General features: G+C 57.1%; 1 protein-coding gene across 1 annotated transcript; it reads right to left on the bottom strand.

Moving 5' to 3' along the window:
- Positions 1-19,211: 19,211 nt before the first annotated feature.
- LOC136378280 (NADH dehydrogenase [ubiquinone] 1 alpha subcomplex subunit 10, mitochondrial-like) lies at positions 19,212-52,536 on the bottom strand. The gene is made up of 10 exons (XM_066344997.1): positions 52,383-52,536; positions 48,211-48,379; positions 46,982-47,197; positions 43,479-43,565; positions 40,403-40,524; positions 38,930-39,009; positions 37,045-37,099; positions 34,762-34,847; positions 26,593-26,701; positions 19,212-19,603 (listed from the first exon to the last, which is right to left on the bottom strand). Exons 1-10 carry the CDS (start codon positions 52,458-52,460, stop codon positions 19,535-19,537), a joined length of 1,071 nt encoding a protein of 356 aa, XP_066201094.1. The 5' UTR covers positions 52,461-52,536; the 3' UTR covers positions 19,212-19,534.
- Positions 52,537-70,556: the final 18,020 nt, after the last annotated feature.

The raw sequence follows: 70,556 nt of genomic DNA, 5'->3' as shown, positions 1-70,556 counted from the left end.
TCCACCGGTCTGCGGAGGTTCTCACCGCGGTTCCTTGGTGCCCTCGGGGATGGACGGTTCCTTCCAGCCTGCGGTCAAAACTTACAGAAACTCTCGTAGTTCGGTCAGTTAGTTATTCTGTCAATCTGACTGTAACTGGCTACAGGGTGAGGCTCTGGGATTTGGTTAGGGTTGGTTATTTTCGTCATCTTAACTGACACTGGCAGATGCTGGCAGCAACTTTTAGCTCAAGCCTAACAGTGGGGTGTTCCCGGGCCAAGCATGGGGGGAACCCAAACTGCTTCTCCACATTCCATTGGCCAGAACTCATGGCGTGGCAGTCCCTAGCAGCACAGCATGTTGGGAATTGTAGTCCCCAGCTTAACAAGATGCTGGGCAGTGTAGACCCTAAGGGCACAGCATGCTGTAAATTATAGCCCTTAGCAGGACAAGATGCTGGGCAGTGTAGACCCTAACAGCACAGCATGCTGGGAATTGTAGTCCTAGCAGGACAAGATGCTGGGCAGTGTAGACCCTAAGGCAGGGGTCCCCAAACTTTTTACACAGGGGTCCAGTTCACTGTCCTTCAGACTGTTGGAGGGCCGGACTATAAAAAAACTATGAACAAATCCCTATGCACACTGCACATATCTTATTTTAAAGTAAAAAAACAAAACGGGAACAAATACAATATTTAAAATAAAAAAGTAAATTTAAATCAAGAAACTGACCAGTATTTCAATGGGAACTATGGGCCTGCTTTTGGCTAATGAGATGGTCAATGTGCTCCTTTCATTGACCACCAATGAAAGAGGTGCCCCTTCCGGAAGTGCAGCGGGGGCCAGATAAATGGCCTCAGGGGGCCACATGTGGCCCGCGGGCCATAGTTTGGGGACCCCTGCCCTAAGGGCACAGCATGATAGCCCTTAGCAGGACAAGATACTGGGCAATGTAGACTCTAACAGCATGGCATGTTGGGAATTGTAGTCCTAGCAGGACAAGATGGTGGGCAGTGTAGACCCTAACAGCATGGCATGCTGGGAACTGTAGTCCTAGCAGGACAAGATGCTGGGCAGTGTAGACCCTAACAGCACGGCATGCTGGGAAGCGTATTCCAGTTGTAAGTGGGAGCTGCGGGGCTGCCACCAGAACCCCCAGAGCTGAGCACCTCCCTGAGGACAGGGCAGGGAAGAGGCCCGGGAGGTCTACCATATGAGGACCAGACCCCACAACTGAGGACACTCATCCTGAAAGAGGGAGCTGGGGGCATGGGCCTCTTCAGGTGGTTTGAAAACCTGAAACAGCCTGGGCCTATGAAGTAGGGTGTGTGGCTCACGGCTGTAACCAATGAAGGTGCAGGTTTATGGCTCAAAACCAGCAGGACCAGCTTGATCCAACATGGCCACTGATGTCCCCTAACAGTCCCCCCAGCCCCACTGGGCACTCACTGCAACATGTTAGCATGCTGAAGGACACCTGGCACCTCCTGACACCTCCAGGATCCCAAAGGGATGCAAGGACACAACATCGCGGACAGGGCTCCTCTGAGACGGCTCCACCCTCTTCCTGGGAAAGTCCTGAGCACCCCCCCCCCCCCTTACTGAACGCCCAGGCTCCTTCCTTATTGAATGCATCTCAATGAAGGAAGCAAATTCTGCTGCCAAAGTGTGGGGGGGGGGCTCTGTCTGTGGAGCAGCACCCCCCTTCTGTCTCGCTGCTTCACTAAGAAACTCACTTTTACTTTAACCTCCATGCTGGCTCGAGCCTGAGTCCTCTCCTGTGTGATGACAAGGACTCACAGTGGGTGGCCGACCCCCAGAAGCCTGCATCGCGTCTGCATGTGAACCCACGCGGAAAGAGAAGAAAACGGGGGAAACGCAGAGGTATTACGAGTCTCATAGCAACAACAGTCAGCCAGCCACGTCCTTGCTGAGGGAATGGCACCTCCTGGTGTGGACGGAGCCCAAGGGGCTGCAAAGACTGTGGGGCCAGAACTGTCCTCTGCAGGGGACAGGCGGCAGGCCCGAGGCTGACCTGAGGCCAGGGCTGACCCCGTTGTGTCCCAATTCAGGCAAAAAACAAAACAAAACAAAAAGAACCCTACATATTATTGTTGCCAAATACTTCCCCTCGGTGTTCGTGGAGGTGGACTGGGAAGGCAGGCGGGGGGTCTGAGGGAGCGGCTGCACCTGGGACTGCCAGGCGGGCAGACGTGGCTGGTTGAGAGCAGGCCTCGGAGCAGCAGGACCTGCTGTGGCCTCCTAGCCAGAGAGGAGCCCTCACCTGTCGGCCAAGGCCTCTGCTGGCTCAGGTGAGAATCGGCCCTCTCCTGGAAGGCATTGGAATTTGAATCTCAATTGTGGTGCTCACTAAGTGGCAGAGGTGGCCCAGTGACAACAACAGGGGCCCTGGGAGAGAGACACCTCATTCCTGCAGGAGCCCAGCCTCTGGGGTCTGACTGCCCTGAGCACTCCAACCCTACCCCCACCCCCCGGGCCCACATCCCTGACTTAATCTCGGAAGGGAACTGGCTGCAGTGCTGGTCCCCTTCCGTCCCTCCGTGTGGGGCTGCCCGAAAGGTCACCTACGAGGGTGGGGCAAGCTTGGAGGACTAGGATGAAGCACAGTGCTAGGGTGGGGTCACCTTCTGCTCCAGCCGTGTGCAGACTTCCGGTTCTCCCTGCGGAGGAGCCAGCGGCTGGTTCCAGGTGCCGCACTCCTTGGGTAAGTCGATCTTCAATACCAACTCAAAAATCCCCCACGCCTGCAGAAAATCACAGAAGCTCCGTCCACAGACACCTCCCCTTCCCCAGCAAATGCTGCGGCGTGCGGGCAAAGAGGTCAGAGGAGTGGACAGGCCGGGACGCACACGTCCCCAGCAGCAGGGCACCGCGGGTGTCAGACCGCAGCCCACCTGGCAGGGCCCCTGGCACTGGGCCGGGCTGCAGCGCACCTGTCCGAGGGCACTGCTGAGGCCAGCAGGATGAGCCCCTGCCTTCCAGAGCAGCTGGGGCTCCCCCCACCCACCCCCGCCCTGTGTCAGCCAGCCTGGCTTGCCCGGCAGAAATGCTGGCCTCGTGGTTTTGAGGTTGTTTATCTTGCACGCAGCACGCATTCCTGAGCGCCTTTAGATCTGAGATTCCAAAGGACTGGCGGCCTGTTTATCTGAAGCCTGGTCTCCTTAAACCATTGTTTTACGCCTGCCCTGTTTCCCAGGCCATTTCCTATTTTCCTGCTGATACCATGAAAATGTAAATTTTTTTCCCCCCTAACGCTGTGAGTGAGCGCCTGCCCGCCCACCGCCCACCGGGGAATGGCAGACAGCTGGCCCAAAGCTGGGAAGGGCCATTAGGGGATCAATGGCTCACAGGAAACGGGCAATTAGGCTCCTCAGATGGGCGGCTCCCTGGTAATGGACCCCTCCCTGCTGCACATCCTCCCGTGACATGGTCCTTGTCCTCAGTCCTCACGGGGCCATCACCACTGAGCCTGGTATCTGGGCCAGGCCTGGTCCCCACCCCCCGCAGGAGACCGCTCCTGGCCAGCCCCTTCAGAGAGACCTTGGGGACACTGGGCAGAGCACATGGTCCCCTGGCAACAGCTAAATGCCCACAGCAGATGCTGACACGCCGCACGTGCTGGGGGACGGGCACGGTGCTCGCTGCGGGGACACAGGCGGCACGCGGGCACTGCGGATGCCCCGTGAGAACACCGACGGGCACGAAGCGCCTTCCTGTGCAGAGTCACCCTCCTCCCAGGTGGGCGGCGCCACGTGACTGCCCGGGGGGAGTGGGCACAGAGGGGAGGACCGCGGAACTCACGGCGCCGAGTCGGGGCTGAGCAGCCGGACCTGCTCCGGGCTCGGAGGGGACAACAGCCGCACCCCCGCCCCCGCGCAGGCTGGGAGCCGGGAGCCGTCAGGACCAGGAAGGAAGACGGCACACGTGGGGCGGGTGGCGTCTGAGCGGAGAAACAGCGTGTCTGTCCCAGGCTCAGGCGCGAGCAGGTGGCCCTGGCTGACCGTGGAGCTTCCCACCCAAAGCCTCCCACTTGGCCAGTCTGGACAGGGGACCCAGGAACCTGTATTCTAAGGAGACCGGCAGGGGATTCTCATCAGCAGGGCGCTGTAGTTCCTGACGCCCCGAGATCCGTTAAGTGGGTGCTCCAGGGCGTGGGGTTTCTGGAAGCTCCCGGAGGCTCCCGCGTGCACCACGGTCGGGGTGCGACTGGTCTGGGTGGGCAGAGAAGGCGTCCCCAGGAAGTGACCGCCACTGGCTCTGAGGGCAACGGGGATAACAAGCAGCCTTTCTTTTTTTACTGTAACTTTTTTTTTAATTTTAGAGAGAGAGAGAGAGAGATCATATGGTTGTTCCCCTTACTGATGTCGTCATTGGTTGCTTCTTGTATATGTTAGGACTTGTGTCCTGACTGGGGACTGAACCCACAACCATGGAGTATCAGGTCGACGCTCCAACCAACGGAGCTACCCGGCCAGGCACGGCAGGCAGCATTTCTTACATGTGTGCCTTGCAGGCCTCACTCTGACCTCCCTCCATCGGCTGTGGCCCATGCCCAGCACAGCCCAGCCCTCGGGGCCCTGCTGACAGGTCAGGATGCTGGGGACCAGGAGGCGGTGCTCTGGCCAGCGTGGCGGTGAGGGGCACAGTGGGACGGCGCTCGGTGTCTGTGCTCTGCCAGCTCAGGAAACAACAAGAAACCTGGGCTTTTCTCTTTTAAAATTGTTTGCGATGGACATGTCCAAACAAATCTGAGAATGGCTGTGCGCCCAGCTCCAGGGCTCAGACTCCACAGCCCCCAAAGACCAGGGTCGCCGGATGGCATCCGTCCTGGGCTGGGGGCTCCACGGCCTTGGTGGACGAGTGCCGGCCTCGGGAGGTCGTGTGGACAGGCGGGCAGGGACCCGTCAGGATGCCGGCTACGGGAGGTCCACACTGGGGGATGGGCAGGGTCAGCTCGTACGTAAGTCACTCTCCGGAGGTCCGGCCGCTAGGTTCCAGAAGAGGCCAGGAAGGGGGACCGACCCTGGGGTCACGCGGCCGGGCCGTGCTGTGGTCCGCCCGGATGCAGCTCGTCCACACGGAGGGCCGGGTCCTGCGCTCGCTCAGGAGTGGACCGAGGCTCACCTCCAGGGACATCCGCTCCAGCGGACCTCACTTGCCAGGCCCTCCCTGGGGTGACCACACCCTCACCGACCAGGGGGCACATTCTGCAGCATTTGGGCGACGTGGCTCTCTGCCCCCCGGTCGGCAGGAACGTTTCTGTTCCGGCGTTTTCCTCCAAGCGCGTCCTGACTTCGGATGAACTCGCACGGCTGCTCCCGACCTCAAGTCTGACTCCCTGCGGCCCCCTCGGCCGTGAACGCCCTTGGCTCTCCGCAGCAGCAGGACGTGCTCACAGCTGGGTGGGCGGGGAGAGGACGGCCTCCGTGCCCCCCCCCCCCAGGGCTGCCCCCATCTCCAGATGTTCCGTGTCCTCCCCCCTCCCAGCATCTCTCCATCCTTCTCGTTTCCTCTGCCTCGCACGCCCCCCCTCCCTGATCCAGCTGACACGACAAAGTGGAGAGCCCCCCCCACCCCACCCCACCCCCGCCCCAGCAGCAGGGTGGAGAGCCCGCCTCTGCCCGCCTCTCGCAGACATCTGGGCACAGCTGGAGGAGACAGTGATGGATGCCCGCGTCAGCCTTGACGGGGAGGGGTTGGGGGCAGCGGCGGGCCAGTCTTCCGTCCCCGCCTCACACCTGGGCCCGTGCACCCCTGCGTGGGGCGTAGGCCTCCGACCGACCCGAGAGGGGGACGTCAGGAGGAACCGCGGGGACAGGGTGTCCCTGCGCCCGCCCCCGCGCCACGTGCCCATGGCGGCCCACCCGACCCCTGCTGGAAGCGGCGGAGGCCCAACCAGAGCGCGAGCGCACTCCGGGCCTGCGGGGCGTCACGGTGTGGGCGGGGCCAGGCGGACCGGCAGGCAGGGCTGATTTCTGAGTCGCAATCAAGGACACAGAAGTTATTCCCCAGGAGAGTGAATGCCTTGCCAAGGAGCCTTCCGTGCAAGTGGCTTTTTTTTTTTGCCTCCCAGCAAAAAGCCCCATTTCTCCTTCCCCGCTGGGCGAGCAGGCAGGTGAGACCCCATCTTCTCAGGGGTATGCCCTCTTCCCCTGCTTCTCAGCTGATCTTAAGAACCGAAGCCCCCTGGTCTGGACCCTCCCAGCCTCCCCCGTGCCCCTATGCCCAACGGGACACCAGCAGGACCCCCAGACGGCTCTTGTCCCTCCGTCCCGCACCAGAATGGAGGCGTGATTCCTGGACAAGCGGCAGCCACGTTGCAGCTGCGTGTTTACGTCTGGCAGGCATCGTGAGGCTGAGAATTTTCACATCGGGGAGAGAGATAGAACAGGGGTCTGGGTACCTAGTGTCACTAAGGAGCTGCCCCTCCAAGCCCGAGACTGCCTGGCCCTGGAATCCTCATCAGCCTCCTGACAAACATCCTTTGCTTCGATCCTGCGGCTGGGTTTTCTCCTGCTCGCCGCTGTGAATGCCCTCACTGCTGCCTCCTTCAGCACATGAGTTTCCACTTGTGGGCGTCGCTGCTGATGCAAGGAGTTCTCCGAGCAGACCCCCCAGGAACGGCGGCTCCTGCCCGGCAGTAACACAGGAGCCCTGCCCCAGCGTCAGCAGAGGCTGCGGGGGGACCCTGGACATCAACCCCCACGTGGCAGCAAAGAGACAGTGCCCTCCCTTCTCCGGCACGAGCAGTGTCACGGGATTCCAGCGAAAACAGGGGCTTTAAATAAGATCTGAAGTTCACAACACAATACACAGCACGTCCGGATATCAAATGAAAATCTCATGTCGTACATACCGAGACCCAGAAACGTCTCAAAAAACCGAATGACACAGGAAAATCAAATCTACCCACAACGAGACGGCAGAGTGATCGGAACACCTGACAGAGATTTCAAAGCCGCCATCGTAAGAATGCTTCAAGAATCAATTAAACATATGCTGGAAATAGGTTTAAAAAAAAAAAAGATAGAAAGTTTCAGCAAATCAAATAGAAAGTCCAAATGATGAAATAGAAGATAGAGACAGGAAGCAAGTGGAAGATTTAAGGACTTAAAAATGTAGTAACTATTGTTTTTTTAATGGAGGAGGCAGAGAAAGAACATATATAAACTGAATACTAGGGATTACCGAATCCGGACAATAGAGAATGAAATTAATAATAACAACAACAAGGCAGAGCTTCAGGGACCTGTGGAATGGTAACAAAAAAATAACCCAACACGTGTGCCATCCACGTCCCAGAGAGAGAAGAGAAGGAGAGGGCAGGACTTCCACACACAGAAAAGGTGCAAGTAGAATAATGAGAAAGACGTACCCTCCAAACATTAACCGAAGGGCAGGAGGAGCAGCTACCTAAGTATCAGGTAAAGTGAACGCCAGAGCAAAGACACAGACCAGGGAGGGGAAGGGACATTGTGTAATCATACAACGCCATCCGTCAAAATAAGACGTAGTGACCCTGGATGTGTGTGCACCGGAAACAGGTGCACAGAAATGAAAACTGATTAAAAAAAAAAAAAGGGAGTTGTGGGCAAAACCCCTCTCTCAACCATTGACGGAACAACCAGACAACATTCCACGAGGACACAGGAGAGCTCACAACGCCATCAGCCGGTGGGCGTGATGGGTATTTACAGAGCACTAGGCTCAACGTCGGCGACGACGCAGGCTTTCCGAGTGCTCGAGTGTCACACAGCGAGAGAGACCGCCTCCTGTGTCCTCAAGCCTCCCCCCCCCCCCGTGTCAAAGAGCCCGTCATGGAGAGGGTTCTCTGTGCGCAGCGGCAACAACAACACAGGTCAGAAATAGGGAGACGCCAGGAGATTCTCCAAACGACTGGGAACGAAACAACATCCCCCCCCCCCAACCACGCAGGCATCTAAAAAGGGAATCCTCGGGGGAAATTAAAAAAAAAAAACCCACATTGCCCTGGCCGGTTGGCTCAGCGGTAGAGCGTCGGCCTGGCGTGCGGGGGACCTGGGTTCGATTCCCAGCCAGGGCACATAGGAGAAGCGCCCATTTGCTTCTCCACCCCCCCCTCCTTCCTCTCTGTCTCTCTCTTCCCCTCCCGCAGCCAAGGCTCCATTGGAGCAAAGATGGCCCAGGCGCTGGGGATGGCTCCTTGGCCTCGGCCCCAGGTGCTAGAGTGGCTCTGGTCGCGGCAGAGAGACGCCCCAGAGGGGCAGAGCATTGCCCCCTGGTGGGCAGAGCGTCGCCCCTGGTGGGCGTGCCGGGTGGATCCCGGTCGGGCGCATGCGGGAGTCTGTCTGACTGTCTCTCCCCGTTTCCAGCTTCAGAAAAAAATACAAAAAAACAAACAAACAAACAAAAAACCCACATTGAACTGAAGGAAAACTAAAATATGGCGTCTCAGAGGCACCGCTGAGAGGAGAGGCTGGAGCAGTAGCTGCTCACGTCACTACAAGAGGAGAGAGCCTCCTCCTGTCCACAACCTGACCTCCCGCCCTCAGAGCCCAGAAAAACCCAGAAAACGAGCCCAGTGAAATGCAGAGCAGAAATCAGTAAAATCACAGACAGAAAAACAACAGAGAAACATAAACAAATGAGTTTTTGTTGTTGTTTTTTCTGGAAGATAAAAGATGTGACAAATTTCTGGGAAGACTGACTGTGATCCATAGACTAACAGTCCCCCCCCCCCCCCCCCCCCCCCCCCCCCGCCAAGGTGTCGGTATCCTTGTCCCCAGAACCCGGGGATCTGCTAGTTTACACGGCAGAGAGGAATGAAGTTTTGCAGATGACCCAAAACAGGATAGGATAAACCGAGTCAACAATATTCCACAGAAAACGTAGAGCGACTTGGGTGCTAGAACACACACGCCCACCAGGATTTTCACGGCACAGGAAATGGTCCGCGAAAAAAGGAATACCTCGTCGTCGTAATTTCGTAAAAGAGTGAAATCATCAAAAAAGAAAACAGTCTTCACTATGGACATGCCTATAACAAGACAGCTTCACAATTCACACAGCAAACACTCTTCACACTAAAAGGCGAAAGAGACAAATCCACCTTTTCAGTCAGAGACTTCAACTCTCCTCCCAGAGATGAACGGAACAAGCATATCAAAAATGAGTAAAGATGAAGAGACCTGAATAAATATACGAACCAGTATTACTTTCTTGACATTTATAGGACACTCCATCCAACGAAAGAAGAGTACTCATTGTTTTCAATGGCCCAGAAAATATTTACCAAGATGGACCACTAAAATGTTCCAGTAGTTTAAGAAGTATTCTAATCATGCAAGTATGCTTTCTGATCACAACAAACTTGAACCAGAAATCTATACCGCCACCACCACCACCCCCCAAAAAAAACCTCCTGGAAAATCCCTAAATCTTTGGAAATCAAACATAACATTTTAAATAACTATTGGTTCAAAAAAAAAAAATACAAGGAAGGTTAGAAAATATCTTGAACTAAATGAAAATGGAAACACAAATATCAACATGCAATAACGTGCAGTTTAAACAGTGCTTAGAGAGGAATTTATGGTATGAAAAATAATGCATAGATTAGAAAGGAAGGTTTCTAATTAAGGATTAAAATTTCCATTCTACACAACTTCAAAAAGAACAAAATTAATCCCCCAAGGAAGCATAAAGAAAATAAATAAATAAAGAATATCAGAAACCAATGCAATCAAATGAAAATATAACAAAATTGGAGAAAATAAATAAATAAATCTGAGTCTATGGCAATGTGAATAAACATGATCAACATCTGCCCAGATTAGAGGGAAGTCGCAGTGTACCTATCTGAAATAAAGGGGGGCGCATCACTACAGATCCTACAGAAACCAGAACGAGTCCTATGGGCACACTATGAGCAACTGTATGCCGACACATTGATAACTTAGAAGATGTGGGGAAGATTCCTTGAAAGACACAAAGAACCAACGCTTATTCAAAAAGCACGATTTTCTACAAACACTCCTGCCTCTCAGTTTGGTGAGAACTCTCTCCTTCCTTCCGTATCATAACCCCACCAGTTCCGACGCCTGCTCTGTGCCCTCCGTTCCGTTCCGGAGCTGCAGCCGTCCCTGCTCTCAGGGGCGCTGCCGCCATCAGCACCCCTGCCGCTCTCCCGGCCCCGCCCCCCGCCGCTCTCCCGGCCCCGCCCCCCGCCGCTCTCCCGGCCCCGCCCCCTGCCGCTCTCCCGGCCCCGCCCCCTGCCGCTCTCCCGGCCCCGCCCCCCGCCGCTCTCCCGGCCCCGCCCCCCGCCCCTCTCCCTGCCCCGCCCCCTGCCACTCTCCCAGCCCCGCCCCTGCCGCTCTCCCGGCCCCGCCCCCTGCCGCTCTCCCGGCCCCGCCCCCTGCCGCTCTCCTGGTCCCACCCCCTGCCGCTCTCCGCTCTCCCGGCCCCGCCCCCTGCCGCTCTCCCAGCCCCGCCCCCTGCCGCTCTCCCGGCCCCGCCCCCTGCTGCCCCGCTGTTTGAGGTACGCGGTTGGGGGGCCCTTGATGTAATGAGATGTGCTCCTAACACCTTTAGGAAACAGACACACGTTTGAAAGATCAAGTCTGGGAAAGTCGCCCAGGTTCTAGAAACTCACACAGCTCTGAGGACCAATCAACACTGGCTTCCCCTATGAAATATTATCAAAAAGCACTTCTATGGCCCTGGCTAGTGGCTCAGTGGATAGAGCATCAGCCCAGCATATAGATGTTCCAGGTTCGATTCCCAATCGGAGCACACAGGAGAAGCCACCATGTTTCTCTCCCCCTCCTCTCCCCTTTCTCTCCCTCTTCCCTTCCCATAGCCAGTGGCTCAGTTGGTTCGAGTGTTGGCTCTGGGCGCTAAGGGTAGCTCAGTTGGTCCGAGTGTGTCAGCCTCAGGCACTAAAAATAGCTCAGTTGATTTGAGCATCGGCCCCAGATGGGGGTCACCAGCTGGATCCCGGTCAAGGCACATGCAGGAGTCTGTCTCTCTCTCCCCTCCACTAACTTAAAAAAAAAACTCAAAAAACAAAAAAACACTTTTAATTGAAGTGTCATTAGTCAAGTGTCTCCATCCTTCCCTTGTCTCTCAGGAGCGCGGGTCCTTTTTCTGGGTGGTCCAGCCCTTCCAGGAGCCAGATGTCCCCCTGGGGTGGGAGAGGAAACAGTGTGTGTGTCAGTCACTCGAGCGAGCAACCCTGCAGGGGACTGGGGTGCTTACCTCTCCCACGCCTGGTCGCACACCCTCTCGTTCTTGCTCCGATATCTTCTCCTCTCTGCTACTCCTTTGGGCCTGTCCCCACGGCCACAGCAGCCACCGTCCAGTGCTCTCGCAGCATCTGGTAGCACGGGGATGCCTGCCTCGATGACTGTGAGACCCGCAATGTACCAACTGCAAACACCACTTCTCCACCAATGCCTCAATACCCAGGGCTCCGAGGACCGCGGGGCACCATGGGTGGCAGGAGAAAAGTCTCCGCCCCCCCCCCCACGCCGGTGGCGCGTGCCACGCGGCAGTCCAGGGTGGTTTTTTTGGGGGGGGTGTATTTTTCCAAAGCTGGAAACGGGGAGGCAGTCAGACAGACTCCTGCATGCACCCAACCGAGATCCACCTGGCATGCCCACCAGGGGGCGATGCTCTGCCCCTCCGGGGCGTCGCTCTGTCCCGACCAGAGCCATTCTAGCGCCTGGGGCAGAGGCCAAGGAGCCATCCCCAGTGCCCGGGCCAACTTTGCTCCAGTGGAGCCTTGGCTGCCGGAGGGGAAGAGAGAGACAGAGAGGAAGGAGAGGGGGAGGGGTGGAGAAGCAGATGGGCGCTTCTCCTGTGTGCCCTGGCCAAGAATAGAACCCAGGACTTCCACATGCCGGGCTGATGCTCTACCACTGAGCCAACCGGCCAGGGCCTTCCAGGGTGGTTTTAATACGTCTCCCATTAATGTGCATTTTATGAACGCTGCCTGAATGATCTTTCTTCACCGGTCAAAGGAAAAGGCTCGAAATATTCCTCGGCCGTGAGCCGAGCAGGAGGAGGAGGGGACGGGGGTGGGGCGGGGCACACTTGTGGAAATGGATCTCATTTGGAAAAGACTTATCAAAGATGATAAAAAAATAAAAAAAAGGACCAAAAAAATGTCCTGTTCATTTTTAAGTAAAAGTGTCAATGGGCTCACTCAGCAGCCAATGAGAGAGAACGGAGAAGGGGTGGACGTGGCCGGGGCCCAATCCCCGGGGACACCAGGGGGCCGGCTGCCGTCCCCAGCCCGCCAGCCGCTCAGCACAGCCTCCCCTGGGCGCTCCCAAAGCTTCGCCACCGCTGCTGTGACTCCCCTTAGCGGACCCAGGTGTCCCCGAGGGACAGGAAGGCCGAGCTGGGCCTCCCCGAGTCAGAAAGAAGAAGAGCAAATTGTCAACTTACCCCAAAATCTGACCACGAAGAACTCTGTGGGATGACCAGGTTTTCGGCACATTGACGGCCACGGTCACTTCACGCAATCCAGTTGCTGAAAGTCACTGAACTCTTCTCGTCCAATGGCTGAACTTCATGATCAGGTTCTTTTTAAAGAGCATTACCACTTACTCCCCCCTTCCTGCCCCCTGGGCGCCCCTGGCTGCCCGGCTCTGATTGGGTTCCGGGCAGAATGCCCCTGGTGTCCAGCCTGGTCTGCAGCGGCCACCAGGTCCTGGAAACCCGAGGTGCCCTGCAGTGACCCCAGGTCCCTGGAGGGCTGGCGATGCTCCGTGTCACGTTGGCCTGGAGACAGCGTCAGTGCCGCTAGTGGGCGTGGTGCTCGGGATGTCCCAGTGGCTGCTGGGGACCAAGGCGGGGATGGTTCTTGCTGGCCTGCTCGTGACAGAATGCCGGCCCGTCGGCAGGAAGGACACGCACTTCTGAAAGGCTCAGCCCGACTGGGGGGCATGTGCAGCATCACGCCTCCCGGGGAAGCTGCGGAGAGAGCCCAGCGTCTGGAGGAAAGTGGCCCCTCGCAAGCAGCCAGAGCCACCTCTGTCCTGGGGCAGGAAGCGGTCAACCTGAATGCGGACACAAGAAGGCAAACCCCAGCATTCGAGACAACGGGCGCCAGAATGATCCAGTCCGACAGACACCATTGCCCGTGGGTCCTTGACGACCCGCTGGGAGCCAGGGGACAGCGTCGGGTGGCTCTGAGCGGCTTCAGGAGAAAGGCCATCTCCAGGGAAGTCCAACGCTGCCTCCGGGGGACCTAGAAGGACGTGGCGGGGGGCGGGGCGGGGCGGGGAACCTTCCTGCAGCAGAGAGGACACCAGGGACCTGGGAGGGAGCGTGGGATGCGCTCCCAGATGACGTCTGCGCAGAGGAGAGCCAGGCCTCCCGTGGGGAACCCCGGAAAGGGCGGGGCTGAAGTCACAGCTGGCTAGACACCTGTTCACACTCCTGCTGAAGAAATGGCCCCAGTGTGCACTGGACTAACCAAGACGGGAGAAACAGTGGATGCCCTTGCAGACCCCGGGGGAAGCCCCCACTGTCAGAGGGCAGAGGACAGGCTCTTCCCATCCGAGCCGTCCCCCCACGGAACAGCGCCGAGGCCCAAGCTCCAGCTTCCCCTGCTCCTGGTCCCGGTCCCACGGGCAGAGGCAGCTCCTGGGAAGAGGACTGTCCTTCCCCAGACTCGAGACACGAGGGAGGCTCTATCAAGCTGCCCACACAACCTGGAGGCAGAGGAACGGACTCCGAGACACCCCACCGTCCGGCGAGGCTGCTTCTGACGACGCCCCAGGACCGCGGCAAGACGCATCGTCTCTCTGCTGAAGCGCCCCCGGTTTGGTTTCTCTTAGTGTATCTATCACCAGAGCGATGAACCCCATGGCCGGCATGGAGGCCACTCGGGATAATTCTAGAATGTTCTTCAACGGCAGGGCGTGGAGATAGCTCCCGCGAACCGTCGCTTGCGTGTGATGCTATTTGTGAGCCGGGCAATGACAGTATGTTTGTTATTGCTAATAAATTCACTCACATAACCCAGAAACAGAAGCCAGAATGTCGTCTTCTAAGATAAATGTGACACTTTTCCCCCCTCTGGTTTTATCGCTGTGGTGTGAGCGATTACACAGCATTTCACACGGGGGCTTTCTCAGATGCCGAGCTGATGGGCAGCATTCTTGCAAATGTGTATCATATGAATGTAAATATTACCACTAAATCGTCCCTTGCTGTGAGATGTCCAGACAGTGCAAGTGGGACTGTTGTCACTGTGTCACTGTGGTCTAAACGGGTGCCTCCTGCCGGTCCAGAACCACCCGTTCTTGTCTCTCGGAAGAAGTCACCGCGACTTGTCCTCACCTGTGGTCTCAGCGCTGTGGCCGGCTGAGTGACTGACTCGCTCACACCATGGCCGGACGCTGTGATGACTCCGGGTCCACCGTTCCCAAAGGGCGTTCGTGTGGAAGGGGACAGGCCGGGCGTCCGTGAGGACACGCCCTGCGCTTCTCGTGGGCGGATGGCGTGTTTTCTCTGGTTTCTCCCGGCCCGCCCCAGACCCACCCCGCCCAGTGGTGCCAGCACCCAGGGAGCGTGAGATTGCATCTGTTTCTTTTGGTCGACGGAACATTTTCTTTCCTTGTTCAACATTTTTCAGACTTCCACGGCCGGTCTCCAGGCTTGGATGTCCCCTGGGCTGCAGCCGACAGAGACACACCGGTCCGCCCGCGGCCGTGCGGGAGCGCCGGGCTGAAACGTTGTTACGTGTGGCTCCTTGCGGCAGATTCCCCTCCGTGGGTCATACCCAAGGGGTGTCATTTCCCTCCCGCAGCCCTTGCCTGAGCAGGTGTGTCCGTCCCCCAGCGAGCTTCCCAGGCCGACAGGTGCCCGCCCTCAACACCGGCGGCTGCAGAACACCAGCGAGAACGCGGGGAGAGGCCGGGCCCGCTGCTGGTTCTCTGTGAAGCCTCGGAACCAGGAGGCGGGAGAACACAGGGCTGCATCCCTGTGGCCCGAGGCAGCGCCAGTGCCCAGCTGTGGGGGAGCAGGGGTCCTCCCTGTCTCCCGCCCGACACCTGGCTGTGGAGATCACGTGCCCAGGGAGAGGGCATCTGAGCGGTCACTCCAACACTGGTTGCCCAGAGCCCCAGGAAAGCTGACCGCCTCTCGGCAAGGTGGCTGAGGGGCTCACCCCACGGAGCCTGGCTGCTCTGGGCAGTGGGGTGCACAGGGGTCACGGCACTGTCCACACCTGTGTGTGTGTGTGTGTGAGGTGCTCTGAGCTGGAGAGGAAGTGCAGCCTGTGCACACCCCACGTGATGGTCACCTCTCCTTAATGCAGTGTGTGCCGGCGTCCTGGCTGACCAGAGCACAGGGACAGTGGGGACACTTCAGAAGCGGAAGCACACAGCTACAGGACGTGGGGATTCTTTATGAGACAATGAGATGCTCTGAAACTGACGGTGGTGGTGGTGTCTTTATTTATACACACACGTACAGTGGTCAACGCATCTTCAGCTCACGCTGGGTTGATGGGGACAGAGCCAACATCAGTTGAGGAGCCCCTGTGTTCCAGAAACAGAAGACAGTTTGCATCTTTTTTTTTATTATTGAGAAGTGGGGAGGCAGTCAGACAGACTCCCACATGCACCCAACCGGGATCCACCCGGCACGCCCACCAGGGGGCGACGCTCTGCCCATCTGGGGCATCGCTCTGTTGCAACCAGAGCCACTCTAGCGCCTGGGGCAGAGGCCATGGAGCCATCCTCAGTGCCCGGGCCAACTTTGTTCCAATGGAGCCTCGGCTGAGGAAGGGGAAGAGAGAGACAGAGAGGAAGGAGAGGGGGAGCGGTGGAGAGGCAGATGGGCGCTTCTCCTGTGTGCCCTGACTGGGAATCAAACCCAGGACTCCTACACGCCAGGCCGATGCTCTACCACTGAGCCAACTGGCCAGGGTCCCTCAGTGGGCTTTAAAGCTGCTCATCTGCTGAGACTCCTCTGCACCCACCCACACTTCACAGAGGTGGACAGTGTCGTGTGTGCTCATGAGCCCGGGGAGGCACCGTGCAGCCTTGCGGAGACAGCGATGATGGCCCTGTGCATGGGCCCGCTGCCTTGGGGACAGCAGGAGGGGCTCCCGTACAATGACCGCGTCACCTGCTCAGGGAGGCATGGAGGAGTGTGGAGCGGGGGGACTCAACTGGGCACCTGCCTGACCCCACGTCTGGTGGCTGCATCACAAGTGCCAGACGAGTGAGAAGGCAGCAGTGAGTCAGGAGCCCACAGGGAGTGGATGCACAGTGGTCTCACTGGGGGTGAACCTCCTGCTGGAGGGCTCAGGCGTCCCGCTCTGGGTGCCGGGGACTGGTCGAAGGGGACTGGACGAAGGGGACTGGACGAAGGGGACTGGACGGAGAGGACTGGACGGAGGGGACTGGACGGAGAGGACTGGACAGAGGGGACTGGACGGAGAGGACTGGACGAAGGGGACTGGACGAATCGCAGGAACAGGGACGCGCAGCCTCCTCCCGGGCCCCTGCGGGCGCACCCCCACCCCCACTGCAGAGTCTAGGACCTGCCCTCTTGCCCGCCACCAGGAATGTCCTTCCTGCGCCTTCTCACGCAGCTCACGCTCACGCCATTGTCCAGGACGTTCCCGCGGGCACCTCCCCTGGCCCTCCGCCCCGCGGCCCTGTCCTGACGGCCCGCTGTCTGGGAAAACCAGAGGAGAGAGGGAGCGGACGGTGCATGCAGGAAGGCCGTCACTGCAGCCCCTCAGAGGCACCTGTGCATGGGCCGAGTGGGCAGGGAGGGCGGCAGGGATGCCCGGCCCCCACCAGCCCTGGGCACCGAGGTGCTTTCTAAGCCCAGGCCACACCCTCTAGGGAAACCACAACATAGTGATTTGGAACCTGGAACCCATTAAATCCAACCTGGTCCAGGCTGGCAGCAGAGCCCAGGGGTCCTGGGTGTGGGTGAAAGGGGCCCGAGGCTGCGCTCCGCCCGCTGCCCGGCACTGTGGGCACGCCCCCTGCGGGCAGGCGGGGGTCTCTGCACAGGGAGCCAGCTCCGGGCTCGGCCAGGCTGCTCCCCAGCCCGACTCCCTGGCCGGCTGGCCCGTTGGTGATGCACACCTTCCCTGATAACCGCTGGTTTCTGCACGTGCCCCCCGTGCGTGGTGCCCTCCCACAGCACAGCCCGAGATCAGGGCTGGGGCGTCGGCCACGTCGCTGCAGAGCGTCCACGCAGGACAGCGTCACGTCTGCAGCAACACGCCTCCCACGCTCAAAGGCTCCGTCGGTCTGTGGGCCGGGCTGGTGGGTCTGAGTACGTGTCCTGCAGGCGGCCCTTCTGAGCCTGGCTGTTTGCTGTCTCCCCAAACACGGGAATCCCGTGTCCTCACGGTGGGTGGACTCCCCCTCGGAGCACAGGCGCTCACACGGGCCCGAGACCCAGCCGCACGCGGCACTCACCACCAGCTTCCCGTGGCTCCGCGGACCCGGGCCTGGTCTCCGGGTGGAGAGGACGAGAGCAGAGCTTCGGGGACGACCCCGGACGACCTCAGGCCCGTCACGCCCGCCCACCTGAGCCTGGGCATCCTGGCAGCGGGCAGGACCCGGGGCGCCGCTCCCCACACTGGAGGGAGTGAGTCATTCATGAGGGAGGGCGTGGGCTGACCCGCCACCACTGAGCCCCAGGGGAGCCCAGTCCTCACTCAGGGTCACCCAGCACCTTGAGGGCATGACAGGACAGGGATGTCTAAGACCGGGTAGGGCTGGGGACCCGGCTTCACTCAGCGTGTCCAGAGCAGCAAGACGAACAGAACCCTTCAGGCCGCAGGACGGCTGCGTGGCGTGCATGCTGCATACTCAACACCGCGGTGCTCAGACCAACCGACGCTGCCCTCGCCTTCGGCCGGCGTTCTCCCGAGTCCGAGGGGATGATGTCCAGCACGAGAACCCGCCCGCCAGCCCCTTCCCACCTGTGCTTCCCGAGGAACAAACTCCGCCCCTGGGGCTGCACACGTGCTTACGAGACGTCCTGGGTGGGGGCGGCTGCGCCCTGCTCCACGGCGGACTCCATGGCCTAACAGGACCCCTGCGCCCTGCTCCTGTCCTCCCGGCCTTCCCCCGCCGAGCGCACCACCCTGCACCCACCCACAGGCTCTCCTGGGCCCGTCCCCAACAGTGCTCCTGTCCCAGACCCACCGTCACCGTCCTCGGGGCCACATGCTCCTGCTGTCCCCGCCTTCCTCCACCAGGCCACCCGTGCTGGGTGCTGGGTGCCTGGGGCTGGGACCGCGCCTCCTCAGACACTCGCCTCAGGGCGGCCACAGCGAGGAGCCCACACCGGGGGCTGCAGTGGGCATCTGTCCTCACTGCCCTCTGTCCAGGGCTACGGTCGCAGCTGTGACAGCTGGGCTCACAGAGCCCCCGTGGGGAAGAGCCATCGCCAGGGAGCAGCCTGAGGAAAATGGCTCTTTAAACATTGAAACGGGTTTTTACTACAGTCACCGGGCACAGCCTCATGGAGATAAAAACGTTAATTCCAGTTACACGGCGCTGAGCCGTGCAGCTCGGTCTGAGTGGGGCTCCCGAGTGCTGACTTAGGGGGCAGCTCTGGTGGAAATGTCACTCTTTTTATAAACATGATTTCTTTATTTTTTCTTTTCTTCTCATTACCCATCACCCAAAGTCAAATCATTTTCCATCAACTTATATTTGTTCCTCTTTATACCCTCCCTCCCACCCGCTCCCCAGTCTAAACACAATTTTTAAATTAAGAATTTCAGCCCTGGCCAGTTGGCTGAGTGGTAGAGCGTCAGCCCAGTGTGCGGATGTCCCGGGTTCGATTCCCGGCCAGGGCACACAGAGAAGCGCCCATCTGCTTCTCCACTCCTCCCCCTCCTTCTTCTCTGTCTCTCTGCCCCTCTCTTCCCCTCCCGCAGCCATGGCTTGAATGGTTCAAGCAAGTTCGCCCAGGTGCTCAGGACAGCTCCATGGCCACCCTCAACCACTTAAACCTGAGCTCCAACTCAAAACTGTGAGGAAACTTTAATTCTTAAAACAGAAATCTAAAAATCTATGGTAATTTCTTCCATTTTTTGGTATTCCCTCTTAACTCTTTTTACTTTTGTATAGAAGATTGTTAGAACAGATGCTTTAACCCTAACACAGGTCTGAGTTACACCACGCCGCTTGCAGACGCAGTGGGTGAAATGGTGAACACACGTGGGGGCGTGGGCAGTGTGAGCAGAGGTCCGGGAGACAAGTGCCCGAGCCGCTTTATTTCTGGTCTGAAGAAGCAACGTGCAGGCCCGCGTGACACTGAGCTGAGGGCGGGAGGGCGCCCCTCTAGGGACGGCTGGTCTCGCAGGGGCACTGTCCCCAGGGATGAATACAGATCATTCCAAATACATCGGGAGGCTCCCCGACCAGGCCCACGGCCACTCTTCTGCGGTGTGGTCTTCAGATCGGTCACCTCCCCCAGTTTTACAGCTCCGTGGCGCCCACAAGAGTCGGCGGACTGGAAGCCCCTCGTCGCCGCGGGCAGCCGGAGCGAGGCCGTCACTTCAGCCAGATCCACTTGTCTCCCACGTCCGCGTTGTACCCGGGGCTGTACTTGCGGCCTGGCAGCTGTGGAGGGAAGCAGGCATGGTCACCGCAGGCTTACAGGCGCGCCGGCCCCCAGCAGCGGTCCCCTAACCCGCCCCGCACCCTCCACACCAGCGAGGCCTCCACAGGGCCCTGCGGTGACGGACGGGCTCTGGGGGAACCAGGCACGGCACAGCTCTGCCCGCGAGACCTTCCGTCCCGGCGGGGACCTGCAGACACAGCCCAGCCCAGTGTTCCCGTGACGTCAAGAGGGTGACGAGGCTATCCAGGGGACAGTGGGTGAGAGCTGGAGGTGGGGTGACCTACACAGACACTTGGAATCAGCTCTGACCATCACCACCTGAAAACCCACTGATGAAATCCCAGCTGAAGCAGCCGATGCCCAAGGGTCCTGCTGGGACAGCAGGACTGAGCTGAGCCCGACGTGGGGCCTCACAGCCAGTGGGGGGGGGGCATCCTGGCAGGGTGGTGATGGAACTGGAGGACTGATGTCTCAGCCCCTGCTCCCCCCGCGGGCGTACCCCTGATGTCGGGGGGCAGGGCCCTGGGGACACAGTCCACAGAGGTCCGGCTTCCGGGGCACAGGCAGGTGGCCTAGAGCGGCTGCCAGGCACTACCCCAGGCAGAGGAGACGGCACGAGAGCACGGTGACCGTGGGCTGTGATGGTGGTCAGACAGGCAGGCTCCCCAGGGTGCTGGACGCTGCGGGAGACCCGAGTGGCAGGAGGACGTCGAGGGGCCCACGTGTCTGCTCTCCGATTCCGACAAGCACGTCGGCCACCACAGGGGGGTCACTGGGCCAGAACGGCTGCAGGCACCACCCCTGGAGCTGGTCCAACCCCCTTCTTCCCGCCACAGACATCAGACCGGCCTGAGGGCTAAAGGCTCTCTCGGCCACTCGGGGCTCTCTCCCCGTTCTCCTTCGCAGGTGTCTTGTCCCCAAGCTCCTGTCGGCATCTAGCCCCTCCCGGCCTCTGCTCCCTGGAGGACCCCCCACACACGAGGGAACTCGGTGTATCTTACAACTACGGAAGACGTCAGGAAGCTTGCAGACAGAGCCACACAAACTACCCCAAGTCAGGCACAGAGAGAGGAGGAGGCCAGAAACACGGACTGTGTCAGGTGGTCCGTGCAACAGGATCAGGTCACCAACGTGAACAGGAACCTGAGTCCCCCAAAAAGGGAGGAAAAAATCTGAATGACCACACGCTTTCCAAATGACATGCAAAGTATATACTCTTGCATCTGAGAAACTCTACAAACCCCAGGCAGAATAAGCACAAAACACCCACGCAGAAGCACGTCACAACTAAACTACCCAACACCAGTGAGCGAGAGATCAAGTGTCCAAAGCCACCAGAGAAAAAAGGCCCGTTAGGAGCGAGGACCAAAGATCTGAACCACCTCAGACGCTCGTCAGAAACTAGGCAGGAGCACGGCGTGTCTGTGGCGTGCGGGCAAACAAATCCACCACCGCCGTCCTCCCGTGAGCGAGAGCATCCCCCAACGCAGGACGGAGACACACCCGCCTCAGGGCGCCCGACCTGGACTGGGGGGCAGGCGTCCAGGGTGTTTCCAGGCAGAAGGAGAGGGTGCTGGCGGGACCCCGGTCGACTCACAGGAAGGACGCACCCGCAATGATGGTCACGGTGGAAGGGGGGAGGGTCAGAAAAGAATTCTAGTTCCTTTAAAAGACAGGGGACTGTAAGGCTAACATAATAACCCTATACCGAATGCACAAGGACAGGCGAGGGTGGAGGGACCGTGGTGGGCAGACCGTGCCCGCTCGCGGGGACCCCAGAGCCACCCCTGCCTGCCGACGAGATACAGCCGCAGCTGGGAAGTCAACAGAGGGAATAACAGAATTACAGGCATAACCAACCAACTCCGAAGGAGCCACGACTGGAGGAGGCAGGAGGCCAGCCCTGACCTCACTTGCCCTGCGGTGAAGAGGGGGCTCGGTCCCGCAGGGGACGCCCCGCCCCGCCCAGGAAAGCCCCAGGAGGCCACACGGCCTCCTCCGCCCAGGCCGCTGCGACCCCGAGGGCCCTCGTCACTCCATGCAGCCCGTGTCCGTTATCAATTCTTCTGAAAGAACCACTGTAGTAAAAAAAAAAAAAAGTATCACTGCTTTATGAACACTAACAAGGAGCAAAAGACACTCCGTGAGTGCGGGGACCTGATGGGAGAGGGACCCGGAAGCATCGCTCAGAAAGCCAAGCAAACCCCTGCCCGCAACCCCGCCAGGCAGCCTGGGCCCACGGTGTGCCGGCAGACCCGCCCTGAGGTGCCACTGAGGTGGCCCGTGGTGTCCCCTCTCCTGGCGTCCCTGCCCTGCCCCTCAGGAAGGGGTCCCCACAGGCTCTTCCCCCCGGACCTCTGCCACTGAGCACCCTTCCTTCTCGGAGCTCCTGCCGCTGGCCCCGCCCAGAGCAGCCACCCGTGCTCACTGACCCGGGCAGCCTGCCGGCCTGAGACCAGCGCGGCCTCACGGGCCCTGACCAGGAGGCAGGCAGGTGGCCCCACATCTGTGTAGAAGATGACGCCTGAGCCCAGACTCTCAGATGCTCAGTTGCAGGAACCCCCTTCCTCACACCACGGAGACAGCAGCTGCACACACGGTGCTGTGTGCCGTCAGCTCTCGGGAGCAGCAGCTCTGTCCCTCCCGATCACACACGCCCCTCGTCTGCCCTGCTGACCCCATCCGCCTGCCCATCAGTGCTCTGGCCGCGCCGCTCAAGTCCTCAGCTGTGACCTCTGGGCGCCATCGGCCACAGGCCACGCTGACCCTCACTGATTTCCCACGCCTGCCCGTGGCCCTCCGAGCACCGACTGGGGCAGTCTGCCTTCCCAGCCGTCACCCGGGGACAGTCAGCGATGCCGTTTCTCAGTGGAGTTCTCCTGGGGGCTGACGTGTGTGTGACCCCTGCACCACGTCCTCCACGTGACTGTGAAAGGTGGCTCTGAACAAGGGCCCAGTGAGGCTGCCACGCCCGGGGCAGGGAGCGGTCACACGGGTGCTGTCCACTCTCTCCCTCTGGACCTCGGAGGGGCAGGGAGCGGTCACACGGGTGCTGTCCACTCTCTCCCTCTGGACCTCGGAGGGGCAGGGAGCGGTCACACGGGGTCCTGTCCACTCTCTCCCTCTGGACCTCGGAGGAGCCGACACTGCGGAACAGTCCTGGCCGACGGGGGTTCCAACTCCCGTCTCCTCTGACCCATTATTAAGTGTAAATGCGAATGAGCCTGCCAAGAATTTATCATCCATTTTGAAGAGGAGCGTACTAGAGATTATTTATTAAAAGTCACTTCTTTGACACACAATTTCTCCAATTTTCCATTACTGCTCAGCGTAATTCAAGTGTAAAAAAAAATGAAGCCAACTTTCAGAAACACTTTGTTTTTTAATCTTCAAAAACAATCTCTTTAATTTAAAAACAAGTGCCTCTCTGTGTGACACGTCACAGCACGGCCCCCCAGACGGATGTGTGGCGACTGTCCGAGTCACGGTATCGGTCCCTCTGCCTTCCGCCAGCTGGGACAGAGGAGCCCGCGCTCACACGGTGCGGACATCTGCAGAGAGGGTGCGCCTCCTGAAAACTCTGAGGAGCAGAGTGACAGCTGAGCAAAGCCGGGGCGCGGCTGGTCAGGCGGCACATCGGACATCGCGGTGTCCCTGCGGAGGGGGCGGCAGAGCCGTGGACGCCACACGACAGGCCGCAACCACAGCGCCTCCTCTCGGGGTACCTGTGAGTCACCTCCCGTCCGCTGACACACACGATGGCCCCAGGCTGGGGCCGCACTTGCGAGAGGAACCTCCCGGGGGGAGGGGGCACAGGCTGGGGGGCCCTCCCGTCTCTCCGGGACGCAGACCCCATGTGCTCACTGTCACCCTGGGGGGCCCCTCCCGTCTCTCCAGGACGCAGACCCCGTGTGCTCACTGTCACCCTGGGGGGCCCTCCCGTCTCTCCAGGACGCAGACCCCGTGTGCTCACTGTCACCCTGGGGGGCCCTCCCGTCTCTCCAGGACGCAGACCCCGTGTGCTCACTGTCACCCTGGGGGGCCCTCCCGTCTCTCCAGGACGCAGACCTTGTGTGCTCACTGTCACCCTGGGGGGCCCTCCCGTCTCTCCAGGACGCAGACCCCGTGTGCTCACTGTCACCCTGGGGGGCCCTCCCGTCTCTCCCGGACGCAGACCCCGTGTGCTCACTGTCACCCTGGGGGGCCCTCCCGTCTCTCCAGGACGCAGACCTTGTGTGCTCACTGTCACCCTGGGGGGCCCTCCCGTCTCTCCAGGACGCAGACCCCGTGTGCTCACTGTCACCCTGGGGGGCCCTCCCGTCTCTCCAGGACGCAGACCCCGTGTGCTCACTGTCACCCTGGGGGGCCCTCCCGTCTCTCCAGGACGCAGACCCCGTGTGCTCACTGTCACCCTGGGGGGCCCTCCCGTCTCTCCCGGACGCAGACCCCGTGTGCTCACTGTCACCCTGGGGGGCCTTCCCGTCTCTCCCGGACGCAGACCTTGTGTGCTCACTGTCACCCTGGGGGGCCCTCCCGTCTCTCCCGGACGCAGACCCCGTGTGCTCACTGTCACCCTGGGGGGCCTTCCCGTCTCTCCCGGACGCAGACCTTGTGTGCTCACTGTCACCCTGGGGGGCCCTCCCGTCTCTCCCGGACGCAGACCCCGTGTGCTCACTGTCACCCTGGGGGGCCCTCCCGTCTCTCCAGGACGCAGACCCCGTGTGCTCACTGTCACCCTGGGGGGCCCTCCCGTCTCTCCCGGACGCAGACCCCGTGTGCTCACTGTCACCCTGGGGGCCCCTCCCGTCTCTCCAGGACGCAGACCCCGTGTGCTCACTGTCACCCTGGGGGCCCCTCCCGTCTCTCCAGGACGCAGACCCCGTGTGCTCACTGTCACCCTGGGGGGCCCTCCCGTCTCTCCCGGACGCAGACCCCGTGTGCTCACTGTCACCCTGGGGGGCCTTCCCGTCTCTCCAGGACGCAGACCCCATGTGCTCACTGTCACCCTGGGGGGCCCTCCCGTCTCTCCAGGACGCAGACCCCGTGTGCTCACTGTCACCCTGGGGGGCCCTCCCGTCTCTCCAGGACGCAGACCCCGTGTGCTCACTGTCACCCTCAGGTCAACAACGTCCACACTGGGAGTCGCAGTTTCATACAAAACAGACTCCCAGTTAGTCTAAGGCCTCATGCCCGGGGGACGTTTAGAACCAGCCAGCCGACCCGCTGGTCCTGATGCCCGTCTGTCTGCAGAGAGGCGGCAGGGAGGTGGGGACACAGCTCTCCCGGCCGCGTGTGAACTTCTGTTTAGAGTCAGCACAGGGAGCTGGGGCCGGGCTGCCGGCCACCTGGGACAGTGAAGAAACGGGGACAGGAGAGAAATGGGGGCCGCGTCCAGCAGCTGCCAGGGCACGGGCAGATGTGCGGAGTCCCCCCAGCTCCGGGCCTCCGCCGAAGGGTCGGCTCAGGAGAGCGTATGCCACCTTGGCGTCCACCCAAGGAGGGGCTGGCAGAACAATGACCGGGTCACAGTGCCCGAGAAGTGACGGAGAAAGTCACCAGCTGCCCTGCCCCCAGCCAGGGTCCACGCCGATGACCGCATGGGGGTGTGAATGAAAAGTGTGCGCTAAATGCTCCCCAGGCTCCAGGTCCCCGTGTCCCTCTGCAAACGTCAGCACAGGTGACACTCGAGGTCCCCAGGCAGCTCCTGCGGTGCCGATGGACGACTGAAAGCCACCGGGCCAGACCAGCAACAGGACTGATCAAAACACCAAGGTCACAGAATCAACAAGTTAAACCCGTGTTTCACCAGCCGGTCTGTGGACCAATGCAAGTCCGCCAGAAATTCCCTGCTGGTCCAGGAAAGAGTTAAACAGCCTGACGTCGTGTGAAGATTTTCAAGTCTACTGGCAACAGTCCGCGGGCCAGTGGACAAAAACAGTGAACTACACCACAAAGAAAAACCCTCTCTTCACAGGAAAACCGAGAGCCCTCCCTGAAGGCCTCCACCCGCACGGCTCCCGATGCTGACCACGCGTGCACGTCCACACCCACCGAGGTCGGCACGCAACACGCACACACATCCCTGCAGGTAACTGACCGACAACTGCACGGTCGGTCTTATGAGCTTCCCAGAACTTCTACATTGAATAAAATCACTTGAAAACAACCCAAAGCACTTACTTAGAAAGAAAATGCCCAGCCCCTCAAGCAGGAAGGCAGAGTGTGGACAGACTCAGGCGTCCAGTGGAGCTCCGAGCACCTGCCCGCCTCAGACCGAGAATGAGTCCTGAGAAACACTTTACAGCCAAGTCACACGAGTGCTGACCACGCAGCCCGAGTTCTAGTCTACACACAATCACCCCCACACCTGCCCCTGACCAGCCCCAACTGCAGAGACAGGAGGAGGTACGGGGTCTCCCTATCCCACTGACATGAGGCTCATTCACCTGCTGGGTTCCCACCAGGACAGACGGACGGACGGGTGTCCTCTAAGTTCATGGCAACTTGCCAGAACTGACCCCCCAAACCATGGTGAAACCAAAGAATTCACTAAAAAGGTGTGGAAATCTGACCAACCCTCCAGACCTCTACCCTCATGGTTGACCAGCGGGGTCACCATCTGGTGCTCCATCCCCCACCAGGACCCCTGCGGAGACACCCCCTTGTTTATGGACAGGCACCCCATGAGGAGCAGGACCACCCCATAAGTCAGAGCTGGCACTGACGAGACACAGACGAGGGCTAAGACACGGCGCACGGTCACACCAACGTGAAGCTGGCGAGGAGCGTGGCCTGCACGCAGCTGCCAGACGTCCACTGTGTGCAGCTCGGCCGTGCAGGGGTCTGTGCTGGCTTCCCAGACCAGGACGGGGGAAACGAGGGCCTTTCAGGGAGAGAAGAGCCCTCTCTCTGACCACCGCTCAGAGATGCTGTTTCCTGCTCGACTGTCTGACCCGCCCGGCCCGCTCTCGGGCTTCCAAGGCCTCACCTCTAGGAATTCCCGGAAGACGCGGTCACTCTGGTGTGCTCCGATCGTGATTTCAGGGAGGTAGACCGGAATGGTGGTGTAGTTCAGCACCTGCAACTTATCCTGAACCCTAGGAGGCAAGACAGACGTGGGTCACACGAAAGCCATCAACACAAATATTAAAACAATAAGCCTCAAGGCTGATCTTTGAACACGTCAGTATTAAAAGTTCACACACTCGGAAGCAGTCGTCCTGAGGCACAGCTTCCGCCCCAGGCCTGCCTGGTCTGCGTGGGGCCACCCTCTGGGGCGACTGCCACAGCCGGAGGGGAACCTTCAGAAGCCTCAGTGGCCAGACGGACAACCAACTACCTTCCAGACGGATGGTTTGGGAACAGAGACTCACCCCGCACCCCACGGTGCTCTGCCACGCCCACAGTGTCCCCCCGAAACTGCAAACCAGGCTGTGCGGGAACAGCCTGGGGGGGGGTCCCTCTCAGCACAGCGCAGCCTCCGTCCTGCCCACCACTGTCCCCAGGGCCACCGTCCACAGGCCCGGAACACCCACACTGGACGCCCCCCCCCCCCCGCTGCCGCTCATGGAAGGTCCAACGTGCCCTCTGGGCACAGCGCAGCCTCCGTGCTGCCCACCGCTGTCCCCAGGGCCACCGTCCACAGGCCCGGAACACCCACACTGGACGCCCCCCCCCCCCCCCCCCCCCCCCCCCCGCTGCCGCTCATGGAAGGTCCAACGCGCCCTCTCGGCACCGTCCCCACGGGCCCCAGCGCCTCTCCTTGTTTCCCTGGTCTGTTTTGCTGGATGCTAAAATGTTTATACTTTGATATAATTTGCTTAAATTAAATTTAGTCTGAATATAACCACTATACTTGGAAGAGGAAAAGCATTTTTGGGGCTTTTAGAAAGAAACATTAAAATAAAGCCTCCTTTCTTAAGGGCTCAAAACAAAGAAAATAATTATTTTAAATGGCCACTTTCCCATCAAGGAGTTTTATAACGGCAGATGTTCCTGCTTGTAATGGCCCAAATGGAAGTTCTGACTGGCCCTGGCTCTCAGCCACTGTGTGCAGGCAGCCCAGACCCACCAGCACACCCGAGCCTCCGTCCCCCGCAGTGAGAACCGCCCGGCCCAGGCCCAGGCCCAGACCCACCAGCACACCCGAGCCTCCGTCCCCGGCAGTGGGAACGCCCGGCCCAGGCCCAGGCCCAGACCCACCAGCACACCCGAGCCTCCGTCCCCGGCAGTGGGAACGCCCGGCCCAGGCCCAGGCCCAGACCCACCAGCACACCCGAGCCTCCGTCCCCCGCAGTGGGAACGCCCGGCCCAGGCCCAGGCCCAGGCCCAGACCCACCAGCACACCCGAGCCTCCGTCCCCCGGCAGTGGGAACGCCCGGCCCAGGCCCAGGCCCAGGCCCAGACCCACCAGCACACCCGAGCCTCCGTCCCCCGCAGTGGGAACGCCCGGCCCAGGCCCAGGCCCAGGCCCAGACCCACCAGCACACCCGAGCCTCCGTCCCCCGCAGTGGGAACGCCCGGCCCAGGCCCAGGCCCAGACCCACCAGCACACCCGAGCCTCCGTCCCCGGCAGTGGGAACGCCCGGCCCAGGCCCAGGCCCAGGCCCACGGTCTCTCTCCCGAAGAGGGTCGCAGCACCAGCACCCACGCAGGGGACATGGGCGTGTGGACAGTGGGCACAGGCACCGGGGTCACCAGTACGGGCGTCACTTGTGCGGTGACTGACAGTCTACTAACCAAACGTCCCTCAGGCCCAGGCGTGGACTGCGCCGACCCGCCGGGCGGGCGTGCACACGCGGACGGGCTTTCCTGTCCCAACAGCGAGCTGTAACAGACTGTCTTTCATAAGCGTGCATCAGTAACGTATAAATGCACCTCTTTTTATTTTTAACACAAATAGGATTACTGCATTTTTATCATACAGGAATAATTTTTTTGAAATAACCTAACAATAAAAAACATCAACTAAAAATATTTTTAAATGTTGACAAATATCACAATGGGCACGATTAGGGTTTCTCTACAGCTTGAAAGTCCTAAAAACAAAATTCTGGGGCTTCTGAGAGAACTGGCCGTGGGGGCCCTGGCACTGGTGCGGACCGCGCAGGGCAACGGCGCCACCTACGGTCACCCGGCAGAACTGCAGCTGCACGCACGCCCAGGAGGCAGCGGAACCGGCCTCAGACTGCTCTGAGGGTTAGAAAATCATCTGCTGGGGCTCAGTCTATCTTCACTGGCCGACTGGCTGGTGTCACCATGAGCTTAAATGGTGACAAGGGGCGCCCCTGGGCCCCAGCGCCAGGAGAGCCGCGTCCTGATCTCTGAGGAACGCCAGCCGAGTGGAAGAGGATGAGGACACCAGGGAGCCTCTGACTCGGGACGCAGGGGCAGCGAGAGGGCGTTCTGTCCACGGCGCTCTGGCCACCTGAGGCGAGCTTGGGCGGCGAGGGCAGCACAGCCTCTCCCGCCAGCAGCCCGGCGCCCGACGAGAGAAACGCACTCCGGCGGTTACAGCACCAGGTGCTGAGCCACGCATCTCACAGCAAAGGAGCGAGGCGAAAAAAGACAGAAACAACGCAGTAGTAAGTTACGTTTTGTGACTCAGACTGATCCCCAATGAACAGAACATCTGTACTTTCTCCCACAATGTGGCCAAAGCGGCCTTCCTCGTGTTTCCTGCAGGGAGAAGCTGTGTGTGAAACCCTCCCTCTGACACCGACGTGCACCTGCAGCTCTGCGGCTGGAGCCTCTCGTTAGAGACGGCCTCCCGGAGCCACGGGAAGCAGCAGTCCAGAGGTGTGGGGCGCGGGGCGGCAGGGCCCTGGCGAGCAGCGGGAAGGGGAGCCAGCCACCACCCCGGGAGCAAGGCCCCGGCACGGCACCAGAACGTCCTGGATCACGCTGCCGAGATCGAGTGCTTTCCGGGCTGACGCAGTCACCACTCAGCAGAAGCACACACATAATGACACACTCACATAATGACACACACACAACACACACACATAATGACACACACACGACACACACACATAATGACACACACACGACACACATAATGACACACACACGACACACACACATAATTACACACACACATAATTACACACCGGCACACGTGCTGAGACAGCACAGAATGTCTAAACCAGTCATCTGGTCGGGTTCTGGACAGAATGCATGTCACTGGTAAATGGCACGCTTACAGTAATTACCTTAGAAAACGGGTCATAATTTTCACCCGAGTCCCCCAAATTAAGAACCGGTCCTGGAATGAAAAGGAACACAGTTCCCACTGCAAACGGCTATGAGACACCCCAGGGGCGGAGGAGCAGGGGATGGGAGAGGGGACACGGCATTCAGTCACCAGATGAGCGCAATGAATGGGATGTTGTGCTTGCGGGCTCTGCGGGAATTAGAGGATCTTTCTCTACTAACTACAAAGATTATGATTTTAAAACGGGAATTTCAGACATGGTCTAGAATCAAATTAAGACACATTCCTGATCACGTTTAGAAAATGACACCGTGTCACTCGTGGCGTCAAAGAGCCCTCCCACGTGGCCCCGTGTGGTCTCAGCAGGATGTCAGGAGAGCCACCTTTTCTCGGGTGGTAATTCACACAGTGCCCAGCAGAAGCTGATACTCACAAGGGTCACGTGTAAATGCATGTAAAGTAACAGCCAGGAAAAGTTAGGAGGAGGTTTCCAGGAAAAACAGAGAGGTGACTGCAGCCAGGTGAGAAGGCGGGGTTCTCAGGGAGTTACCGGCAGGAGGAGGGGGTTCGGGAGACGTGTGGGCGGCACCGCAAGGTCAGGGTGGAGTTAACTCTAGAGGGAGAAGCTGGGCCACCATGGGGTGAGGCGCTGCACTGAGGGTCCCGTGTGGGGAGCGGGGTCGCTGGGACCCTTCACGAGCAGTGACTGGGGGGCTGCACACAGGGACTGCAGGAATGGAGACCGAGGAGGGCGCGAGGAAAGGAAAGCTGGGAGAGAGACCACGGAGACACACACGCCACGTGGGGAGGGTCAGGGCCAGCGGGGAGGAGGCTGCGGACGGGCAGCAGTGGACTGAGGGGCCGACCCCCCCGGGACGTGCGTGACGAGAGGAGGGAGGACAATGGCGGCACCAGGAGCCAGCGCCCGTGCGGGCCAGGCCACATCACACGGCTGCGCAGGTCAGCTCTCAGAGCCCCTTCTCCCCCGACCCCGGCAAAGTGAGGGCGCTTGCCCCCAGGCAGGAGTGCTGTGGAGTCCAGGAAGTTTCTGGAACACCTTCCAAACACATGCTGACAATTCCTGCCGGATGACGAAGGCTGAGCCCTGGAGGCACACACTACGCAGCAGTGAAAGACAGCGAGGCTCAGCGGTGTCACGGCGACACCGTCAGGGACCTTCACAGAGACACACACTAGGAGCATCGAGGAGAAAGGACGGGGAGCACAGCTCTGGGAACAGGGACGTCCAGCTCCAGCTGCACGCAGCGGGGCTGGGCCGCCACGCTCGCCCGACGGGCCGTCTGCAGGAGCCCAGGTTCCAGACCAGGACCGGCCGCAGCGGTCAGGGGAGGAAGGCAGACAGGCCGCACTGGCCGGAGGGGAAGATGCAGACCCCTCAGACAGACGGGCTCCTAGACCAGAAAACCATCCGGGTGAGAGGGGCGTCACGTAACACTAGCGGGCACAGCCACCCTGAGCGAGTGTGCACCTGGTGACCCGGGTGGCCTCAGAGCACACGGGCCACAGTGCACAGCGTCAGGAGGGGACAGACCGCTGTGGGCCTGACGGCCGGCACGCCCCCTGCCGGGAGTGGACGCACAGCAGCCGGACGCCCCGTCCCTCAGCGCAGCCGCCTCACTCTCAGGGCGCACACCACCGGCAGCAGCAGGCCCACCGCTCCCCACACTCAGCTGGGCCGTCCACACAGATGGGAACCCGGCCACAGCAGACGTCTCACCCAGCAGCAGAGCAGCGGTCACACACACGTCCTCAGCCCCCACGGGTCACCTGAGGGCGCTCACGGCACTGAGTGCACAAGTGGAGGGTCTGAGGGGGGACGGGGGTCAGAGGGGACACAGGGGTCTGGGGGGACACGGGGCTCTGAGGGGACACGGGGGTCAGAGGGGACACGGGGGTCTGGGGGGACACGGGGCTCTGAGGGGACACGGGGCTCTGAGGGGACACGGGGGTCTGAGGGGACACGGGGCTCTGAGGGGACACGGGGCTCTGAGGGGACACGGGGGTCTGAGGGGACACGGGGGTCAGAGGGGACACGGGGGTCTGAGGACACGGGGGTCTGAGGGGACGGGGGTCTGAGGGGACACGGGGCTCTGAGGGGACGGGGGTCTGAGGGGACGGGGGTCTGAGGGGACGGGGGTCTGAGGGGACGGGGCTCTGAGGGGACACGGGGGTCTGAGGGGACACGGGGCTCTGAGGGGACATGGGGCTCTGAGGGGACACGGGGGTCAGAGGGGACGGGGGTCTGAGGGGACGGGGGTCTGAGGGGACGGGGGTCTGAGGGGACGGGGCTCTGAGGGGACACGGGGGTCTGAGGGGACACGGGGCTCTGAGGGGACACGGGGCTCTGAGGGGACACGGGGCTCTGAGGGGACGGGGGTCAGAGGGGACACGGGGGTCTGGGGGGACACGGGGGTCTGAGGGGACGGGGGTCTGAGGGGACACGGGGCTCTGAGGGGACACGGGGGTCTGAGGGGACACGGGGCTCTGAGGGGACACGGGGCTCAGAGGGGACACGGGGGTCTGAGGGGACACGGGGCTCTGAGGGGACACGGGGCTCTGAGGGGACACGGGGCTCTGAGGGGACACGGGGGTCAGAGGGGACACGGGGGTCTGAGGGGACGGGGGTCTGAGGGGACACGGGGCTCTGAGGGGACGGGGGTCTGAGGGGACACGGGGCTCTGAGGGGACGGGGGTCTGAGGGGACACGGGGCTCTGAGGGGACGGGGGTCTGAGGGGACGGGGGTCTGAGGGGACACGGGGGTCTGAGGGGACACGGGGCTCTGAGGGGACGGGGGTCTGAGGGGACACGGGGCTCTGAGGGGACGGCCGAGCGTGCAGACTGGTGCCCGTCTGGACATGGCCCGGGAGGTGTCAGAGGAGTCATGCGCTCTGGCCCAGTGAGTCCTGTCACCCGAGAGGTCACCTGGGGTGGAGAGGTGTGCACCGTGCACTCACTACTGCACGATGAGGACAGGACACCCAGGGGGACGGGGAATGAGGACACGGTGAAGGCGCTCTGCCTGCCACTCGGGACGAGGCCCACGTCCTCCGTGAAGGCCAGAGGCTAGCAGCTGAGGCTCAAGGCTTACACATGGTCACTGTCACATGCACTGTCCCTTACATACAATCCTTTAAACGTGTAAGAACCACCTTCCGGCTGAGGGCTGGGCTTGGCCTGCAGGCCAGGATCTACGACCCTGACTGGTAGCTCAATGGCCTCACACAGCAGACAGGAAGGGCCATTAAAGAAATAAAAACTTTCAATACCTAACACACTAGGGACACGCTCGTGACATGGCACACAGGAAACAAAGACCCGTGCACGATCACTCAGAAACACCCGAGCACGCATGCCAGGAAGGACCCAGCACCACTTGCGAGAGAAGGTCGCCGTGGCCCCGCTCTCTCAGGGAATTTCCCTGTACCCCAACTTTCTGTCGTGAGTGGGCACAGCTCTGCCCTCGCCCCTCGGTCTGCGCTCCTCCCAGTGCCCGTCACCCCTCCGGCCTCCTCTGCTCCGGCCACCCTGGCTGGGCTGCCGGGCACACCCTCCCGCGAGTCCTGCCAGGCCCCGTCCAGACCGGCACCCCTGCTGCATCTTGGACGGGTCAGTTTTACCTGATACCACCCCCCCGCACCTGAACAGTGCCCGGCACGTGGCGAAGGTGATGTCCCTGCTGAACCAGTAACACGATCAATCAATCGACACTGTCAGGCCAGAGGGCGAGCGCTGTCTCGAAGGAAAAGGGACCCAGCTCGGAGCGGCCGGGCCAGTGCGCTCACCCCTGGCCCGAAGCGAGGACGTCACAGCTCGGAGCGGCCGGGCCAGTGCGCTCACTCCTGGCCCGAAGCGAGGACGTCCCAGCTCAGAGCGGGCGGGCCAGTGCGCTCACTCCTGGCCCGAAGCGAGGACGTCACAGCTCGGAGCGGGGGGGCCAGTGCGCTCACCCCTGGCCCGAAGCGAGGACGTCCCAGCTCGGAGCGGCCGGGCCAGTGCGCTCACCCCTGGCCCGAAGCGAGGACGTCCCAGCTCGGAGCGGGGGGGGCCAGTGCGCTCACCCCTGGCCCGAAGCGAGGACGTCACAGCTCGGAGCGGCCGGGCCAGTGCGCTCACCCCTGGCCCGAAGCGAGGACGTCCCAGCTCGGAGCGGGGGGGGGCCAGTGCGCTCACCCCTGGCCCGAAGCGAGGACGTCACAGCTCGGAGCGGCTGGGCCAGTGCGCTCACCCCTGGCCCGAAGCGAGGACGTCACAGCTCGGAGCGGCCGGGCCAGTGCGCTCACCCCTGGCCTGAAGCAAGGACGTCCCAGCTCGGAGCGGCCGGGCCAGTGCGCTCACCCCTGGCCCGAAGCGAGGACATCCCAGCTCGGAGCGGCCGGGCCAGTGCGCTCACCCCTGGCCCGAAGCGAGGACGTCCCAGCTCGGAGCGGGCGGGCCAGTGCGCTCACCCCTGGCCTGAAGCGAGGACGTCACAGCTCGGAGCGGGCGGGCCAGTGTGCTCACCCCTGGCCTGAAGCGAGGACGTCACAGCTCGGAGCGGGCGGGCCAGTGCGCTCACCCCTGGCCCGAAGCGAGGACGTCACAGCTCGGAGCGGGCGGGCCAGTGCGCTCACCCCTGGCCTGAAGCGAGGACGTCCCAGCTCGGAGCGGGCGGGCCAGTGCGCTCACCCCTGGCCTGAAGCGAGGACGTCCCAGCTCGGAGCGGCCGGGCCAGTGCACTCACCCCTGGCCTGAAGCGAGGACGTCCCAGCTCGGAGCGGGGGGGGGGCCAGTGTGCTCACTCCTGGCCTGAAGCGAGGACGTCACAGCTCGGAGCGGCCGGGCCAGTGCGCTCACCCCTGGCCCGAAGCGAGGACGTCACAGATCTGAACGCGTCTCCACACGCAGCTGCTGAACTCAGGCCCTGACCCCACGCCCGCACTCACAGCATCCGCAGGTGGTGGAAGGTCCGGTCGCTCTGCTCCAGCCACGGCCCCTTTTCACACTTGAGGTACTCGATGTCCTCCACCACCTGGACAGAGGAGCCCAACTTTAATGGAAAGTCTCCCGTCAAACTTAAATGACACGGCGCTGTGATGTGCCATAAACCACAGATCTCTGGCAGAAGATTCATGCCATAAAAGTCAGAAAGAAGGAAGTCTGGACAGGTGACCCTCAGTGTGGGCGCCCCGCCCAGCTGACCCCAGGGCAGTGGGGATGTCACCCGACAGTCCAGGAGAAAAGGGGAGGTGAGAAAGGTCAGACCAGGGAAGAAACCGGGATCTGAGACAGACTCACTTCCTCCCAGAGGAACAGAACAGGAAAGTAAACGCTTTCCTGGAGGCCTAGTGACCTCGGTCCCCAGGCCTCCCTGAGCCCAGCCCCTGAGGGCGTTCTCTCCCCAGACACACCCAACTCGGAGAACGGGTCTCAGTGTCAAGAATTTGAATGTATGCAATTAGGAACTCAACTAATGACAGCCTTAGAGCTGAAATGCTTTCTTCTCAAACGCATGCCATCTCGTTATTTTGTCAAAGATTTAGAAATGATCTAAAACAAATCGGCGTTATAAACACAGAAGGCTGGGCAGGAACTGAGTGTGGCTTCACCAGTGGACGAGCAGAAAGAACTGACCGGAGAGGCTCTCCCAGCCCGGGGCCGGGCGAGCGCGACTCCCACGGGCCCTGTTCCGCCCCCCCACACACGAGGCAGCGCTCAATGCTCCCATCACGTCACCCCCACATCACAAAACCCAGCTTTTCTTCCAAAATCCCTAGACCTTCTGTTCTGTTTTTTTTGTTTGTTTTGTTTTTTTGTTTTTTTTTTTCATTTTTCTGAAGCTGGAAACAGGGAGAGACAGTCAGACAGACTCCCGCATGCGCCCAACCGGGATCCACCCGGCACGCCCACCAGGGGCAACGCTCTGCCCACCAGGGGGCGATGCTCTGCCCATCCTGGGCGTCACCATGTTGCGACCAGAGCCACTCTAGCGCCTGGGGCAGAGGCCACAGAGCCATCCCCAGCGCCCGGGCCATCTTTGCTCCAATAGAGCCTTGGCTGCGGGAGGGGAAGAGAGAGACAGAGAGGAAAACGCGGCGGAGGTGTGGAGAAGCAAATGGGCGCTTCTCCTGTGTGCCCTGGCCGGGAATCGAACCCAGGTCCTCCGCACGCTAGGCCAACGCCTTCTGTTCTGTTTTTAAAAAACTTATGCTATTATTAATACATGAGATTGGATGGTACTTTTTATTGTAACCAAATGAATGGTCAACTGCCTCAACAGCATTCAAGGATTAACCCATTTTCCTCTACTTAACCTTTGAAATACTGCCTTTACCACACCAAGAATCTCACACACGTGCATGTGCACACAGGCGAGGACACACACAGGCAAGAGGGCACACACGGGCGAGAGGGCACACACACAGGCGAGGACACACACAGGCGAGCGCACACACACAGGCGAGAGGGCACACACACAGGCGAGGACACACACAGGCGAGCGTGCACACACAGGCAAGAGGGCACACACACAGGCGAGGACACACACAGGCGAGAGGGCACACACACAGGCGAGGACACACACAGGCGAGAGGGCACACACAGGAGGGCACACACACACAGGAGAGGGCACACACACAGGCAAGGACACACACAGGTGAGAGGGCACACACACAGGCGAGCACGCACACACAGGCGAGGACACACACAGGCGAGAGTGCACACACACAGCAGAGGGCGCACACACACACACACACAGGTGAGGACGCACACACAGGTGAGCGCACACATGCACCTGGGTCTGTACTCTGCTCTGTTCCATTCACCCGTTTATTAATCCTAATATCACTACCGTAGCACTGTCACTGCCATAACCTCGTAATATGTGTTTTGTAACAGGTAGTATGTTAATATGTTAACTGCACGGAGACTGACTTGAGTTTTTACAGATCGCATCTAGGAAAGCTGACATGTTGACACCAGAACGTCCTGTTCACTACGTCTGTTCAGCTCTGCCGTCTGTGTCACAGAGACGCCGGAGTAGAACACCGAGGTCCTCTGTCTCTCCGCCATTCCACAACGTGAAGGTTGTAGAAAGGGAATTAAAAGAAAATCACAACCCCGTGACCCAGGAGCGTGACGGGTGTGGACCTTCTCTTGGACTGTGAAACACTGACGGCTCTCACACCCGTTCATCGCCTTTACTGGTGGCAAACTTCCAGCGTTCTCACCTTCTCTGCGTCCTGGGCCTCCTTTGCGCTGTACTGTAAGACTTCACACTTCTCGCTGTAAGAGAGGGCGGTCACGTAAATGTCTCGAGCTCACATGAAAACCCAACACTACCGTGCCCACCACAAACATTAAGACACCCCCTCCTTGGCTCTGGGCGTTGGCCGGGCGCGTGCTGGCTCACACAGCCGACTGGAGCAAGCAGGGACGTGCTCATGACGACCAGTGACAACAGCAGGTCTGCCCTTCCCTGCTGCCCCCGCCCCACGCGTGGGAAACCAGAGCCCCATGTCTACAGGGGCAGGGCACACGGGTCACCTCCACCTCCGCTGTCTCAGCAAGACACACACAGACAGCAGCCGGGCAGTCGTGCCGGACACACACAGGTTACTCGTGCTGCCCGAATCCAGAACTCTCAGGATTCAGCAAAGTACACCCTCCAATCAAGCTGTTTCCATCTTACTACAGGACAGCAGCAGCATCCGTTCCCTTCATTCCTGGGGACAGAACACTGGAGGACCACAGCGGGGTCCCAGAGAAGGGACGGTGGAGTGCCACTTCCCGGCTCTGCCCGTCTGCTCACCACATCCACACTGCCGTTCAGAGAGCTGCCCACAGCCAGGAGAGGAACGACAACCAAAGGGAGGAGGCTGCCCTGCCAGAGTCCAGCCAGGCTGCCCAGACCAGTAGACAGCCGGTCCCCGCAGAAACGCAGGACGTCAGGATGGACTACTGCTTCGCGCTGAGCGTGCTGAGCGCCATGGGGCACGGGGCACGCTCAGGAGCACACTCTCCTGCAGGCATCTCTGTACCGGAGCGCCTCCCACTGACAGGACGTAAGCCCACAAACTCCCCAACGATTCACAAGCTGTGCTCACACGGGACCCTCTGCAGGGACGCCAATGTCACCACCTCTGAGGACCACGTTCAAAAGGCCGCTGGTCTCCTCCACGGTTCTACTTTGCTTCTGCCAGAGAGCACTGGACGCAGACGTGTGTGTGCGCGCATGTGTGCACTCCCTGACTTTCTGGGTGAACCCCACACAGGAACAGGTGTGCACGGCCGCTCAGCCTCCTCGCTCCCTGCCGCCTCGTTCCTCACCCCGCCCGCCTGCCCAGCGCAGACGGCTGCCCGAGGCTGGAGTCAGCTCTGCCCAGCAGCCTGCACCGTGTGGACTGACGGGGCCACATAAATTACAGGCCACTTGGTTACGTCCAGTTTCAGTGAAGAAAGAGGGAGAGAAGAAAGAAAAAAGGCTGGGGGAGCTCTCCTTTAATCCCAACAGCACTGGGGGCTCAGTCAAGTGCCCAGAGAGGTGGCGGGTCCTTCACGCCCGTCTGCGGGCTCCCTGCGCACCACCAAGCGGAAACACTGAGTTCTCTAACGCTGAAACCCATGATAAAACACGGCTTCCGTGTGCTTCTAGCATCAAAGAAATCTTTTAAATATAACAAGGAAGATAAAGTTCTGACAAAAGAAGCAAACCAACCACCCAAACAACCAACCAAACTCCACCAAGTCCACTGAGCCGTGCGCTGTCATTCGAGCTCACACAGCCACCAGCACACCCAGTCACCCCCGGCAACAAGACACACTGAGCCGTGCGCTGTCGTTCGAGCTCACACACGGCCACCAGCACACCCAGACACCCCCAGCAACAAGACACACTGAGCCGTGCACTGTCGTTCGAGCTCACACACAGCTACCAGCACACCCAGTCACCCCCAGCAACAAGACACACTGAGCCGTGCACTGTCGTTCGAGCTCACACACGGCCACCAGCACACCCAGACACCCCCCGGCAACAAGACAGCTCCGGGCAGCGCGGCGTCAGGACCCATGCGCAGGAAGGACCCCCACTGCAGACCAGCCGTGCCCTGGGCTCACCTCATCTCAGGGAGGAAGGTTGTCTTGTAGGCGTTCTCGATGTCCTGCAGGTAGGCAGCGGTGACCTTCATCTCGTGTGGCTACAGAGCGGAGGAGGAGAGGTGACCCTCAACCTCCGCCCTCCACCCGCGCACACGTGAACCGTGAACGCACCGAGGGGCAGCGTCACGGAACACCTTGTGCTGGGAGCCGCAGGGACTCCAGGTGAGAGGAAGGGGCCTCGGGGACCACTCAGGACTAGTCTCATCTTCATCCCAGTGTCAAAAGGAAGGCCTCCCTCCCCCAGGACCTGTGTGCTGTGGGAGTGACATTCCAAACAGGAGGTCATCACAAGGAGAAGTGGCCCTTGTCCGTTGCTCAGTGTCCCCGCCAGGCATGCAGCCAGTGCTGCCTGATCTGGTCTCAGCCGAGGCCACGAAAGGTGAATGGGCGTGTGTGTGGATGACCGCTCCCTGCTCCAGACCAGCAAGCAGGGGAAGAGGGAAGAGGGGGCGTGTGTGTGGATGACTGCTCCCTGCTCCAGACCAGCAAGCAGGGAGAGAGGGAAGAGGGGGCGTGTGTGTGGATGACCGCTCCCTGCTCCAGACCAGCAAGCAGGGGAAGAGGGAAGAGGGGGCGTGTGTGTGGATGACCGCTCCCTGCTCCAGACCAGCAAGCAGGGGGAGAGGGAAGAGGGGGCGTGTGTGTGGATGACCGCTCCCTGCTCCAGACCAGCAAGCAGGGAGAGAGGGAAGAGGGGGCGTGTGTGTGGATGACCGCTCCCTGCTCCAGACCAGCAAGCAGGGAGAGAGGGAAGAGGGGGCGTGTGTGTGGATGACCGCTCCCTGCTCCAGACCAGCAAGCAGGGAGAGAGGGAAGAGGGGGCATGTGTGTGGATGACCGCTCCCTGCTCCAGACCAGCAAGCAGGGAGAGAGGGAAGAGGGGGCGTGTGTGTGGATGACCGCTCCCTGCTCCAGACCAGCAAGCAGGGGAAGAGGGAAGAGGGGGCGTGTGTGTGGATGACCGCTCCCTGCTCCAGACCAGCAAGCAGGGAGAGAGGGAAGAGGGGGCGTGTGTGTGGATGACCGCTCCCTGCTCCAGACCAGCAAGCAGGGGAAGAGGGAAGAGGCCCAGACAGCAGTGGGGATGTCAGAACCGGGTTCGATTCACAGGAAAACAAGGGCATGAAGTCCCCATGAGAGCAGGAAATGTACGCAGCCAAGGGGAGTTCTGTCAGGAGACCTCCTCGCCCTACAGGACGGTTTTGGGGACCCAGGCCCAGGGATGGCAGCGGGGTGGCACCAGGGACGGCAGTGGGGTGGCACCAGGGGCTGGTAGAGAGCAGTCCTCGTGTAAGTGCCCACTCTCGGGGCCACGTGAGCCCCTGTGAGCACCAGCAGTCACTGCGGCCTCCCTGCAGACGTCCCAGGGACGTGCCGACCCCGTGAGGGACGAGGCCACAGGAAGAGGCCGGCCGTGGGGAGGGGACTCACGTCTCCTTTCTGCTGGATGCGGCTCTGGATCTCAGGGACGGGCACGTCGATGTAGATGACCACGTGCGGAGGCAGGTACTGGCAGGCGGTCACCTTCTTCACCTCGTTGTAGTGGCTCACACCTGCACACACGAGGCCCATGGTCACCTAGCAGTCCCCACATGGGTTTCTCAAACATGCTCCTCTTCCAAGTACAAGGGCACACGGTTCCGAGCCGGGCCAGTCTGTGAACCACACCCATCACAGCTGTTGGCACGGCTCCACACCTGGCCTGGGCGGGCTCTGCAGGTGCCCCCCACACGGCGCCACGTCCTCCCAGCACCTGCAGGACGGTGCTCCCACCGCCATCTCTAAGACCTCAAGTACCAGCCCCGCAGTGGGCTCTCCTCCCACCATGTGCTCCAGCCCGTGTACCTCTGAGCACTCAGCCCCAGTCTGCAGTGGGCTCTCCTCCCACCATGTGCTCCGGCCCGTGTACCTCTGAGCACTCAGCCCCAGTCTGCAGTGGGCTCTCCTCCCACCATGTGCTCCGGCCCGTGTACCTCTGACCACTCAGCCCCAGTCTGCAGTGGGCTCTCCTCCCACCATGTGCTCCGGCCCGTGTACCTCTGACCACTGAGCCCCAGCCCCGCAGTGGGCTCTCCTCCCACCGTGTGCTCCGGCCCGTGTACCTCTGAGCACTCACTCAGCCCCAGCCCCGCAGTGGGCTCTCCTCCCACCATGTGCTCCGGCCCGTGCACCTCTGAGCACTCAGCCCTGCAGTGGGCTCTCCTCCCACCATGTGCTCCGGCCCGTGCACCTCTGAGCACTCAGCCCTGCAGTGGGCTCTCCTCCCACCATGTGCTCCGGCCCGTGCACCTCTGAGCACTCAGCCCTGCAGTGGGCTCTCCTCCCACCATGTGCTCCGGCCCGTGTACCTCTGAGCACTCAGCCCCAGCCCCGCAGTGGGCTCTCCTCCCACCATGTGCTCCGGCCCGTGTACCTCTGACCACACTTACCACTCAGCCCCGCAGTGGGCTCTCCTCCCACCATGTGCTCCGGCCCGTGTACCTCTGACCACTCACTCAGCCCCGCAGTGGGCTCTCCTCCCACCATGTGCTCCGGCCCGTGTACCTCTGACCACTCACTCAGCCCCGCAGTGGGCTCTCCTCCCACCATATGCTCCGGCCCGTGTACCTCTGACCACTCACTCAGCCCCGCAGTGGGCTCTCCTCCCACCATGCGCTCCGGCCCGTGTACCTCTGACCACTCACTCAGCCCCGCAGTGGGCTCTCCTCCCACCATGTGCTCCGGCCCGTGTACCTCTGAGCACTCAGCCCCAGTCTGCAGTGGGCTCTCCTCCCACCATGTGCTCCGGCCCGTGTACCTCTGAGCACTCACTCAGCCCCAGTCTGCAGTGGGCTCTCCTCCCACCATGTGCTCCGGCCCGTGTACCTCTGAGCACTCAGCCCCAGCCCTGCAGTGGGCTCTCCTCCCACCGTGTGCTCCGGCCCGTGCACCTCTGACCACTCACTCAGCCCCAGCCCCGCAGTGGGCTCTCCTCGCGGGACCTGGAAGCCCCCAGGGATTCTGGTCTCAGCCTCAGCTCTCGCTCCGTGGGCCCCGCCAGAACGAGGGTGCCCGTGGTCAGGGCTGACCCCACACTGGTCTCCAGCCCTGTCAGCACTCAGGACTTCAGGCTCAGACAGGCACTGTCTGCAGGACAGTCCACGGCTCCTTCCTGGGACTTCAGACCCGGCACACCCGGCCTACTGCCCCTGCGGGCCCCCCTCCCACGGTGGCCCCATCAGCCCAGGCAGGTCCACAGAGCTGACCCAGGCTCACCGGGCACCTGCTCCGGCCTCTCAGCAGGGGCCACTGCCCTGGTCGGCCCTCACCCTGCACACGCTCGTCCTCCTCCACCTTCCCTCACCAGACGCCCTCCAGACACACCACCTCAAACCCTCAGGGGCTCCTCAGTGCTCTCAGGAGAAGTCCTCGTGCCCTAGCCAAGGCCCAGGCCCGCCCCGTGGGCCGCACTCCGTGCCGACACCAGCAGCCTGCCCCTCACTTGGCCCCGCACTGCGCACGGCTCGCCAGGGCTCCCTGCCCACGGACCCCATCCCGACATCTCCCCGCAGTCGACGTCCTCCTGCGTGCACTCGTCACACCAGCCATCAATGTTGTTTTAATGCTGCTGCCCCCACGCAGGACAGTGGGAGCCTCGTCCCTGGCCGGAGACACAGCCTGCACTCCAGAAGCCTGGTGACCACCCTCACCTGCTGCTCAGCACGTGCAGCGAGTGGTCAGAGGCCCCTGCTGCTCCGTGTGCAGGCACACGGGGAGGCCGCCACGGCCGGGTGCGTGGGAGCAGCAGCCTGGCCTCACTCAGCACCGGCCTGCCTCGGTCCCCCGCTCACTAACCCGTAACGCTCACTCTGCCCTTGAGAGCCAACGCCCCCGCTCAGGCCAGCAGAGCACAGGGGAAGGGCCGCAGGCAGAATGACCACGGCCTCTCCCAGCCCCGACCACCGGGCCTGGCACACTCCTGCATATGGACAACCTGGCCCTGGTCCAGCAGGTGGGCTTCGCCACCACTCCTGGTCAGGTGATCTTCCCCAGGATGTCCTCATGCTCTGTCACGAAGCCCCCCGTCGACTCTGAACAATGCCCAGCGCAGAGCCAGTCCCCGGAAGCCCTGAGCAGCATGCGCTGGGAAGAGGGGTGAAGACAGTGCCGGCTGTCCCAGGTACCCGCACAAGAGACGAAAGGACCCTCACTACACAAAACAAACTGTGTCGTTCAGGGAAACTAAACCTATCGGCCACAGGAACACAGCTCAGGTGTCCTGCTGGACAGAACGGAGAGCTGGGGAGGTGTCCTGGGGGGGGCAGTGAGTGTGGGTGCTGGGCCAGAGCTGTGCCCCAGGACGCCCCCGCCCTCACGGGAGATGCGAGTTTGGGGGAAAAGAGGGTGGAGGAGCCCCTTCTCTCCTGTGGAAAGTCAGTGAGTGATGGCCCGTGTCCACCCACACAGCAGACGGGCACGGGACGCAGCCTGGCTGAGGGAGGGCCTAGGAGCCGGCCGGGGGACTCACATTGTCTGCGGATGAAGCCCTGCTTGTACATCGCCTCCAGGAACACGAAGTCGCTGAAGATAGAGCGTTCCAGCACGACGCCCTGCCCTGCTCAGGGGACAGAGAGAGGAGGTCAGAGAGAGGAGGTCAGGCTCAGAGGACAGAGAGAGGATGTCAGAGAGAGGAGGACAGAGAGAGGAGGTCAGGCTCAGAGGGACAGAGAGAGGAGGTCAGAGAGAGGAGGTCAGGCTCAGAGGGGGACAGAAAGAGGAGGACAGAGAGAGGAGGTCAGAGAGAGGAGGTCAGGCTCAGAGGGACAGAGAGAGGAGGTCAGAGAGAGGAGGACAGAGAGAGGAGGTCAGGCTCAGAGGGGGACAGAGAGAGGAGGTCAGAGAGAGGAGGTCAGGCTCAGAGGGACAGAGAGAGGAGGACAGAGAGAGGAGGACAGAGAGAGGAGGTCAGGCTCAGAGGGGGACAGAGAGAGGAGGACAGAGAGAGGAGGTCAGAGAGAGGAGGTCAGGCTCAGAGGGACAGAGAGAGGAGGTCAGAGAGAGGAGGACAGAGAGAGGAGGTCAGGCTCAGAGGGACAGAGAGAGGAGGTCAGGCTCAGAGGGGGACAGAGAGAGGAGGACAGAGAGAGGAGGTCAGGCTCAGAGGGGGACAGAGAGAGGAGGACAGAGAGAGGAGGTCAGAGAGAGGAGGTCAGGCTCAGAGGGGGACAGAGAGAGGAGGTCAGGCTCAGAGGGGGCAGAGAGAGGAGGTCAGGCTCAGAGGGGGACAGAGAGAGGAGGTCAGGCTCAGAGGGGGACAGAGAGAGGAGGTCAGGCTCAGAGGGGGACAGAGAGAGGAGGTCAGAGAGAGGAGGTCAGAGAGGAGGACAGAGAGAGGAGGTCAGGCTCAGAGGGGGACAGAAAGAGGAGGTCAGGCTCAGAGGGGGACAGAGAGAGGAGGTCAGAGAGAGGAGGACAGAGAGAGGAGGTCAGGCTCAGAGGGGGACAGAGAGAGGAGGTCAGAGAGAGGAGGACAGAGAGAGGAGGTCAGAGAGAGGAGGACAGAGAGAGGAGGTCAGGCTCAGAGGGGGACAGAGAGAGGAGGTCAGAGAGAGGACAGAGAGAGGAGGTCAGGCTCAGAGGGGGACAGAGAGAGGAGGACAGAGAGAGGAGGACAGAGAGGAGGTCAGAGAGAGGAGGACAGAGAGAGGAGGTCAGGCTCAGAGGGGGACAGAGAGAGGAGGTCAGGCTCAGAGGGGGACAGAGAGAGGAGGTCAGGCTCAGGGGGACAGAGAGAGGAGGTCAGAGAGAGGAGGACAGAGAGAGGAGGTCAGAGAGAGGAGGACAGAGAGAGGAGGTCAGGCTCAGAGGGGGACAGAGAGAGGAGGTCAGAGAGAGGAGGACAGAGAGAGGAGGTCAGGCTCAGAGGGGGACAGAAAGAGGAGGTCAGGCTCAGAGGGGAACAGAGAGAGGAGGTCAGGCTCAGAGGGGGACAGAGAGAGGAGGTCAGGCTCAGAGGGGGACAGAGAGAGGAGGACAGGCTCAGAGGGGGACAGAGAGAGGAGGACAGGCTCAGGGGGACAGAGAGAGGAGGTCAGGCGTGGGAACAGCAGCTCGGAAACAGGTTCATTTAGAAAAGGGAAAAACCAGGCATTTACAATTCCAAATATTTTCAAAAGAACAGTTAACTAAGTGGGAAGTTGTTTCCCACATGGTAACACCTTCCGTGGTAGCTTTGGTTTGGGCAACAGACATCCTGCTTCTTGCTGCCAGCCGTGACAAAGCACCTGATTGGCAGAAAGTGTCCACTTTAAACCACCACAACCCGGCGCCTGTCCCTACCGCTCGGCGAGACCAGGCCCGCCCTCCGCTCCCCTCCTGCCCACAGCAAACAGCCTGCACTCTCACAGCCCGGCACCTCGCCCGCGATGACCCTCCAGTGCCCGGCCCCTCCCTCTGACCCAGCGGCCAGCCTCCCGCCCCCACCCTGCCCGTCCGGGCTGCTCACGCCTACACCCCAGGGGCAGCTCCACACTTCAGCGGACCCGTCACGCCCCCACTCAAAGTCCCCATGGCTCCCCCTCTCCTTCTGGGGAAAACCCAAGGACCCGACCACCTCGCCCAGGCCCCTTCCTGACCTCATCCCTGTCCACTCCCACACAATATGCTCCCCCACAACGGCCTCCTGTCACTACAGCACAGAGAGGCCCACCCTGCTCAGAGTGCTGGTCCCCCAAGGGTCCCTGCCTGTGTCCCTACGCTCGGCCCTGCGGTGCTGGGCAGAGGCCTCCCCAGCCTTCCCCCCAGAAGCAGCCTGTGCCCTCCTCCACCCTGTCCTCTCCGCACAGCCACTCATGACCGAGGGGGCGTCCACCTTGCCTCCATCCACTCCATATCTCCCCTGAGCACGGGCCCCAGGGCAGGGCCTCGCCCCGGATGGCACCTGGTTCCTAGAACACCCCCGGCTCATGGCGGCTCCCTAGGTCCATGGTGGGTAAACCGCCACAACACAGAAGACAAGTTCACATGAAGAAAGATTTTGTTAAATTGATTTTAGAGACAGAGCGAGAGAGAGACAGGAACATGGATCTGCCCGTGTGTGCCCTGACCAGGGATGGAACTGGCACCTCTGCGCTTTGGGGCGACACTCTAACCAGCTGAGCTATGCAGTCAGGGCCTGTTCTACAAGAGAGAGACGGGGACCTGGGACAGGGCAGAGGTACGCCCCAGGAGGAACCTGGGTGAGCGGGGTCCCCCGCTGCCAGCTCTGCATGGGCCCCACCCCGGTGCAGAACGGCCAAAGGCCGTCACATCTTCTCCTGGGAGCACCGCTGAGCAAACGCAGGCTCACGTTCACAGGGGAACAAGGGTCACTAACAAAACGCCAGAAAAACGAGCCACTCGCTAGGCCTCAGACCCCGTTTAGAGAAGAGCAGTCCTGCGACTCATAGCACAGCCGTGTTCGTGGGATTGGCTGGGAGGAGGCCCGGCTCTCAGATGCAGGCTTCTGAACCAGCGCCATCAGTGGCCTGGGTGTTTAAAGGTACATCCCTGGTCTGACACTCAGACCCATGGACAGAACCTCGAGGTGGCAGCTGAGCTCTGTAAACCAGCTCACCTGGTGACAGCCGGTTGCCCAGTGGGGCGGCCACAGCGGCTGGGACACAAACGGCACCTGTCTCACTCTCAGTCTCTGCTTCTGCCCAAGATCGCGGAATGGCCGCAGCCTGACACTCTGGCCGAGCTCCTGTGCTGCACTGTTCTCTGAGTCTCAGGGTTCTAGAGACTGAGTTTCACCCACAAGCTGGCTCCCAGGGGGACGCAGTGGCCTTGCTGGGACCCCGACCCCATTCTGCCCTCTGAACAACACACGGTCCTGCCCCACTTGTCCTCCATCCGCCATCTCCCACCTGCGTCCTGACCCCTGCTGCCTGCCTCCCAGACTCTGGACACAGCCCACGGGCACACGGGCACACGGCCCAAGAACAGGCTCAGGCTCAGAGCCCACGCCAGCCCCAACCCCAGGTGCTGCACCTGTGCTCAGCAGGTGCTCCAAGGCGTCCGCGTACTGCAGGAGGCGGCTGGCGTACAGCCAGGACTGCAAGCGGTAACTGTTGCCATCATTACTTTTGGGGTCGTCATAAAACTTCTCCAAACTGCAGTTGCCGCTGAACCGCACGTCCAGGGGCTTCCCGTCCCCCGTGGTGCTGTCCGCGTAGTGTATCCCCGCCTCAGGGAAGTGCTTCATGCCTGCGGGGAGACAGGACCCGGTGAACCGAGATGTGGGCGCCGCACTTCCCATCGGCGGACAGCGTGCACGGAACCACGCCCGCGTGAATGCCAGTGAGGACCAGGGGACATGGACCACACGCCTGTGTCCACAGGGTGTTCAAGAGAGCACTGACGATGCTGGAGACTCGTCGAAAACAAGCGCGTGGGACTAGCCTGTCAGCTCACAAGCGGCCTGCACCCCTCTCACAACTGCAGGGCCCCGTGCAGGGTGCGAGCTCATCCAGGAGCACAGGAAGGCAGGCTGGACAGACAGACACCGCAGCAGGCGGGAACCGGGGCGGACAACGGCTTCGCTCTTGGCAGCCGTGTGAGGTTGGCTCCACGCTGAGCCTGCCCACCTGGGACTCCAAGGAAGCAACTCACTCAAAGCGCTTCACCTCCACTGCGAACTGCAGCTCCACCCTCCTGAGCCGGGCGAGGACTTTACACTTCTCAAATGTGAGAGATCAACACCAGCTTTTCAGTAAAGATGTCAGTAATGGCCAACATCTACCTTGGCCCGAGTCTACCCAGTCAGTATTCCAGTAAAAATCAAACCGGCCCTGGCCGGTTGGCTCAGCGGTAGAGCATCAGCCTGGCATGTGGAAGTCCCGGGTTCGATTCCCGGCCAGGGCACACAGGAGAGGCGCCCATCTGCTTCTCCACCCCTCCCCCTCTCCTTCCTCTCTGTCTCTCTCTTCCCCTCCCGCAGCCGAGGCTCCACTGGAGCAAAGTTGGCCCAGGCGCTGAGGATGGCTCCATGGCCTCCACCTCAGGCACGAGAATGGCTCCAGCTGCAATGGAGCAATGGCTCTAGATGGGCAGAGCATCGTCCCCTGGTGGGCGTGCCGGGTGGATACCGGTCAGGCACATGCAGGAGTCTGCCCTCTGCCTCCCCGCTTCTAACTTTGGAAAAATACAAAAATAAATATCAAACTCAGGAGCAGCCGTCGATCCGAGAACACGTCACTCTGCGTGACTCAGGCGCTTACCTAGTTTCTCCGCGATCGTTTTTGCAATCTTGCTTTTCCCAGAACAAATGTTGCCATCGACGGTGATCACTTTGCTGGTTGCTGTCAGTTTTTTGGTTGTTGTATCACCCAGTATGAATGCCAAAGGGCCGTACTGCCGCTGGGCTTGCGCACTCGTGTGAATTCCTCCCTGGAAAACACAGCGGTAGACGTGGGCGTGGGGGCAGGGGCAGCACTCGCAGCCCTCAGGCAGAATGCCAGGAAGACCCTTGGTTACAAAAATGTCAACATCTACAACTCCATTACCTACTCACTGAATGACAGGTCTCCTTGCCCACCCCCAGTGCAAGCTCCTGAGGACACAGGCATTGTCTGTCCTGTTCTGTTCACTCCTAAATCCTCAGGGCCTGAAACAGGGCCTGGAACAGCATGTGCATACCATGTTCAGTGACACCTGGATGGACGGAGGAAAGGCAGAGGGTGGGGGGAGGGGGAGACAGGAAGGAAGAACATAGTTCCAGCCCAGGCTCCTGGTCCGATTACCCCACTGCCTTTAAACAGTTCCATCTTCACGTCCTGAAGTTCCTGGAAACCAACACACCTAACACTGAGACGTACCATCCACACCCGAACCCCCAGTCAGCCCCTCACAAGCTCCACCCACTCCCACCGAGGAAAACAGCAGGCGTGGAGCCGTCTCCACGTCCTCCTCACTCCTCCCCCTGCACACTCGCAGTCATGCCTTGCTGGAGAGCAGTGCCTCCCTGCCCACCACCGACTCACACATGCGCTCACCTCTCCCACCTACAATGCCAACATTTGCTTCATTACCTGTCTCCAACACCCCAAATCTATTTTTTACACTAAAACTGTAACAAACCCCCAACACACACACACACACACACACAAATACAATTGAAAGGCAAAAGTTGAGGAAAGTTCAACAGAAAGGTACAGATCAGTAAGAAAAAAAAGGACAGAAATGTAGTTTACTTTTAAAGTATTAAAAAGAACCAGTAACCATATAAAAATACTCAACCTTGTTACAAAAAGCAAACAAAAATTATTAACAAGGAGAAAACACTTTGCATGTATCAAACTTAAAAATACTGTTTAAATGATGATGTACAGTGCTGGAAGGAGACAGAACCCTTGTAAATGGCTGTTGGCAATGGGTCGATACTGGACCTAGAGCCCAGATATCGGGGAAGAGACACAGATCTGTGTAAAGATGTACCACCAGCCCTGGCCGGTTGGCTCAGCGGTAGAGCGTCGGCCTAGCGTGCGGAGGACCCGGGTTCGATTCCCGGCCAGGGCACACAGGAGAAGCGCCCATTTGCTTCTCCACCCCTCCGCCGCACTTTCCTCTCTTGTCTCTCTCTTCCCCTCCCGCAGCCAAGGCTCCATTGGAGCAAAGATGGCCCGGGCGCTGGGGATGGCTCTGTGGCCTCTGCCTCAGGCGCTAGAGTGGCTCTGGTCGCAACATGGCGACGCCCAGGATGGGCAGAGCATCGCCCCCTGGTGGGCAGAGCGTCGCCCCTGGTGGGCGTGCCGGGTGGATCCCGGTCGGGTGCATGCGGGAGTCTGTCTGACTGTCTCTCCCTGTTTCCAGCTTCAGAAAAATGAAAAAAAAAAAAAAAAAGATGTACCACCAACGTGATCAATGAAAAACTTACAGTATATTGATACGATGAAACATTAGGCACTCACGAAAACAGTAAAATATTTAATTATGAAATAAAAATAAGAGAATATAAAATAGTATCAAGATTTTTTCAACCCTGATTTTCTTGATTTACTTACTGCCTTGATTACTGAGAAGTGAATAAATAAAGCTTACAAAGGAAACAATGTAATTAAAAAATAAGCAAAAAATCTGAACAGATGTGACCAAAAAAAAAATTGATAGCATGGCAAATTAGCCTATGAACAAATGCTCGACATCATTTGTGTGATTAGGAAAACAAAAGATTTCACTGCACACCTAAAATACTCAAAACATGCAGAGCAACAGGGATGCCCATTCATGTGAGTACAAAAGGGTACATCACTCTGGAAGATGGTCTGGCAGTTTCTTATAGAGTCAAACATGATCCAGCAATTTCCACAAAGAAACCTGCACACACACATGACTATAATGGCTTTATTCATAACCACCAAGGACTGGAAGCAACCGACATGTCTTTCAATAGTTGAACAGATAGATACACTGTGATAAGAGTCATCCAGTGGAATATTATAGAGCAATGAAAAGAGTTATCAAGCCACAGAAAGACTGGAGTGACTCTTAAATACCCATCTCAAAGTAATAAGAGACAGTATGAAAAAGGCAACATGTTGTAGGATTCCAATGGTATAGCATTCTAGAAAAGGCAAAGCTAGAGAGGTGATAGAGATGAGTGGTTGCCAGGGGCCTGGGGAGGAGAAGGGCTGGACAGGTGAAGCAAGCATGGGGGATACTTAGGGCAGTGGATCTCCTCTGCGTAACACTGAATGATGGACACACGACACCCTCCACTTGTGAAAACCCGCAGAACTTGACAGCACATAAGAGTGAATCTCAACGTATGCAATTTAGGTAGAGACATCCCAGAATGGGATGCAGCAGGTGACAAAGCCAGCCAGTTCCAGCCCTGGCTGGTTGGCTCAGTGGTAGAGCGTCGGCCTGGTGTGCGGGGGACCCGGGTTCGATTCCCGGCCAGGGCACACAGGAGAAGCGCCCATTTGCTTCTCCACCCCCCCCCCCCTTCCTCTCTGTCTCTCTCTTCCCCTCCCGCAGCCAAGGCTCCATTGGAGCAAAGATGGGCCAGGCGCTGGGGATGGCTCCTTGGCCTCTGCCCCAGGCGCTAGAGTGGCTCTGGTCGCGGCAGAGCGACACCCCGGAGGGGCAGAGCATCGCCCCCTGGTGGGCAGAGCGTCGCCCCTGGTGGGCGTGCCGGGTGGATCCCGGTCTGGCGCATGCGGGAGTCTGTCTGACTGTCTCTCCCCGTTTCCAGCTTCAGACAAAATACAAAAAAAAAAAAAGCCAGCCAGTTCCAAACCTGTGCAAGAGCCTGACCGCAGGGGGGTGGGGAGGAGGTGGAGTCCGCCAGGCTCAAGGGGAAAAGGCACAAGCCTGTTTTCGATAGAGATACGCATTTCCCACCAGAGTAGGGTCGGCCATTCCGACATGACTATATATGTATCCTAGACAGAAGCAGATAAGGGAATAAACGGACAAGCGGTGGGAGCCAGGTTCTCGCTGTCGGAGTGAGGCGTGGGGGGTGCGGGTCCGCAAGGGAGAGGCTAGAAGAGAGTGATCCATGCGGTACCGGATTACAGTTTAGACACATCCGTGTGAACACAGGTCCCAATACACCGAGAAGTAAAAGAGACGGCCACTTTGCCGGCTTTCTCCTCTTCTGCAGCCTGTTATCTCCTAAAGACACGTGCATGACTTTTTTTCAGTAAGACCAGCTGATGGTGCCGTCGGACATCCTTAGCACGGAGGTCGCATCCCTTGACAATCTGACACCCACGTGGCTCCGGCCACCAGCGAGCCGCAGTCCCGCGTGCCCGGGCCCTCGGCGCGGCGTGCATGGTGGTCCCCGCTACCGCAGACGCGCCCCCCAACCCCTCCTCGTCCCACCCGGCGTCCCCGGACCTTCGGCGTGCACGGGGGTCCCCGCTACTGCAGACGCGCCCAACCCCTCCTCGTCCCACCCGGCGTTCCCGGACCTTCGGCGTGCACGGGGGTCCCCGCTACCGCAGACGCGCCCTCCAATCCCTCCTCGTCCCACCGGGCGTTCCCGGACCTTCGGCGTGCACGGGGGTCCCCGCTACCGCAGACGCGCCCTCCAATCCCTCCTCGTCCCACCCGGGCGTCCCCGGACCTTCGGCGTGCACGGGGGTCCCCGCTACTGCAGACGCGCCCCCCAATCCCTTCTAGTCCCACCCGGGGCGCCTTCTCCCGTTTCTGCTCAACATCGCGGCGCCCGAGCTGCCCGCCCGCGCACACCCGCCCGGGCACGGGGTCCTCCACGTCCAGCCGCCGGCTCGCCCCCGTGCCCGCCGCGACTCTGACCCGCGGGCAGGGCCGTCCCCCCCACCCCCGAGACGGTGACCTAGGGAGCCGCCGCCCAGAGAGAGGCCCAGGGACAGGGGAAGGAGTGGCGCCCGGAGGACAGGCTGGACCCCCGCGCACGCCGTCTCACCAAGTGCTGGGCCACCGCCGCCGTGAGGCCCCGCGCGGACGTGGACCCAGGGGCCAGTCTCAACAGCCTCAAGGCCATGGCTGCGCCGTCCGCACCGGCTCAAGGACCCGAAGGGACGCGGTCGCGCCGGGGTCCTCTCTCGCGGCCGACGCGCTTTCGGTGACGTCATGGGCGGGGTGCCCGCCCGGCGCCTGTCAGGAACGTCAAGCGAGGTGGCGGGGCGCAGGCGCGGAGAGCGAGCTGGAGTTCCTCGCGGCCACCAGTTCTGCACTGGTGTCCGGTGGGAGTCGCCCGGGAAGCGGCGGTGGATGGACCTTCCCGCCCGAGTCTCGGCTTGTACAAGCGGAGGTCCCGTCGGTGGACGTTTCCCTGATGTGACCATTCCCGCTCGTCCAAAGTCGGGGTGCTCCTTACGATGGGGTCGCCACCTGGCCAATGTCAAAAGTGCATTAAATTAAGGTGACCAATCATCCTCCTTTAGGGAGGACAGTTATTTTGTAAGTTCAGTCCTCCCTCGAAAAGTGCCCTCCTGCCTGACCAGGCGGTGGCGCAGTGGATAGAGCGTCAGACTGGGATGCGAGAGGACCCAGGTTCGAGACCCCGAGCTCACCAGCTTGAGCGGGCTCATCTGGTTTGAGCAAAGTTCACCAGCTTGGACCCAAGGTCGCTGGCTCGAGCAAGGGGTTACTCAGTCTGCTGAAGGCCCATGGTCAAGGCACATATGAGAAAGCAATCAATGAACAACTAAGGTGTCGCAACAAAAAACTGATGATTAATGCTTCTCATCTCTCTCCATTCTTGTTTATCTGTCCCTATCTATCTCTCTCTCTGTCTCTGTAAAAAAAAAAAAAAAAAAGTGTCCTCCTACATGTCCTCCTTTGTGATATTGGAAGACTGATCTGTCAATGTCCGTATTTGTTTGATGCAGAGTCGATCCATTGCGTGCAATGTGCTGTCTTTGTATCTAAATGAGTACTTTTTTCTTACAATTATTATTAAAAATTAATAGGCATGTAAGCATAATGACAGTATAAAATATCACGTTTTTATTATGCATTTATCATATTACAGTGTATTGTTGTTGCAATGAATAAAATGTTTCTTTTATTTACGATACTGTTTTCTTCCATTTATTTTTGTCCTTTTCATTGTAAAAATATTGGTCACCTTAATTAAATACACCCCGCCTCCTGCACATGGTAGCCTTGCCGCCCTCCCGCCTCCCGCTCGCTCCCAACGCTCAGCACAGGTGTTCCTGCACCTAGCAGGGCGGAGCTGCCTCTGACCTGCCTCGGCCTTGGGGAGTCAGTGGCCACGGACAGCAGCCACTGAGGAGCTGGCGCTCCTGCTCCACCGGGCAGTCCGGGACCATCGGTACAGATTCCTGGTTCCCAGGCCAGGAGGGCCCCTTGGGGTGCTGGAACCGTTCAGTGTCTCCATGGCGATGGTCTTGCACGTCCTGAAGGAACAGAGGGATAAGCCTTGTCCTCAGAATTGTAAAGATGACATTTCTCTCTAAAGTGGTCCATAGGTTCGATGCCATCTCTTAAGCTGACATTGCCAAACTGATTCTAAAAGGCATAGCCCCACCCTTACCTGGGAAGGGCTAAAATAGCCAAGACCATCCTGAAGAAAAAGAACAATGGTGGAGAAGTGATTACCAGCTAGCGAGACATGTGCAAAAGCTATGGTAATTACAATGGCATGGCATTGCAGCAGGAATAGACAGGCAGACAAATGGAACAGGGTAAGGAGTCCAGAAAGAGATATGGATGCATGGATGGATGGATGGATGGATGCTCATCTGGTTTATGAAAAAGTGGCCTTTCAGAGGGGAAAGCATGGTCTTGTCAATAATGGGTGGGTGCTGGATCAATCTGATATCCATATAGACAGGAATGAGTTTTTACCCAGTATTTCATACGATAAGTAAAAATCAATGTTGGAAGAATTGTAAATCTAAACATGGGAGGTAAATCAAGCTTCTAGAAAAAAAATAGGAGACTATCTTCACAACCTTGGTTCAGGCAAACATTGCTTAAATAGAAAGTTAAAAAAAAAACCCTAAGTATCAAGAGGGAAATGGACAAATTGTACATTAAAATAAAGAACTCTTTGTGGAAAGACACCGTTCAGAGAATGAGAAGCCAAGCCCAGAAACAAGGATGTTTTTATAACAAATACAGCCAACAGAAAGCATGTATCCAGAATACACAAGAACTCTTCCATGGTTACAAAGAGGGGAGCAAGTGACTCAATATAAAAAATAGGCAAAAGGCTTGATGGAATAGGCACTTCAGAAAGGGCATAGCCGAAAGAACGAACCACGAGACACTATAAAGGTGTAAATTGGAGTTACAGTGAGACACCCTCGAAACCCCAGAAGGGCTAAGCTGAAACATACAACACCCGGTGTTGGAGAGAACTTGGAGCCCATGCGACACTCATACACTCCTGGTGGGGGTGAGAACTGGCCCACCCTCTTGGGGAAACAGTTTCGTAATTCACACGTAAAAGTCTGCTCTCCACTCTGTGTCCTGCCTTCTCTTTTCTTACTCACTTCTAATGAAGGCGTCCATCCCGTCCCCACCCAGTCCACGGGGCTCAGGGCAAATGGCCCGTTCCTGGGAAGGATATTGGTTGATCTAAGCTTCTAAGGCAACCAGGGTTTTCACATCCATTTAACACAGTGGTCCCCAACCCCCGGGCCACGGACCGGTACCGGTTCATGGGCCATTTGGTACTGGTCCTCAGAGAAAGAATAAATAACTTACATTATTTCTGTTTTATTTATATTTAAGTCTGAACGATGTTTTATTTTTTAAAAATGACCAGATTCCCTCTGTTACATCCGTCTAAGACTCACTCTTGACGCTTGTCTCAGTCACGTGATACATTTATCCATCCCACCCTAAAGGCCGGTCCGTGAAAATATTTTCTGACATTAAACCGGTCCATGGCCCAAAAAAGGTTGGGGACCACTGATTTAACAGATCCCCAGGAACCTAGAATGAAGGGAAAACAGCTCATGGGATTGCCCTGGAAACAGCTCAGGGTTTTGTTATTAAAGGAAGATGTCCTTTTGTTATTAATGAAGAGTTACCCTCTCTGTTAATGGTCTCATTGATTCATTGCCTACCCCCACTTTTTAATATTCTGTTTATGACTGTTTGCTCTCTCAAAAGTCACAAGGACGGGCCCTGTGTCCCGTTTCAGAGGCCGTCTGAGTTTCCCACCTTACACAGTGGCTCATGCATCCCTTTGCCCTCTGGTACTATTTCTGTTTCTCTACATTTGCCATCGATTTTAGCCCAAACTTTCCCACCTTTAGAAAGAACATTCAGGCTGGCCACAGTGCTGGTCCGGATTGAGGCCAGCGCCAAACTAGCCAGCACCCCCCATTAGTCCACAACCCACATATAGGGTGGGGTCGCCAGTAGGGCAGGGAGACGTCTCAGCTGCCAGGCAACAGCGGTTGGCCCTATAGGTCACTTCCCCAGGGAGCACGAAGGCGCAGTCCACCCCACCCACCTCAGAAATTCTGGCACAGCGGAATTGATCACTGAAGAATCGTCCCTGCTTCCAACACTATAGTTGCATTCCTGGTCCCAGGACCACTGAGCAGGTGCAGTTCTTCCCTGTCCCCTCACCCCAAGACCCACAGCAGAGGTGAGGTCTGTTGAGTGGGGACCCTCCCTCCCTGGCCGCCCTCATGGTGAGTGTGAGCACGTTCGTGGAGGTGTGTAAGCCAGCCCTTAATGCCTATCTGCCACCACTGTAAACAAGTGTTTCAACTGCCTGTTCCAATTCTCTATCGAAACTGCTCTGAGGATGAACTGCACCATATGTCCATTTGCTGCGGTGTCTTTGTGCCCGCTGTTGGACACCAAGGGTCCCGGAGCACGCTCCCTGCTTTGGAGAAATGTAACTGTGCTCCACATCAGTACAGAATCGTCTTCCCAATCTTTGTACAGTATTTTAAGCACCCTCATCTACCATCGGGTGTGCGAAGGCTAGTTTGGAGTAAGTGTCAGGACCCATCTAGAGCCTCCCAGGGTGACGTGCAGTGGTCTGACGTGGTCTACATGCAGGGCCTGGCCCCAGAGAAGCTGCCAATAGCCACCTGCTCTCTTCCTGTCTTGTTGAGGGGCGGGACAGTCTGTTTGGCATTTTGTACATCTGAGGGTGCGAGAGGGATATGTCAATGGTCACTCCGTGCCTGCAGTGCTGCAGCCCTTGTGTCCATTCATTCCATGGACCCGCAGGCCCCCTCCAGTGAGCACACCGGGATTTCCACTTGCTGTTTCCAACCACCTTCCGATCCTAGAAGGGGATCTTCTCATGGGCACCAGCATGCCTTCTTTAATGGACCCAAGTTCCTGGAGCGATTTCTGCAGGACCCGGCCTTGTACCGGCACCCTTTCAGAGCAGTTTTTCATTGCCATCTGCCTGGCCACAGAGCCGGGTTATTGGCCACTGCCCACAGGGAGTGAACGCACCCACCCAGGACCTTCATTGCTGTTTAATTCTTCCATCACCACACGCCCCAAGCGGCGCGCACTCCTGGAGAAGTCATTTCCGTTTGTGACGGAGCCCTCTGGGCACTGCTCACCTTGTCACAGCGTCTCTCTGACACCCCCCAAGACACGATGGGCATTCTGGGGTTCACGGTTACTTCCTGTCCTCAGCCTTCAGGACACTTTTGATAATGCCCAACAGCAAGCCATGGTCTCTCCAATGGCGAATCCCGTCTCCCTGTGTCTGGGAATGTTCGGGTCCAAAGTCCCACAGTTTGCCACTGGGTGGCACTCACGGGCTTCAGCCCCAAGCAAGTCTGCAGGTCTGGGAGGTACAAAGGCCTCCAAATCATATCGGCGGTGGCATGTGGCTCACCACGGCCAAGGGCCTCTGCAGAGCTACTCATTGTGACATTCAGACATCGCCCCCACTCGAATTTGGCCTTCTCTCCAGGATGGGTAGGAGTTGGCAATATTCCTCCAGAATCCAGACCGCCCAGCCACCCACAGTTCCCTCCTCCGTCCAGGGAGAGACGACCGCTGGCCTCTATTTCCAGTTGCTGGCGAGATGTCAAGGGTGGTTTCTGCCATGTTGTTGCTAAGAATTTCACCAAGTCGGCGGGCCCTTGGGTCCCTGCTGGTGTATGGAGCCGCCTCTGTTACAGGTCACGTGTATCACCCCCCCACACCACCCACACAGGTAGGTAAGTGCCCGCCCACGCTTCAGTTTCTGACGTTCTCGTGAGGTCCACATCGTGTTTTGTTACACTCAGGCCCTGCATGAAGTTGAAGTTCCAACCAACCAAACTCTGACAGTGAGCTGGTGAGCTGGTGAGCTGTGAGAACCCCGTGCCTGTTAGAGAAATGTAAACTGGGATCCTTCCCACGTGACGGCCGGCTGCGGCTGGCACTCCTCCCTGAGACGGGGCTGAGACGGAGCATTCGCACGCGCCACCGCGCTTACACGTCTCCTTGGGCGTGCTGCAGTCTTAGCGCCATGGAAGCCATCGTACGCACTGCTGACTCAAGCCTGGGGAACCCACTGTCTGTCCCCACGAGCCTCCTGCCTTTCCCGCGGGCTACGGGGACTTGTTACACAGAGAGTTTGCTTAGAGGCTTTCCAGCTTCTATAGCGTGTTGCTCATTAAAGTGCGAATCTCTTGTCATCCACCGGGTTAGTTTATGCTGTTTCAAATCAACAACCTGTGCAGCGTCCGTTTCAGGCAAGTCTGTGGGTTCCCGTGTCGTATGTGCAGTTAACACTGACCGAGGGGGAACGTCCATGCCTGCTGTTTTGTAAGAGTAGCTGGAGGAAGTGCTCCCCAGTCAGACTTAGTACCTGTCCTGGTCTTTCCTTCACGCAGAGGAGACGCAGACCCTGCAATGGCATGTGTTCAAACATTCCAGTGTTCATAACTTGCAAGTGAATCCTGTCAGCCTTCCAGGCCAGCTCCGTGTCCTCCGCGTCTAACTGTGTCGCCTATTACGGCTTTACCAACAGGGTTTGGAACACAGCATTGGGCTCCCGCGCCCAAGAGTCCCAGGAAAGATTTTTCTCCGCCCTCTGGCCATTGTCCCACATGAGCCTCTAGTTTTGGGTGCCCAGCCACTAAGCTGAGCCAGAAGACCCTGGCTCTTTGTCAATCCTCATCCCGAAGATGGAAAAATATTGATAAAAGAAACATCAAGTATGGCCCTGGCAGTTGGCTCAGTGGTAGAGCATCGGCCCGGCGTGTGGAAGTCCTGGGTTTAATTCTCGGCCAGGGCACACAGAAGGGCCCATCTGCTTCTCCACCCTTCCCCCTCTCCTTTCTCTCTATCTCTCTCTTCCCCTCCTGCAGCCAAGGCTCTATTGGAGCAAAGTTGGCCCAAGCGCTGAGGACGGCTCCATGGCCTCCGCCTCAGGTGCTAGAATGGCTCTGGTTGCAATGGACCAACACCCCATATAGGCAGAGCATCGCCCCCTGGTGGGCATGCCAGGTGGATCCCGGTCAGGCGCATGTGGGAGTCTGTTTCTGCCTCCCTGCTTCTCACTTCAGAATAATACAAAAAACAAAACAAAACAAACAAACAAAAAAACCCATCAAGTAATATAACACATGGCTGAAAGAAAATAACTAAGACCTGAAAGCAAATGGAGAGACATACCATGTTCATGGATGAAAAAAAAAATTCAATTTGTTAAGGTGTTCATTCTCCCCAAATTGATGTATAGATTTCAAACATTCACAAGAAAAATCCCGGCAGGTTTTAGAAATGGGGAAACGCCAAGATCTTTATAGAAAAGAAAAAAGTCCTAGAAAAGTCAAAACTATTTTTGAGAAAGAAAATAACATTGAAGGATGTCTACTACCTGATTTCAAGAACTACTATGAATTTACAGTCATCAAGTCAGCATGATAGAACAGAATATACTATCATCCAGAAATTGACCACATATAAATGGTAAGTTGATCTTTGAGAAAAGTGTCAAGGTAGAGAAAGGATAGTCTCTTCAACAAATAACCCTGGAACAATGGAAATTAAAAAGTCAACTTAGAGTGAATGTAGTGTGTGTTTAGGAGAAGCTTTTAATATTTTAGCAAATACTATGTTTGCTGTAGATTCTTCTTATTAGAATGTTCGTTCTGATACAAATTTATTGAGCTACAATTTATTTACTAATGTGTAAATGATACAGTTTTGTAAGCTTTGTCAAAATAATGTAGTTGGGCAATATAGCCACAATCAAGATCAAATATTTCATCATCCCTTAAGATTTCTTATTGGCCATTTGCATTTTTGCCACATCTAGAAATCCTGCTGCAGATGAAAGCAATGTTGTCGCTGATTGGGAGCTCAGAAGCTAGAGAGTTTGTATTGCATTTGAAAGGGAAATCCAGCACTAATTGGGATAACCGTGAGCTCCTTGGACAAGAGTCACTTCTGGTGGAGATAACCTTGTGGTGGCTTGGGGAAGACTCTCCCGTGAGAAAAATTGAGATACATTCTATCCTGTGGAGGCTCAGAATTTGACTTTAAGTAAGACGTTGAGAAGTGGGCATTTGTTGGATGAGTTGTGGGCTCGGGCTGTTCTCTCTTTCTCCATGGTCTTTGTCAACACCACAGAAGACAGTTGCCAACACTATCTGCCCTTCGTGTCTCCTGTTTTACCTTTTGAGGGCCTGTGAGCTGCTCTTCTGGTCAGCTTTCCAAAACTGCAGGAAGACCTCTAACTGTCCACTCACGTTGGGTGCCTTCTCCTCACAAGATGAGGATGGCCAAGATTCTGACTATGTAAAGAGACAGGAAGGGAGTGAGACGAGTTAGCATCAATACATAGTTGTGGCACTCTAGTTGTTCATTGGCACTCTAGTCATTCATTGGTTGCTTCTCATATGTGCCTTGACCAGGGTGCTCCAGCCAATCTAGTGACCCCTCGCTCAAGCCAGAGACCTTGGACTTCAAGTCAGCAGCCATAGGATCATGTTGATGACCCCACGCCCAAGCTGGTGAGCCCACGCTCAAGCCGGTAACCTCAGGGTTTCGAACCTGGTTGCATCCCAGGTTGGTGCTCTGTCCCCTGCGCCACCCCGGCTTGGGCAGCATTCACATGTTTTAAGTCTCCCATATTAGCATCTGTTTCTATCTATTCCCTTTGTTTCTTGTTTCTCTGTTTCTCTTTCCCTTTTCTCTCTGGGGTGAATTATGCATTTTAAAGTACTTCCTTTTATATTCCGTATTGATATTTTAGCTAGTGTGGTAGATAGCTCCCCCATGACGTCTATAACCTAAATCCTGTGATCCGTAGATGTTACCTGACGTTGCAAAGAGATTTTGCAGATCTGATTAAACTAAGGATCTCTTTAGAAACAGAGGTGATCGGGGTGGGTTTTGCACGTGGCGATATGAATTTTAGAACCAGACTGTAAATTACACAAATAAAAAGCATGGGATGGCATTATCTCAGTTAAGTTTGGGGAGAATGGAGACTTAATACAATGTTGAGGTGGCCAGTTTATGAACCTGGCATATCCCACCATGTTATTTAAATCTGCTTTGGTTTCTCTTAACAGGTTTCATGAGAAAAGGTTTTACACATACTTGGTAATGGATATTTGTATGTTATTTTAAATATCACTTTCGAAGTTTCATTTCCTGGCTGTTTGTTGTTGGTACATAGAAATGAAATCAATTGTAGATATTGGTGTGGTATATAACAAGTCTTCTAACTTTAATCATCTCAATGAATTATCTGTAGCTCCTCACAGATTTTCTATGTACACAGTCATATCCCCTGGTATGAATGACAGGTTGTTACCCTTTCTTTTCCAAGTCTTATTATCATTATTATTTCTTTTTCTTGCTTTTGTGCACTGGCCAGGATGTCCCGGGGGCAGGGGAAGTGGGGAGAGGGGACCACCTTGTCTTCTTCCCATTTCAAGGGAAGCCTCTCAGTAAGTCACCAGGAAAGATGTGCGCTGCCAGCTTCTTGTAGCCGCTCTGTATCCTGGCCTCTTCCAGATCAGGTGTGTGTTTTCTTCTGTATCTATTGAGATCCTGTGACTGTCCGTTTCGTTCTGTCCCAGTGATGAAGAACACTGACTTCCGGACATTCACCTGGTACTCCTGGCTTACACACGACTGTGGATATAATATCATTTTTTAAAACTGATTTTAGAGAGACACAGAGAGAGAGAAGCATCGATTTATTGCTCTACTTATTCATGCATTCACTGGTTGATTCTTGCATGTGCCCTGACCAAGGACTGGACCTGCAACTTTGGCATGTGGAGGGAAGCTCTCACCAAGTTACCCAACCGGGACTATCATTTTTATATATAACTGAATTAGACCTTCCAATATTTTTTGTAAATTTGCATATTGTTGATTGAGAATAGCATATACATATATATATACATGTGTATATATATGTATGTATATGTATATAATGTATATATGTGTATATATATTTTTAATGATAGCCTTTTCAGATGCTGTCATTAAGATTATCCAGGCCTCATGCGATAACATGGAAATTTGTTCCTCTTTTTTTTATTCTTTTAAAGATTTTTGTGTAAAATCAACATTATTCCCCCCCCCCCGAAGTATTTGGTAGATTCACAAGCAAAGCTGTATGATCCTGGAGTCTTTCTCATTAAAAGGTTTTAAAGTCTGGATTAAATTTATCAAATAATGGTAAGATGCTCAGGTCTTCCCCTCCTTTGGGGTTGGGTCAGTTTTGGTAGGTTCTATTTAACTCCGTCAGAATGTCAAATTTACTCAAACGGTGTTATCCATTGCATTCTCTCATAACCGAATCCATGTTTTCGGGATCTCGGGTGATAGCCCCCTTTCTTTTCTGACATCAGCAATTTGTGCCTTTTCTCCTGTATTCTTGGTGTTTTGTCTGATTGTTTTATCCAGGAGAGGGAGTTAAACATCTCTCATCTAACTGTGGATATATATTCTTCTCCTGTAAGTGCCCATTGTCCCCTTATATCTATTTGTTGTAATGCTGTTGGGTGCTTGCGAAAGAAACACTGTTTCACATCTGCTTGCTGAGTCACATTTGGTCATTATGAGGGTCCCTCTTTGTCTCAACGAGTGCTTTGCGTGTGGAGCCTACTTCATCTGATTCTAGTTTAGCTGCTCCAGTTTTCTTTGCTGAAATGTTAGTTTGCTATTTATATATTTCCCTCACTTTTATTCTCAACAATCTCTTATCTTTGTATTTTTAATGTCTCTGGTAAACATCACATTGTTAAGTTTTGCTCCTTCAACCTGTCTAATATTTATCTTTTCTGATTGGAAACTTCAGGCCACTTACATTACACGGAAAGATTTAGGTTTTAAGCATAAAATGTTACTTAGTGCTTTCTTCTGTCTTGCCTATGTATTTCCCCCTCTTTCCTTCCTTCTTTTTTTTTTTTACATTGATTGAAGAAAATGTTATTCCATAATTTTCCTTCATATTAGCCTGAGCATTTTACACCCTTTTCCTCCTTTTTGTTCTCATGGTTGCCAACAAGTTACAGCTTGTATTTCTGAATTAAACACAGCTGACATTAGTTAGTATTTTTATTTACTTCCTGAACAACGCAAAAGCCATAGGTCGTTTTAACTCTACTTACTCCCTCCTGAATTCCATACGTTTGTTGTTGTGGATTCTAATCCCTCTATTTTAATCTCTCAGGCATTTTATAAAAATTATTGTTTATTCAGAGATCTCAATATTCATGCCCTTTTCCTTGATCTTCATTCTTTCTGTCATCTCTGAGCTTCCATCTGGGATCAATTTCCTTCTGCCCGAAAATCATTCTTTGGTATTTCCTCTAGTGGTGACAAATTCTCTCAATTTTAACTTGCTGGTTAATGTTTTTATTTCACCATCATTCCTTTTCCATTTAACTTTTTTTAATTGAGAAATAATCGTCACAAGACAAAATTTATAATGTTGCCATGTTAATGTGCACAAACAAGTGTTGTTGTTTTTTTTTTTTTTTCCAGGATATCCACAATGTTGCTCAGCCCCCACTGCGACCTAGTTCCGGAATATTTCCCAATCCCGCCTTTCCCCAGTCCCTGGCTACCACTAATTTATTTTCTGTCTCTATGGATTTGCCTATTTTGGACATTTCATATAAATGGAATCATACAATGTGGCCTTTTGTGTCTGGCTTCATTTACTCAGCATACCGTTTTCAAGGTCACCCATGTTATATTTTGTATCAGAACTTCATTCTTTTATGGCTATTATTCCATTGTGTGAACATACCAAAAATTTTTTATATATATTCATCATTTTTTAGACATTGGGCTTACATCCACTTTCTGGCTATTAGAATAATGCTATTTATTATGAACATTTGTGTAGGAGGTTTTATGTGAACATATATTTTCAATTCTCAGGAACATACCTAAGAGTGAGATTATTACTGGGCCCTAAGGGAACTGTATCAACTTTCTACAGCGGTTGTACCACTTCTGCAAGTGTATCAGCAGTGAGGGAGGGTTCTGATATCTCCAAACCCTCGCCAACACCTGTCACTCTCTATGTTTTACGACAGCCATCCTGACAGGTGAAGCCGTGTCTCACAGTGTTTCACATGCCCTTCCCTGAGGACAAATGATGTTGAGCATCTCCTGTGCTTATCGGCCATTTATTTGCACATCATTTTTGGAAAAATGTCTACTCAAGTTCTTTGCCCATTTTCAGATTTGGTTGTTTGTCTTTTTGTTGCTGAGTTGTATAAGTTCTTTGCATTTTATGGAGACTAGATCCTTATCAAATATATAATTTACACAGATTACCTCCCATAACATAGGTTTTATTTTCACCTTCTTTTTTTTTTTTTTCAAAATTTTTTATTTATTTATTTTTTACAGAGACAGTGAGTCAGAGAGAGGGATAGACAGGGACAGACAGACAGGAACAGAGAGAGATGAGAAGCATCAATCATTAGTTTTTCGTTGCGCGTTGCAACTCCTTAGTTGTTCATTGATTGCTTTCTCATATGTGCCTTGACCGCGGGCCTTCAGCAGACCGAGTAACCCCTTGCTGGAGCCAGTGACCTTGGGTCCAAGCTGGTGGGCTTTTTGCTCAAACCAGATGAGCCCGCTCTCAAACTGGCGACCTCGGGGTCTCGAACCTGGATCTTCTGCAGCCCAGTCCAACGCTCTATCCACTGCGCCACCACCTGGTCAGGCAATTTTCACCTTCTTGATAGAGTCTTCGGATGCAAAGAAGAGTTTAACTTTGATGAAATTCAGTTTATCTATAGACATGTTGTTGCTTATGTTTTTGGGTATCATATTTAAGAAACTGTCGATTAATCCCAAGTCATGATGGTTCACACCGATCGTTCCTTCTAGTTGAATAGTTTTATTGTTTTAGCACTTGCATTCAGGTCTTTGTGCATTTTGAGTTAATTTCTGTATATGGTGAGAGGAAGAGTTCTTAATTCATTCTTTTTTTGCAGGTGGAGGTCCAGTTGTGCCATCACCACTTGTTGACAAGATTATTCTTTCCCCACTGAATGGTCTTTGCATCCTTGTTGAAAATCCGTTGTCTCTAGACGTGTGGAGAGATCTCTGTGCTCTCAGTTCTGTTCATTGGTCTAGATGTCCATTCATTTGCAAGCAGAGCCCTATTTTGATTACTGTAGCTTGGTACAGAAATCAACACTGAAACCGGGAAGTGTTGGCCTTCTTACTTTGTTGTTTTTATAAGACTGCTTGCTTATTTAGGGTCCATCTCTGCCTCCTCAAAAGACAATGGGAATTTTGATAGGTCTGGCACTGAATCTGCACTTCAATCTGGGGAGTACTGCCATCCTAACATTATCAAGTCTTCCAGTTCATAAACACGGGATATCTTTCCATTCACGTACATAGATCTTCCTTAATTTTTTCAACGATCTTTTACAGTTTTTCTGCACCTTTTGAGCAGATCCTTCCTTTTCCCCTTTAGTCTGTTTCTATGGTGCATCATGTGAATTGATTTTTTTTCATGTGGAGCCACACTTGCATTCCTGGGGTAAATCTCACCCGGTCATGCTGTATAATCCCTTTCATGTTCTATGGATTTGGCTTGCTAGTATTTTGTTGAGGACTGATGCTGCTATGTGTATAAGAGATTTTGGTCCACAGCTTCATTTTCGTGTGGTGTCTTCATCTGACTGTAGCATCAGGACAAGACAGGACTTACGGAATGAATTAGGAAGTGTTCTCTTCTATTTTTTTTTTTTTTAAGAGTTTGAAAAGGGCTGGTGTTCATTCTTCTTTGAATATAGAATTCACGTTAGAAGTTTTTTGATTCCTGACTCAATCCCTTTGTGATAGGTCTGTTCAGATCTGCTATGTCTTCTTGAGTCAGTTTTGACAGTTTGTCTGTTTTTAGGATTTTTTTTTTCATTTCATTCAGGTTACCTAATGTGTTAGAATACAATTGTTCTGATATTCTCTTACAATCCTTTATTTTTTTGTAGGGTCCGAGTCAGAAGTAACATGTCTGCTTTGACTCCTTATCTTAGTAATTCTAGTCGTCTACCTTTTTGTCAGTCTAACTAAAGGTATGTTTTGTTGATTTTTTTCCCCATAGAACCAACATTTGGTATCATTGATTATTTTTTTCTCATTTTTCTCCTAATTTATTTATCTCGACTCTAATCTCTACTATTTCTTTCCTCTGGTTTGCTTTGGATTTAGTTTTATTCTTTTCTTAGTTTCTTAAAGTAGTATGTTAAATTACTTGAGATCCTTTTTAAATGTTGGTTTTCATAGCTATGAACTCCTCTCGCAGCCCCTCTTTCCCTGAACCCCTTCAGCTCTGCAGTGCTGTGTCCCCAGGTTCACTGGCCTCAAGGTGCTTTGTTTCCATCCCTTGTCGCTGTATCTCCGTCTCTCGCCGTCACTTCTGATTTTTTCCATCTTTTTATCTCTTTATGCTTTACTCTGAATATTTTCTACTGACCTGTGTTCCAGGTCACAGGTTTTCTCTCCAGTGGTCTCTAACCTGCTGTCAAACTCACCTGAGTCTCTGCCACGCCGGCTCCGCTGGGAGCTGTCGCGTCCACAGCGCGGGACGAGGTGGTCCCTGTTCTCCACACCGTGGTCAGATTCCACTGCTCCACCCCCTCACCGAGGGCCTGAGAAACAAGCTCGTGACCGGTGCCCCTGGGAAGACGGGCCAGAAACACGGCCTCGTGAAGGAGTGTGGCCTTCGAGACGGGGCCCCGAGGACTCCACAGAGGAGAAGAAGCCTTTGGCTGTGGACAGGGCTCAGGGCTTACCTCACTTGGATCATTTAAACCTTACAACCATGCTACAAAGTCCGTATTATTATTTTCTCTCTTTTTTTTTTAAACTTCAATTTTTCTTTTTTTTTTTTTTTAATTTTTTTTTATTTATTCATTTTAGAGAGGAGAGGGAGAGACAGAGAGGAGAGACAGAGAGAGAGAAGGGGGGAGGAGCAGGAAGCATCAACTCCCATATGTGCCTTGACCAGGCAAGCCCAGGGTTTCAAACCGGCAACCTCAGCATTGCCAGGTCAACGCTTTATCCACTGCGCCACCATAGGTCTTATTATTTTCTCTTTTTAAAGGTTTTTGTTACGGACTGAACTGTGTCCCCCCCCCCCAAATTCCTACGGTGAAACTCTCACCCCCAATGTGACTGTATTGGGAGGCAGTTAGGGCTGAATGATGTCACTCAGGCAGGTAGGTCCCTCATCCCACGGGAGTCGTGTCCTTGTAAGAAGAGGAAGGGACAGCCCCCGGGCGCACGTGCACAGAGAGGAGTCCGTGTGAGGACACGGTGCCCAGGCGGCGTCTGCAGGCCGAGGACAGAGGTCTCACTAGAAACCCACCCTGCCTGAGCCTTGTTCTGGACTTGCAGCCTCCAGGACTGTGAGGAATAACTTCTCGTTGTTAAGCCCCCTGTCTGTGCTACTCTAGGACGGCAGCCCGAGCTAGGACCCTTTTCTTTACAAAAATAATTACTGCTGGACAATGTACATATCCACAAATGCACAGGTCTTAAGCGTTCCGTTTGGTGAGTGCTGACAGTTACATGCAACCGAGTAACCACCCCCACGTCTCCAGTCAGCTCCTCTCCCGCCACCTGCACTGACCCTGACCTGCACCCCTGGACCAGCCGTCCGCACAGGGACTCCACGGGAGGAGAGCGACCGGTCACTTCCCTCCGTGTCGCGGTTGCGAGGCTCACACACCATACGCTGTAGTGTACCCCTCCGCCTGCGGCTGGACCATTCCTCAGTGGCACCTTCGAATAGAAATGTTAAGGTTTTTTTTCTAAGCACAACCTTCATTTGTGTAGACGGAACACGGAGGCGGGGAAGTTGAGTAACTTCCTCCCGGTCACCCGTCCCAGAGGGGTCAGACTGCGTCCCGGGCCTGGGCGTCCACTCCAGGGCCAAGCCCCTCTCTGCCCGTCCTCAGGACGTTGTTTGTTCATCGGCTCGCTGAGCACCGCCTACCCCCCCGGGGACGTTCCGAGGACGGATTGCTGGATGCCAGGCTGGCTCTCGGGGGTTATTATTACAGCCACCAGCAAGATGCTGGGTCAGGAAAACACAGCTCGCTGCTCTGAGCGCCCCTTCCCCAGCCGGGTCAGCGGCTTTCCTGTCTCAGCAATGTTCCAGCACGTTATTTCAACATTTACTTAACTGCACTGGGCACAGTTGGGGACAGGAGTGAGCCTTCCAAGTGACAGGATAAATTAAGTCTCAGCAAAATAAAATGTCACGTTGATTCAAACGGAAAAAAAAAAAAAAAAAGAAAGAAAAAACAAAACAAAACAAACCACCACCACCATCCAAGGGCTGCAGTGGGAACAGATCATCTTGGTCCCCCCGCCCCGGTCACAGGTCCTCGCCAAGAGGAGGGTCCATCCACCGACCCCCGAGTGACTTTCAAACCAGACGGCTTCATGGCCACGCAGCTGGGTTCTGGGCAGAACCACTGCCCTGCAGGGAAGGTTCCAGCCGAAATCTGGAAGAGCCTGGCTCACCTCCTTCAGGGAAACTCAGGCCACCGCGGGTTAGCCAGGCCCAACTGGACAACTTGTCCACGCTCGGGGACTCAATCGTGAAAGTCCCTCCTTTAGAGCTCAGGCAGCTAGTGGCCCTTGACCGTGAAGGCCAGGCCTTCCTTCTCTCCTTCTGCTGCAAACCGGGAACCAAAGAAAGTGGAGTGGGACCCCCGTTTGGGGGCAGACCCAGCAGACCGGAAGAAAAGCGACTCCTCCTTCCCAGCGCCCCTCACCACTGCTGGGGACCCCCTCGCCCACTCCCACAGCCACACCACTGGCCACGTGCCCCTGACCCCAGGCCCTGTGCACACCTGGGCTTCCCCCCCGCCCCCTGCGCCACTGCCTGGGGCTCACCTCCAAGGTCATCCTCTAGGGCAGTGGTCCCCAAACCCTGGGCCATGGACCGGTATCGGTCCGTGGGCCATTTGGTACCAGTCCACAGAGAAAGAATAAATAACTTACATTATTTTCGTTTTATTTATATTTAAGTCTGAACGATGTTTTATTTTTAAAAAATGACCAGATTCCCTCTGTTACATCTGTCTAAGACTCACTCTTGATGCTTGTCTCGGTCACGTGATACATTTATCCGTCTCACCCTAAAGGCCGGTCCGTGAAAATATTTTCTGACATTAAACCGGTCCGTGGCCCAAAAAAGGTTGGGGACCACTGCTCTAGGGTGCAGTCTGCCGCCTGCCCCCTGCCCATACACTTACACTCTGCATTTACAGCTCTTCATTCACTGTCCTGTCCATGGGATCATGAGCCCGAGCTTTGGTGAAACATTCACACACACACACACACACACACACACACACGTACCAGCACAGCCTGTGGGATCTAGAAGGAGGTGCCTGAAACTGTACACGTGTGTGTGTGCACATGCATGTGTACTCTCTGAAAAACGCACCTGCACGCATGCATGCCACACAAGGCCAGTCCTGCGCGAGGGAGACAAACAGGTGTCGGGTAGCAGCGCCCGCCTGTGTCTCACCTGCCCTCCCAGGGCCTCCAGGGAGCCCCTCCGGCCAGCGACAAGGCTGCAGTGCCCTCTTTCCAGCGGCAGCACGCCCACGGGATGCACATTCATTTTCCTTCCGGAGTTTTCACGAGGAAGGAAACCCTGCGAGAAATCCTGCCATGGCAACGCCAGGCCCGAGGGCACAGGTGCCTTCAGTTCTTATCACTGTTGCCACCGTGCTGCCGAGAAGACGGTGACGTCCCCCGTCCCCCGTCCCCCGATGTACGGAAGCCGCGTGCCCTCACCAGCAACGGGCTGCATTCCGTCACCCAGAACGTTTGCCCTCAACTGAGTTGAGTGAGGTTACTGCTTTCTTGACATCTTATCAACTTGGTGTGACTCTGTGTCCCTTTAAACACCTGTCCGGTGCCTCAGAATGGGCGGTTCCCGAGGTCCTGGCCCCTCCCCGCCCTCCAGTCTTGCTGTGTGAGCTGCCGGTGCCCCCGCTGAGAGCCTGGAGCCCACAGGGCAGGTCGCTGGGGAGCCCAGCAGGACCCGGGACTCAGTTACCCTCAACGTCCTCACGTGCTGCATAGGGTCCCTTTATTTACATGAAGACATTTATTGAGCACCTACTATGGACTCTTTGCTTGATTATAGGGACAGAGGGACCAGCTCTCCTACTGCCATAGTCATGCTGCAAGTCAGGGGACTCACCTGGGCTCCACAGCCCTGCCCACCACCTCTGACCCCTGGTCATCTCCGCAGGGTCACAGTGCTGATAAAAGCCGGTAAAGCCGTCCTTAAAGTGGTTCATTCTGTGACCCGGGGTGGGGGGTGACAATGACTGACACACTCACGGGCAGCTACGAGACCTCTGAGCGGGACTGTGACTGTTTAGCACTGACCCGGGCTAGGTTCTGGGCATGATGTGAGCTTCAGCTAGCTGCCCACGGTGGCAGAAGCCACTCGTTCCCGTGAGCCTGTGCCCGGGGAGGGTGCGGGGCAGGCTGTGCCCGGACTCCGTCCCCTTCACCCTTGCGGAGGCTCCGAGTCAGACTCCTCAGGTCCCTCGTCAGAGGAAAGGCCGGCCCCAAATGCCTGTTTTCGGCCTCCTGAGGGACAAAGGGGCTTTTTGTTTGAGCACCTTTTCCCTCTTGGCTC

This window comes from Saccopteryx leptura, chromosome 7 (genome assembly GCF_036850995.1).
Source record: "Saccopteryx leptura isolate mSacLep1 chromosome 7, mSacLep1_pri_phased_curated, whole genome shotgun sequence".
Lineage (NCBI taxonomy): Eukaryota > Metazoa > Chordata > Mammalia > Chiroptera > Emballonuridae > Saccopteryx > Saccopteryx leptura.
The sequence above is the reverse complement of the archived record's forward strand: the minus strand, read 5'-3'. Positions and strand labels throughout refer to the sequence as shown.

Excerpts from the sequence above, each read along its gene's own strand:
- LOC136378280 (XM_066344997.1), bottom strand. The coding sequence starts at position 52,460 with ATGGCCTTGAGGCTGTTGAGACTGGCCCCTGGGTCCACGTCCGCGCGG. Across the intron at positions 43,566-46,981 it reads GGAGCACCTGCTGAGCACAG|GGCAGGGCGTCGTGCTGGAA; the intron begins GTGCAGCACCTG and ends TCCCCTGAGCAG. Across the intron at positions 37,100-38,929 it reads ACCTTCCTCCCTGAGATGAG|CGAGAAGTGTGAAGTCTTAC; the intron begins GTGAGCCCAGGG and ends CCTCTCTTACAG.